The sequence below is a fragment of the Salvelinus fontinalis genome, chromosome 17, assembly GCF_029448725.1.
Source record: "Salvelinus fontinalis isolate EN_2023a chromosome 17, ASM2944872v1, whole genome shotgun sequence".
Classification (NCBI taxonomy): Eukaryota; Metazoa; Chordata; class Actinopteri; order Salmoniformes; family Salmonidae; genus Salvelinus; species Salvelinus fontinalis.
This window is the reverse complement of record NC_074681.1, coordinates 32,983,312-33,055,400: the sequence shown is the minus strand read 5'-3', so window position 1 is coordinate 33,055,400 and position 72,089 is coordinate 32,983,312. Positions and strand designations below refer to the sequence as shown.

The 72,089-nt window shown below is 43.5% G+C and overlaps 1 protein-coding gene across 1 annotated transcript; it reads left to right on the top strand.

Annotated features, from left to right (window-relative positions):
• Positions 1-42,456: 42,456 nt before the first annotated feature.
• Positions 42,457-67,531, top strand: LOC129814181 (IgGFc-binding protein-like). Its single transcript, XM_055867081.1, has 23 exons — positions 42,457-43,061; positions 43,363-43,403; positions 43,713-43,960; positions 44,438-44,993; positions 45,132-45,328; positions 45,421-45,801; positions 46,275-46,576; positions 46,770-47,035; positions 47,343-47,396; positions 47,496-47,633; positions 47,870-48,132; positions 48,229-48,313; positions 48,429-48,503; positions 48,629-48,766; positions 49,107-49,366; positions 58,319-58,403; positions 58,496-59,200; positions 60,050-60,258; positions 60,380-60,536; positions 60,816-61,249; positions 65,066-65,195; positions 65,859-66,014; positions 66,598-67,531. Exons 1-22 carry the CDS (start codon positions 42,985-42,987, stop codon positions 65,999-66,001), a joined length of 4,944 nt encoding a protein of 1,647 aa, XP_055723056.1. The 5' UTR covers positions 42,457-42,984; the 3' UTR covers positions 66,002-66,014; positions 66,598-67,531.
• Positions 67,532-72,089: the final 4,558 nt, after the last annotated feature.

The following is a 72,089-nucleotide window of genomic DNA, read 5'->3' as shown; positions in this document are numbered from 1 at the left end:
TGCTTCATACAGGTAATATGTCAAATATACAAGGTACCTTGAGTCATGTTTATAGGCTGAATCTGTGACCTTGGATAACCTGTGACAAAGTAAAGTCGTTAATTTCTCCAAGTAAAGTAATAGGATGAGAAACTAAAGTTGACTATACTAGGGAATTTATAATCCTGCAGTCTCACTGATAGAATTCATAATAACAAGAGTTATAGTCCCATACAGAATAACAGAATGAAAACCAATGGTGCCTGAAACAACTGCCTGCTACATAATCCATCCTTGGTTTTGTCAGAGCAAGATTGGAAAGAGCTCCTAATGTCTTTTGTCAAATGACAATAAATATTTATGAACGTTAAACTAGGAAATAGCTGTTTGGCCTTCCAACCGGGAGTAGGCACATTTCACTGTCCTCTCCGTCATGTCTGATTAAAGTTGAGTTCCACCATTTACTGAGGGAGGGAGGGAGGGAGCGAGGGAGCGAGGGAGCGAGGGAGGGAGGGAGGGAGCGAGACATTGTAACTTTTTTTTAAACTGCCCTCCCCTGACTACATTTCTCAACTTCTGTAGATCCTCAGATATCTCTTTTGTTTCCCTGTCAATGCCTTTACTGGACCCATGCTGTAGATCCAAAATGGACACAGAACATCTGACTATTTGGGCGTGTTAATAACTGTCCTGATGAGCTTCTTTCACTGCGATTTCAAAGCTATTATCCAACCACAGACTGTCTGCAGGGCTCAACAGTTTATTCTTAACAGCTTTGGATAAAAGACTTGTCAGATACCAGGAACAGATTACACACACACACACAGTCTCTCTTTCAGTGTCAGTAGATAAAGGAGTGTATAACGTTGGCTATGATCAAGCTTCATGTTGAGGCTCAGACGGCTCTTTTACATGACTAAAATACATGTTTTAAATCTGATTGACCTCTTAGAGACCTCTGACACAGAACTACTAAAGTCCATGTCAAATGAATCTAGTTATTTTATAAGTGTAGTGGATGTAATCCTCCTTTTTCGATAAACAATCCATCAACATAAAAGGCTAATAGCCTAAAAGGGAGCAGTTCTATTGTTCCAAGAGCCTCATGTCTTGTGGAAGGCACACTTCCAAGTAGAAAATAAAAGAACAAACAAAAAATCATTTTGTTGAAATGAATAGTAAACAGAGACTTGGCCTCAGTGCGAAACAAGTTCATTGTTAGTGGGAGAAGGCAGGCACAAAGACTAAGCTTTAGTAAACAATGCAAAAATGTCAGGAAATGCTCTGTATCTGCCTCCAAGTAGGTAATCCCTCTCTCCTCTGAAAAAATGAGCTAGCTCCCCCGGTGCTAGGATACGCACCTGTTCTCCCTTTAATTGTCATGAAGCAAAGACACTCTCTCGTTTACACCCAATTTCATGGCTGGGCCCTTTCTCTCTCTCTCTCTCTCTCTCTCTTTCTATTTCTCGCTCTGCCATGATTTATTCATGGCAGAGGGACGTGCTTGTTTTACACACCGCGTAGGAGCCATGTTGTGGAGCCCTGTGGGGCCCTGGGCCTGCCATGCCATGCCAGCCTGTAATCTTCTTACATACAGAGGACACAGGCTCGCTCGCCTCACCAATTACGGCTCACTCTCCACTCCTGGTATCATGGCGTGGCTTGGAGTTTTGTTGGTTGGAGGTCTTTTTTATTATGTCCTTTAAATGGGAGTAAAGATAGAAGAGAGTGTATTTATCTGCTGTCGGCAGGTGACTCATGGCCTGGGCTCTTGTCATGTGCATGATGTGACCAGTTGCAACTACAGTAAAAGCTCTCTGTACGGCTGTCATGATGTGTTGTGTCGTTTTGAGAATGGAACGAATGTTGTAGCTCTAGGCAAAGTCGCCAGAGCTGCCAGGTAATATCAGTGTTGTTGCTTGACCTCTTAACTGACTGGAGTGGACGGTATGTCAACTAGGCAACTGTACATGGACACTTCAGGTGGAAGCGGCAATGCTAAACATTTGACCTGTAATTCTATTGGGTACATTTTTGGTTCCAGGTAGAACCTATTTGGTTCCAGGCAGACCCCCTTTCTACATCACACAGCTGTCAGTCAGACAGGCACCATGAGCCCTGCTCCAGCCGACATCTCTCAGAGTAACAGGTACGGACTGTAGCAACACACCCAGAGCTATATTTTCGGCTGGCTCTAAGGAGGCGCAAGTGTCAAATGCACGTTAGTTTGCAGTTTCATGGTGGTAAAAAGGGCCCACTGGCATTCCCCTTGTTATGCTAGGTATGGAAATGTACCTGTCCAACTTCAGCTCACTTGTGCTGAGGGGGAGGGGTCGCAATATTTGAGGTGTGTCCTTAAAAACAAACGCAAAAGTACCAATTTCATGCATCTCTAAAGGGAAGTTTTAAGAACCACAAAAAGCAGGTCTTAACAGTAATGCAGGCGCAGTGGTCTAGGGCACTGCATCGCAGTGCTAGCTGCGCCACCAGAGTCTCTGGGTTCGCGCCCAGGCTGGGCTGGGTTCGCGCCCAGGCTCTGTCGCAGCCGGCCGCAACCGGGAGGTCCGTGGGGCGACGCACAATTGGCATAGCGTCGTCCGGGTTAGGGAGGGTTTGGCCGGTAGGGATATCCTTGTCTCAGTATGTAAAAATGTAATAAAATGTATGCACTCTACTGTAAGTCGCTCTGGATAAGAGCGTCTGCTAAATGACTAAAATGTAATGTAAATGTAATGATGGCATGGGTTTTGAGAGTGGAAGCTTGAGAGGATCTGCAAAGAAGAATGGGAGAAACTCCCCGAATAAAGGTGTGCCCAGCTTGTAGTGTCAAACCCAAGAAGACTCGAGGATGTAAACGCTGTCAAAGGTGCTTCAACAAAATACTGAGTAAAGGTTGGAAATACTTATATAAATGTGATATTTCACTTATAATTTTTTTTAATAAATAAGCAAAAATGTATTAAAACTGTGTTTGCTTTGTCATTTGGGGTGTTGTGTGTAGATTTATGAGAAAATAAAATAATTTCATCCATTTTAGAATAATGCTGTAACGTAACAAAATGTGGAAAAAGTCAAGTGGTCTGAATACTTTCCGAAGGCAATGGAGCCTCAGCACCTCATTATCATATCTCCCAATGATTTCCAATTCCCACACATGCCTTGATTTACACACATGAGAGGAGCCTCCAGCAAAGGAATGCATTCTGAGACCAGAGTGTTGTAAACACGATTTCAGTGCAGTTATTTAGTATTGTATTGCCAACTGAATGTGTAAATATGGTTTACAGAACAAGGGGCTATTGGGGCATTAATAAGTGACCCTATTAAGTTAGATTTATTTTCATTTTGCCTAAATACACAGACTAATATCTATCACTTTTTCATGAGGGGCTTCCTCACTTGATGACATGTTGTCAATAATACATTGATTTAGATTATTCATGGGTCTTTTGGAGTGGGATCATTACTGAGACATTTTGTAAGCTTTGACTACCACTCAATGGGTTGGAAATGATTCCTTGTGAATATCTGATGAGTGTGGCAGCCTTTTCTCTGTCAGCCCATTCATATCCATATTGACAAATGACAGCGGCCAAAAGTATCCACAAAAGATTTGGGATAATCTTCTCTATGGAGTCCACTAGAGTAGAATTACACAATATATCTCAATAGTGTATAAATCAGTATGCATGTATCTCATTTAAGTGCACAAGGGTAATGCACAATAAAATGCATAATATGCATACTATACACAATGGACAAGTGCTAGAACTACTCATCTGTAGATCCTGAGCAAGCTAACAGAAACTAGCGTAGCATGAACAATATTTCAACTGGCAGACTGGGAGAAGACGCTGACGTCAAAGACAATACCTGTGCTCTGTAGGAGGCCCAAATCCTCTCAGATGTAAATCTCGTTCATCCAGAAGCCTGAAAGTCCTTGTAGAAAGTGGGTCAGGAAAAAATTCTCTGCCAAGAAAATTCTAATTCTGGCTTGGCGGCGCATTGCACATTTCTTGCATTTTGACAGGAAAACCATGTAATGGCCTATATAAGCCTTCATTTTTCTAAAGGTATTTTTTCTACTGTATCTAGTGCTAGTACATGGTCATATAATGTTGAAATAACCTCTCCCATGGTCTCTTCATTCATGCCACTTAACCAGCTTACAGTGCCTGTACTTCCTTTAATAAATAGTCAGGTAAACTAAATCCCCTTGTAAACTGAAAGAGAACGTATTATTATTCAGTAAGTGCTTATTCATTCCCCAGTAATGTGCTTCTGTTGCCTGTGTGTGTGCGCCCATGTAGTCATCTCACTGGTATAATCCTGACTGCAACTGGTGTACTAGTCCCCAGCCATGCAGCCCATCCTCTGTCTCTCTGTCCTGGGGTGGCATCTGTCTGAGGCTGATATGGTGCACCGAGAAGGAGCGTCTCAAGCTGTTTTCATGCCCACTGTGAACACACTACCTCCTGCCTGCCTGCATCCCTGGGTGAGCTGGAGGGGTGGAGTGGGTAAAGGGAGAGCGAGAAGCTATGTTAGAGGATGTGCAAAAACATGGGGACGGCTTTTACTGTAATATAGTAGTAGTCTCTCTCTCTCTCTCTCTCTCTCTCTAAAAAAGTGTTAAACAAATCAAAATATATTTTAGATTCTTAAAAGTAGCCACCCTTTGCCTTGACAGCTTTGCACACTCTTGGCATTCTCTCAACCAGCTTCATGAAGAATACTTGTCCAACATTCTTGAAGGTGTTCCCACATATGCTGAGCACTTGTTGACTGCTTTTCCTTCACTCTGCGGTCCAACTCATCCCAAACTGTCTCACTTGGGTGGAGGCCAGGTCATCTGATGCAGTTCTCCATCACTCTCCTTCTCGGTCAAATAGCCCTTACACAGCCTGAAGGTGTGTTTTGGGTTATTGTCCTGTTGAAAAACAAGTGATAGTCCCACAAAGCGCAAACCAGATGGGATGGCGTATCGCTGCAGAATACTGTGGTAGCCATGCTGGTTAAGTGTACCTTGAATTCTAAATAAATCACAGACAGTGTCACCAGCAAAACACATGACTGATTCATGCAGTCTCCTCTGAACAGTTGATGTTGAGATGTGTCTGTTACTTGAACTCTGTGACGCATTTATTTGGTCTGCAATCTGAGGTGCAGTTAACTCTAATGAACTCACCCTCTGCAGCAAAGGTAACTCTGGGTCTTCCTTTCCTCTGGCGGCCCTCATGAGAGCCAGTTTCATCATAGCGATTGATGGTTTTTGCGACTGCACTTGAAGAAACTTTCAAAGTTCTTGAAATGTTCCGGATTGACTGACCTTCATGTCTTAAAGTAATGATGGACTGTCATTTGTCTTTGCTTATTTGAGCTGTTCTTGCCATGATATGGACTTGGTCTTTTACCGAATAGGGCTATCTTCTGTACACCACCCTTACCATGTCACAACACAACTGATTGACTGAAACGTATTAAGAAGGAACGAAATTGCACAAACTAACCTTTAACAAGGCACACCTGTTTATTGAAATGCATTCCAGGTGACTACCTCATGAAGCTGGTTGAGAGAATGCCGAGAGTGTGCAAAGTTGTCATCAAAGAATCTCAAATATAAAATATATTTTGATTTGTTTAACACTTTTTTTTTGTTACTACATGATTCCATATGCGTTATTTCAGCGTTTTGATATCACTATTATTCTAAAATGTATAAAATAGTAAAAATAAAGAAAAACCCTTGAATGAGTAGGTGTGTCCAAACTTTTGACTGCTACGGTACATGTCAGAAGGGGTAAAGTGACTATGCATAGATAATAAATAGCGAGTAGCAGCAGCGTAAAAAAAAGTGTTTGTGTGTGTGTGCGTGTCTGCTCCCGTGCATGTGAATACATGTTGTTCGAACAGTATACGTTTCCAAATCCAGTTCATTGCTATCCCACACAACACACCAACCTTTTAAGTCAACATTAGTAGACATTTAAAACATCTAACATGCCAATTTGTGCAATCGAAAACATTTCATGCTAAATGGCTGTATGAATATTCAAACACATTGCTTCTGAACATGTCCCCATTCAATTGCATCACATTTGCATAGTATTTTTGCATTGGGCCACGTGTGGGTATGTTTCCAAGTAATAACGATAACAGATGATGTTCAGTATCCCTATCGGGTGATTACATCTACAATGATGAGCATTTAAAGGGCAAATGGCTTTATGCAACACTGGGCTCTATGGACACACTGGGGCTCTGAGCATCCACTCACAAGTGGTTTGGCACGCAGCTGCAGGCAGTACCGTGCTGATTGTCTGTTTATGTGTGTGTGAAAGCCAGTGTTTAAAAATGTGTTATTATCAATAGGTCTGTAATCAGAGAAATTGCCATATAAACGTAAATCAAACACAAATCATACCATTGATTTGCTTTGAGTAATATTTTACCCGTTGTGTATTATTAAAGAAGAGCAAGTACAGAACAATTCCCTGGGAGAGAAAGGCCCTGGAGATATGGATGTGTAGTTTTTATAAAATGACATAATATTTCACACATCTGAATCACATTTCGAGACAGAATGAAACCATTTGGCAGGTCTATCAATTATATAACAGGTTTTCCATTGTGTCCACACTCATACCTGGCATTGTGTTTCTTCAGGTGCAGTCTGCATCCTCCATTTCCATTTAACAGTGCAACCCTACACACTTCTTTGTTTTGTTTTTTAAGGACTGAGGGGGAGGGTCGTGCAGAAAACAAAGTAGAAAACGTCGCCTTACTGTCATTCGAAGGACAGTTGTTTTTTTGTGTGTGTTTTGTTTCAGTTGGGATTGCGTATGTACTTCATCATGATATCACAGAGGAAGGAGAGCACCTTTAAGTTGTTAGCCTTACACTTTCACTTTTCCTCCTTCACCCCTGCGTTTGACCCCTGACCTTGGCTCACAGCCTGTCAACACCAACTCGCCCTCCTCCGATACCAGCTTGGTAGGTTCTCTCTCTCTCTCTGCCTCTCTCCACCTCCCTCCACCTCACCCTCTTTCAGATACCAGATTGGCACGCACTCTCTCTCCATTGATTATGGTCATTTTGTACCTGAAAACATTCATTTATCTGATTAGCATAGAGCCTGGGTCCAGTTCATTAGCCCTGACCAGCTGACACCCATGCAGGCAGGCAGACGCCTGGCCACCCATAAGGATCCATCACAGAGCCACTGAGGCCTGAAGAGCACCGAGGCAGGCAGGAAGGGAGGGAGGGTGAGTGGGTGGGTAGACAGGTGAAAGGTAGGTATGTTGGCAGGCCGGCAGAGGGCAGACATGATGGAAGAACCAGCCACAAACACAGGTATGCAGTGATGTAGTAGTGGGTGCATACACACACATAATCCAACATAAAGGGTCTGAAAGACTGTGGATCAATGAGGCTCCAAAGAGAGGATGCTTGCTAGCGGGGTGCTGAGGGTAAGGAGGTCAGAGAGGGGGAGGAACGTGGGATGGAGATTCAGGGGGAAAGAGCGAAAGATGAAGGGGTGGAGGAGGAGAAGGCCACCCTGCAAATAAAAGGCTGTGATCTGATCAGTCAGAAGGGCTCCCTGGGGACCAGCACCACAGAAGGAGTCAGATTAAACGTGATTGAATTCACAGTCGTACCATCTTCAAAGGCTTGGGTTCATATGAAACACACTCCGCCCAGGATACATGCACTCTCTGTATCACTCTCTCTCTGTCTTTCTCTCTGTCTCCCTCTGTCATTCTCTATATCTACAGTATCTTCCCACCTCTCTGTCTGTCTGTCTGTCTGTCTGTCCCTCTCCTCTCTCGCTCGCTCTTTCTTTCTCTCTCCTCTCTGCATCAAATTCAGAGCCTGGATACCAAAGTCTAAACCCAAACATATAAGGGAGAATGATAGACTCATGAAGAGTTTCAGGGAATTTATTTGGTCATGAAAAATACAAACTGGAGTTTAGGGCCTTTGTGTTGTTTCTTCTCTTTATTTGGATGCTTTTCTCACACATTGTTACATTTTCAAACGTTTGTTTTATTTTACAACCCTTAGACTGTTTATCAGAGCCTATAATTCTTGGTACACTTCTTCCAGAACAGGAGGGAACTATCAAATGATGAGCACATCCTTGAGTCAATAGAACACCACACGCTCGTAACAGTTTTATATTTGACATTTTAAAGGGACATGTTTGCTTGGCCAGCAATACAATGGGGCCTTTTGTTCTTTTGTTGTCCACAGATTGTTTATCGACTCTGGGCTGTGCGAAGCCTATGCCTCTGACGGTGTGGTGAGACCTCGGGAGAGAACTATAGATTCCTGCTCCTCTGTGTGTATCAGTACACCGGCTAGGTCAGATATCTGAAGACTAAAATATCTTATGCATTCTCACACAGATGCTGGAACTCACTACCCACAGACAGACACACAGATGCTGGAACTCACTACCCAGAAACAGACACACAGATGCTGGAACTCACTACCCACAGACAGACACACAGATGCTGGAACTCACTACCCACAGACAGACACACAGATGCTGGAACTCACTACCCACAGACAGACACACAGATGCTGGAACTCACTGCCCACAGACAGACACACAGATGCTGGAACTCACTACCCACAGACAGACACACAGAAGGAAACTTGACTTGACCACCTTCATTCTTCCTTCCATCACTTTGGTTACTTAAAGTATTGCTTTATACAACTCTTTTACACTCAACATGCTGAACTCTCAACCCTGTTACACCTGGAAGTCTCAGCTCTGTTACCCTCCGAGGTCTCAACCCTGTTACACCTGGAAGTCTCAGCTCTGTTACCCTCCGAGGTCTCAACTCTGTTACACCTGGAAGTCTCAGCTCTGTTACCCTCCGAGGTCTCAACCCTGTTACACCTGGAAGTCTCAGCTCTGTTACCCTCCGAGGTCTCAACCCTGTTACACCTGGAAGTCTCAGCTCTGTTACCCTCCGAGGTCTCAACCCTGTTACACCTGGAAGTCTCAGCTCTGTTACCCTCCGAGGTCTCAACCCTGTTAAACCTGGAAGTCTCAGCTCTGTTACCCTCCGAGGTCTCAACCCTGTTAAACCTGGAAGTCTCAGCTCTGTTACCCTCCGAGGTCTCAACCCTGTTACACCTGGAAGTCTCAGCTCTGTTACCCTCCGAGGTCTCAACTCTGTTACACCTGGAAGTCTCAGCTCTGTTACCCTCCGAGGTCTCAACTCTGTTACACCTGGAAGTCTCAGCTCTGTTACCCTCTGAACTCTCAACCCTGTAACACCTGGAAGTCTCAGCTCTGTTACCCTCCGAGGTCTCAACCCTGTTACACCTGGAAGTCTCAGCTCTGTTACCCTCCGAGGTCTCAACCCTGTTACACCTGGAAGTCTCAGCTCTGTTACCCTCCGAGGTCTCAACCCTGTTACACCTGGAAGTCTCAGCTCTGTTACCCTCCGAGGTCTCAACCATGTTACACCTGGAAGTCTCAGCTCTGTTACCCTCCGAGGTCTCAACCCTGTTACACCTGGAAGTCTCAGCTCTGTTACCCTCCGAGGTCTCAACCCTGTTACACCTGGAAGTCTCAGCTCTGTTACCCTCCGAGGTCTCAACCCTGTTACACCTGGAAGTCTCAGCTCTGTTACCCTCCGAGGTCTCAACCCTGTTACACCTGGAAGTCTCAGCTCTGTTACCCTCCGAGGTCTCAACTCTGTTCTCTTCAGAAGTCCATTTTGTTACCCTCAGAAGTCTGAAGTCTTTTTACCCTCAGAAGTCTAATCTGTGTTACCCTCAGAAGTCCCTCCACTTTTTCTGCCTGCTATTCGTAGATTAATGGATGTTCTTTATGCACTGGGTAAGGGAACCTACTATTAAAAACTACAATCATTCACCAACTAAAATAATTACAAATTAGTGTTTGCATGAATAATGCAGAACATGATCATTAAAACATACCTCATGCCCATTCTCTATTCACCTCCTATGAATTCCCTTCATTTTGCATTCAGGCAACACCAAATGAATGCAATTCAGTAGCAATTCAATACCCAATATCATGATTAAAATCCACATCTCCCTTCTCCCAATCTCCCTCTTCTATTCAAACAGCTTTATATATGTTATCAGACTTGTTCTTGGCCTCAGATAATGTGTACCCTCGCGGTCTATGACGAGTTTCTTTCCTGTGCCATTTGAAGCTTGCTTCTCTGATATTTGACGGTTGACATTCAAAGGTGCTCTTTCTACCTGACTGCGGCAGGCGCTCCAACTTGCTAATGTTATCTGTTTCACCCCAGTTTAGAGGCGGAGAGGTGTGGAGGTTGGGGCACTGGAGGCATAGAGGGATTTTCAAAGCATAATGAGGGTTTTGCTGGAGCGCCTGCCTGCCTCTCTGCCTGCCTGGTCCCCTTCACAGAACAAGAGGGAGAAATGCTTTCATTCTTCCAGTCAAAGACTACAGAGGGCCTTCCTTGAACTTGAAATGCAGGTCCTTAAGCTAAGCCTCTGTTGTAGAATGAATATGCATAATATTACTGCAATTTGAATAATATCGTTTTTTTTCTGGCTTAGCTTTTTCCTGTTCCTATTTAGTCAGCTTTCCATACCTCTGGGAAGAGGGTAGGGTTGAATGTGTCTTTTGACTCATTGCTAGCATGACTCACAAAAATGTATATGCCCTTGTTTAACCTTGATTTGGTGTACAGATGCCTGTATATTTGCAAGGCAGTGTGCTTGAGTGCATGTGTAAACATACTGTATCTATGTGTGTATGAAACGCTGTAAACCGGAGACTGTGTGCATCTGTGCGTGCGCTGGCGTGCACATGCAGCAGCATGTGGATAAGCTCAGATTGCTCCTCTCTGGTCCACTACCCTCTGGTTTTTAGGCAGGCAACCTCTTGGCCCAGCTAACAGCTTGCAGCGCTGAGAAGACCGCTCTCTCTTAGCCCAGTCGCTGGATGCCTCAGCTCAGGTGAACAAGAGTAGATGGAATTTCTCCAGCCCCGCATGAGGTCTGCAACTCATCACAAACCGGTCTCGGCTGGTTTGTCCAGCGAATCAAATCAGGACCAGCCGGGCCCAACACTATTTCAGTTTTTGACTGGTATCTCTGGGTACAACTCAGCCATTCAACACATCTGATTCGATTCCATCCAACTTAAATGAAATATAACCCCGAAAACAATGGTGGTTATGACATTGTGCGAAAAAGCCCACATGCTGTGCGTCACCACCGTAAACTCTACTTATGACATCATCTGCTTCTGTTTGCGAGCCAGAAGACCTTGGCTGTTGATAATACCGTATATTTGTACTATTCACAGCACACATTCAAATATGAACACTCATACAAAAGGTGCTTCATACACAGACGATAGTACAGTACAAACAGAGTAGTCAGTAGTCACAAGAACCATAGGCTAGATCTGCAGTACAGCACTGCAAGGATGTAATGATACTGCACAATAGGACAATATTACAATAGTGACAATAACATCAATGGAGAACAGAAACCCACATGAAAAAATATGGTTAAATGCTATATTATCCACTTTAGTGTTTTTGCGGACTTTACTGTAGTATTTACTATAGTTTTGCGGACATGACTGTAGTATACTGTAGTATTTACAGTTTACTATAGTATAATTACTGGTTTAAGAAAAAAAACGGTAGAATATGCTATAGTACTTACTGTAGTGTTTTTGTTGACTGTGGTATACTGTAGTATTTTCAATAGGGTTTTTGTTTAATTATCTTTGACATAGTAGTGGGGGCTTTGTCATTGAGGAAACCTACTTGACAAAATACGCAAAGAGCAAATTTTCCCTAACCTGTAGGTAGGTAGGACTGAAGTCTGAACAGACAGGTCAGAGCTTCTGCTCTTTTTTATATATACTGTAGGGAACACAATATATGGTCTGTACTTGGCATGTAGGTTTCTAGCTTATGGGTGGCACAAATTGGGATATCGGGAGGGGCATGGGCAGGGTACATGCTAATATTATACAGTAGTACTGTATATACTATACTAATTACTGTACTGTTTTTGCGGACTGTAGTGATTTTGCGACCATTAATGTATACTACAGTTTACTACATTATTCTATAGTAAGTACTGTAGTGTTCTATTGTAAACTGTAGTCTTTTTTCATGTGGGCACACACACTCAAAGACCTGCCGGACTGCTCTAGACATGATTGTATAGTTCAACATAAAGACATACCACACAATCCAAGCACACCATGGAGAAAAACATCAGAGACCTAGGTGTTTATTGACGTGATATAGTCTTTAAGAAGTATGAAGCAGTCAGTCAGAAGTTCTAACGATGCACTCCAACAGAGCTTAGGAGTTGATGACGTCACTACTCCTGCTGTGCTTACGCCCTCTTCTATGAATGAATAATGAGTGTGTTTCTTCTCTGAGCAGTCTAAGGAACACAGAGTTCTCCTAGTACTTGGCCTCTCTGCTTTCTCTCTGCCCCATGGGCAGGCTCATTTAACATTCAAGAGGCTGGTATCATTCTTCTAACATTGCCATGTTACGTTACATCTGAAGCCTTTCGCTCTCAAAAAGCCTGTAAGACTGAGCTGGTGTGAAGCAGAGCACGTCATCAAGACACAACAAAAAAATCAGATTTGAAGGTGTCCTTGTTTACATACTTCAAGTACCCTTTGAGTACCCTTTGACCTTTGAGTACAGCCAGGGACCCTTTAAGCAGGTTCTGAGTAGGTGTCTGTTTGCTTGTTTGTTGTGCATTTGGAGACAGCAGGTGATTCCACTTCACACTGATATCAGCCAGTTAGCTCAGTGAACTGCAGCACCTCTCCGTATCAGCGTGTGTGTGGTGACCTTTAAACTGATTGTGAATTAACTGACTCTGGAATCCTCCGCCCGTGGCCTTTGAAGGTTACAACGCTAACACTCCTGACTCTTATCACCTCAACGCTACAGACCTGTACATATGAACCTGGGTGGGGAAAACAACAAGGTCTATCACGTTTGTTTTCTCGCCAAACAATCTAATGCCAAACAATCCTTTGTTCCAATGGCAGAAAGGCTCCTGAATGTTTAAAAACCTAAATGATTAAATAACCAAGTAGGACTTGAGGGCTGGCCTACAACTAACATTGTAGTTGACAGAGTGTTCTGTTGTGAATAGTGTACAGATGAATCATTAATCGCCAATGAACTGCACTTTACCTACCTGTATTTATTGTCTGTTTATGTCCTTTGTCTATCTTTAATTGTGATATCCCCGTTGGGATAATAAAGTCATTAACTTATCTTACTTCATCTATCCATCCATCTCTTTCAGCAAGCATAGGTATCAGAAACTGGGCCTCTCTCTCTCTCTCTCCAACCCCTTCCATGTCCCTCAGGGGCAGGAGCTGGGATGTCCATTCTCTGTAGTCTCCACAATTCCATCAGAACCTCTCTCTGGGAGAAAGGGTGGACAATAAAACTGAAAATGAATAGAAAAACAATTAGTGGAGCTGATGGGACTGTGTATGATAATGAGATGGTGTGTGGTTGCGTGTAATGGAGAGAGGTTTGAAGTTAATTGAGGGCCAGATATGACACTGGGTGGTCTCCTCCATGGTATTGTGCTAGGAGACAAAGGATTTATCAGTAAAATCACTGAGAATTCAATTTATTATCAGATTTCACAAATCAGAACTATCTCGCCTTAACCTGACCATAAGGCAATATTAATTGGTTCCCTAACTCATTTTATTGGTTTCATAATGAATTTTGGGATTTCTTTCATCAGTTTCAATATGCCATTATTGGCATGAAGGGTCTTGCTGAGTCAAACTATTTCTCCGCAGTCTTCATGTTTCTAATGTATAAAATGAAGCCAAAATACCATCATTCCAGCTGAAAGGCTTAATGTCACAGTTGTCGTGCAAGTACATTTATTCAACATATTCAATTTGCCACTATGCTTCTCTACAGTAGCAGTGAACGGTAATGTAAGGTTTCTTTTCCATTATGTTGTCAGTGGGATAATTCCCACTGCCAGACTGAGAACATTTGCAGTCTCATCTTTAACTGACTGTTGGTTTTCTGAAAGAGAAAGAGTGCCACCCTCTGGTTGAATGATAGAATGACCTCCACAAAACCATTCTAGAATCCATATAGTCAGCAAACTGAAGGAAATGTATACGAATACAAATGTATGCGCTTTCTCAAAGATCACACAGAGATCACATACACACATACATACATGAACAAGCACGTACACACACACATTTGCGCACATACGCACAAACACACACACACACACACACACACACACACAAGCATGCATTTGACTTGAACAAACCATAACCTTCCGTCTACACCACACACATCCTCTCCTACTAAAAAAAGAGTGGACTTGTTGCACTGAATTTCCTATCAATTCATGCTAGGAATGGGAATACATTACATTATGTTGAGCATGATGAACAGCAGAACACCCTCTCCTCCCCTCCTCAGAGAGAGGCTCTGTGTTAACAAAAGACAATTAAACGCTGTCTGCCTACTGTATTGATCATGTTTTCCTGATAGGCAGTGCGGAACCACTGCACCTGTATTCATTACACTACCTGTTCAGCGTGGGGAGGGGTGATGGGGTAATGCGCTGATTGCAAAATGAAGTTCCGTGAGCTGAAAGACTCTTTTTTTTGTGATTGGTTGACTTGGCCTACACTTCTACATTTTAGAGAAGTGCAGTCTGTCATCCTCCATGGGCAACATTTCCTGACATGAGCAACTGCCCAAAAAATGTATCTTACAATGAAAACAGGCCATTTCTGCTATTGCAGAATGATATTAAATGGTGAGTTCTGCAATATATCCTTGCAAATGTTGGAGTGACTTTAAGACCATAATGTTATGGGTTCACTTTCGCAGTTATGAAAGGATCAAACATAAATCTGCTGGTGCCTGGGTACAATATTTACCACTCGTAGTACGTAATAAGGGGTACAAGCCCTCATGTAAATATCGGCTCTTTTAAGATTTGTTTGTTAAATTGCTAATAACCCATCCCCCAACCACCTGACCATATGTGATAGAGAAAATCTGAGGCCCGCACCTGACGCTAATCCGCAAATATATGAAATGCGCTGTAGAGTCAGAGATGGAGGACCATTTAAGTGTGTTTTAATCAATTATTTGCATTAAAGTCTACAAGCGAAGGGAAAAGGTGAGAGGAGGAGAGCACATAGATACGAGAAGGATTACAACGTGGCTGTTATGAAAGTGAACTGTATTTACGTGTTACCAAGGGTCTATTCATTCCGCTGATTCTGTTGGAAAATGTTTTTTAAACATTTAAAAGTTTTCATTTTTAGATAAAACTATACTAAATCTATTCATGTCACCAAATAATTGAAATGTCATTTTTTTCTCCAGTTTCACTTACTTAGCTAACAAATTCAGCTAGCTAGTTTAGCCTACTCGAACACCCTGCCTAAACAGAGGAATGCTATGTTAGCTAGCTGGCTATGACTATCCAACACAACACTGGAACTCTTCCAAGTAAAGGTAAGCTTTCATAAACCGTATCATAACCGCTACACACAGCCTACATCGTTGTCACTATATTAGCTAAAGTAACGGCATAGTCAACATACTGTAGCGTAACGACGTTCATCTGAGGAAGAAGGAGAGGACCAAGGTGCAGCGTGGTGCGTGTTCATGACTTTTAATAACACTGAACACTAGAACAAAAATAACAAAACGGAACAAAGGAAACAGTCCTGTCTGGTGCAGACACAAAACAGAAAACAACTACCCACCAAAACACAGGTGGGAAAAGGCTACCTAAGTATGGTTCTCAATCAGAGACAACGATAGACAGCTGCCTATGATTGAGAACCACACCCGGCCAAACACACAGAAATAGAAAACATAGAACACAAAACATAGAATGCCCACCCCAACTCACGCCCTGACCAAACCAAAATAGAAACATAAAAAGGATCTCTAAGGTCAGGGCGTGACAGTTTTAACACAAATGTGCAGTTATCACCCAAGAACAATACACTAGTAAATGCCCTGTATAACTTTAATCAGTTATTTGGACTAAAACAACTGATTTTTGACCCAACCAGGGTATTTATTGACAGTAACTCAACTTTGAATTTGATTATTGTATCAGATCAAGAGAACGTCTGTCAGTCAGGAGTCTTAAATAATGGTTTTGGTGATCATATGGGAGCCTACTGTACCTGTAAGAAATCCAAAATGCCAGGTAATATATACATGAAGGTACGGTCTATGAAACAATACTCAAAATAACGTTTTTTAGAGGTCCTTGGAATTTTGGATTCATGTACTAAACTGGTCTCATGTACTAAACTGTGATGATGTTGATCAAGCTTGGTATCTTTTTAAAGATTTGTTTCTCTCTGCACTCGACTCTCTGTGTAAAGACGTGCGCTGAGAGTCGGGAAGCAAGTTCAGGAAGTGAGTGTTTTAATAAATAAACTGAACATAATACAAAACAAGGAACTCGAACAGCACACAGACATGAAATGGAAACAATGATGCCTGGGGAAGGAACCAAAGGGAGTGACATAAACTCAGCAAAAAATAAACGTTCTCTAACTGTCAACTGCTTTGATTTTCAGCAAACTTAACATGTGTAAATATTTGTATGAACATAACAAGATTCAACAACTGAGACATAAACTGAACAAGTTCCACATACATGTGACTAACAGAAATTGAATAATGTGTCCCTGAACAAAGGGGGGGTCAACATCAAAACGAACAGTCAGTGTCTGGTGTGGCCACCAGCTGCATTAAGTACTGCAGTGCATCTCCTCCTCATGGACTGCACCAGATTTGCCAGTTCTTTCTGTGAGATGTTACCCCACTCTTCCACCAAGGCGCCTGCAAGTTCCCGGACATTTCTGGGGGGAATGGCCCTAGCCCTCACCCTCTAATCCAACAGGTCCCAGACTTGCTCAATGAGATTGAGATCCAGGCTCTTCGCTGGCCATGGCAGAACACTGACATTCCTGTCTTGCAGGAAATCACGCACTGAACGAGCAGTATGGATGGTGGCATTGTCATGCTGGAGGGTCATGTCAGGATGAGCCTGCAGAAAGGGTACCACATGAGGGAGGAGGATGTCTTCCCTGTAACGCACAGTGTTGAGATTGCCTCCAATGACAACAAGCTCAGTCCGATGATGCTATGACACACCGCCAATGACCATGACGGACCCTCCACCGGACCCTCGGTGTAACACTCAGTCTTTTGACGATAAACGCAAATCAGACCATCACCACTGGTGAAACACAAACGCGACTTGTTAGCAAAGAGCACTTTTTGCCCGTCCTGTCTAGCGACGGTGGGTTTGTGCCCATAGGTGACGTTGTTGCCGGTGATGTCTGGTGAGGACCTGCCTTACAACAGGCCTACAAGCCCTCAGTCAAGCCTCTCTCAGCCTATTGCAGACAGTCTGAGCACTGATGAAGGGATTGTGTGTTCCTGGTGTAACTCGGGCAGTTGCCATCCTGTACCTGTCCCGCAGGTGTGATGTTCAGATGTACCGATCCTGTGCAGGTGTTGTTACACATGGTCTGCCACTGCGAGGATGATCAGCTGTCCATCTTGTCTCCCTGTAGCGCTGTCTTGGGCGTCTCACAGTACAGACATTGCAATTTATTGCTCTGGCCATATCTGCAGTCCTCATGCCTCTTTGCAACGTGCCTAAGGCACGTTCACGCAGTTGAGCGGGGACCCTGGGCATCTTTCTTTTGGTGTTTTTCAGAATCAGTAGAAAGGCCTCTTTAGTGTCCTAAGTTGTCATAACTGTGACCTTAATTGCCTACCGTAAGCTGTTAGTGTCTTAACGACTGTTCCACATGTGCATGTTCATTATTTTTTATGGTTCATTTAACAAGTATGGGAAACAGTGTTTAAACCCTTTACAGTGAAGATCTGTGAAGATATTTGGATATTTGTTGAGTTTATATAGGGACGGTAATCAGGGAAGTGATGGAGGTGAGTCTGACGACACGGCGGTGCGCAAAACGATGGTGAGAGGTGTGCGCCTTAATGAGCAGCCTTGTGACCTAGAGGCCGGAGAGGGAGCACATGTGACACTCTGGCTATGATTAAACAAATTTGAATCAAACAGTGGTCAGGGAAATTAATCACTTCTGAGATCTTAGACCTCATAAGGAAAAGTGATCGCTACCTGGTCAGATTCAGAAGGACGATCTACAACAAGATTATGACAGTTATATTAACTCTAGAAACCAGACAAGATACAAAATGGATAAGGCCAAATCCCAACATTATATAGATGCTGTTAATGACAACTTACATCAGCCTCGTAAACTGTGGAAAATTGTTAATGAACGTTAGTTCAAAAACTCCCCATAAGGTAAAATCCTGTAGTATTGGCCTGGATATTGATTATGTTTTATATTATGACCAGGCAAAGGTTGCAAATTATTTTACCACATTTTTTACCACTATAGCCTCATCTCTGGTTAATAAGTTACCCACCTGCGCTGGACACTATGGCCAGTCTTTCATTAACATTTTTTACCATAGCAAAGGTATCACAAATTATTTGTTTGAACTGTGCATGGTAACAGAGGACAAGGTTTACAATCTACTATGCTTAATGAGCATATTGGCTGGATAACCTTCCTGGAATATTCATAAAGAATAGTGCTTTTGTCACTGCTAAAATGATAACACATATTGTAAACCTTTCTATTAGTAGTGGTACATTTCCCAATGATCTCAAAACAGCCCGAGTGGTTCCACTCCACAAGAAGAGCAGTAAAACAAATGTAGGAAACTACAGACCTGTGTCAATCCTCAGCACCTTATGCACAATTGTTGAGAGATTAGTTTTTAATCAACTTGAGGGATACTTTCTTGAGCACACACGTATTTATGAACTACAATCTGGCTTTAGAACAGCTCATTCCACTGGTACTTGCTTTATCCATCTTTTTGACCACATTAAGCAGGAAAGTGAGAAGGGGAACTATACAGGTATGGTCATGTTAGACTTGCAGAAAGCTTTTGACACTGTGAACCATGATATTCTGAATTGAAACTGATATGCATGGATATAAATTCTGTAGCAGTGAATTGGTTTAGGTCTTATCTGACCAACAGAACACAAGTATGTAATGCTATTGATGTTCTGTCAGAGGCCAAATAAATATCCTGTGGAGTACCACAGGGATCCATTTTAGGGCCTCTCTTATTTCTTATATACGTTAATGATATGCCAGATACAGTGCAAACTCCTGCTTTGTGCTGATGACTCAGCCATACTGGTATCAGGGAATGATACAGTTTACATAGAGGAGACCCTGAGTAAGGAATTTCATTTTGTTAGAGATTGGTTATCTGACAACAAATTGTCACTACATTTGGGAAAAACTGAATCGATTTTGTTTGGAACAAAATGTAAATTGATTATGGCTGACAAGATAACGGTAAACTGCGCAGGGAAGGAGATTGAATATAAAACAAGTGTATCTTATCATGGTGTGTCCTTAGATCAATCCCTTTCTGGAGACCTGATTACTGCTAAAATTCTTTCTAAAATGGCAAACAAATTGACATTTTTATATTGTAACACTAGATATTTTAACATTAAGGTTAAGAAACTGCTTGTCTCAACCTTGATTCAGTGTCATTTTGATTATGCCTGCTCTGCTTGGTATAGTGGGCTATCAAAAAAGCTGAAAAGGAGAATGCCAGTCATGCAAAATAATGTTATCAGGTATTTGCTGAATGTCCCCCCTAGTACCCACATGGGGGTGCAGGAATTCCGGGAGGTGGGCTTGTTGCCTTTGGAGTCCAGAGTGGACCAACTAAGCTTAATCATATGTTTGACAATTGAAATGATCGTGCCTCAGGTTACATGAAAAACCGCATTGATATGGTCTATAATCACAGTTACAATACCAGAGCTAGTGTCATACCTTGTAAAATCAGTACTGCGAGGAGCAAATTTTTCCATACAGGCATTTGTCTATGGAATAGCCTTCCTTGGAAATCAAGCAAATACAAAGTAAAAATTGCTTTTAAAAGTAGGCAACGTTTTTCATTTGGACAAGGTTGTCTAAGTAAGGGAAACTACTCCACTGCCCCTTGTAACCCCTACTGCTGGTCAGGTGTATTTATTTGAAGGATCTGTATGATGTGCAATTAATAGATTGTTTTAATGTGAAATGACTATGGTTGATTTTTAAGGTTAGGGAGAAGTGCAGTGAATAGTGCCACTTTTTAGGATGTCAATATAAATGAATGTATTTATGGTTGTTTGTAATTTTGTCTTGTCTTTTAATAATTATGTGTTATTGTTTTTACCATCGAGGACCACTTTGGAAATAAGCGTTTTAATTAATGCGTTCAAGTGATATCCTCTGTGTCCACATTGTGCATTTTGTTTTATTCTTCTGTTGCCCAAAATAAATTAAATTCAAAATAACTGACTAACAATGGCTAGCTTGCTAGCTACTTCCAAACACATAATGAGAGAACAACCCACTCTGACCATTTTACTCACCCTCGCAGAGCAGGTTAGGCTGTTTTCATGTTATCCAGAGCATTGGTTACTGTAACTGTGGTGCTGGCAACGATTTAATTAAGCATTTTTGCCAATGTTTACTGCGCGAATACATGCGCCGAATACAACAGGTGTTGACCTTACAGTGAAATGCTTACTTAGAAGCCCTAACCAACAATGCAGTTTAAAGATTTTTATTAAAAAAACACCCCCCAAACATATGAACAGGTGTTGAGCGTTTGTAAATTCATCAGTTATTCTGCGCTCTGGCACACTAAGACGAGAGTATTTTGTTAAAACATGTAGCTAACTAGCTAGCTAGGTAAACAATGAACCATAATCCCAACTCATAACGTTACTACCCTGCATGAATCTGCAAGTAGCTAACCAACCAGGTTCAATGTTAGCTGGCTAACATTAGGCTATAACTAGTGGCTCTGAGATACGAATTATAAGATCATCCACGTAAAGTTAGTTAGCGAGCCAGCCAGCTAACAGTACACTTTAACTAAATTAGAAACGTGTGATATCTGAAAATGTAGCGAGCTAGACTCTTACCCGTATACATCATGGTTTGATGCGTCTCCTGTCGAATGACATGTTTGCCCTTAGTTTGAAGATGTAATTTGGTGACTAGTGACCTGCAACATATAACTAGTTTCCTGAAACGGGTCAGACATATGGCAACACTTGAAAATGGCTGTCTAGCATTGATCAACAACCAACTTGACAGAGCCGATGACAAGCATACTGTCGTGACTTGACTACCATTAATGTGATGACTGTTTTATCAATTAAATTGACTACGTTTAATTATTATGTGGTTAAATTAATCGTGTAACAATTAACTCTTTAGTATCTTGGGGCACCACGGAAAAAGTTTGTTTAATTAGTTACCGTTTTCCGAAATAACTCAAGAATATATCGTTGTCATACCAGTCATCCATTAATCATTATTACCTCATATCAGTCTCATTCTGAATGTCGCAAAATTCCTGGATATCTGTAACGGTCCTGACCTGTTTTATGTTGTTTTTGTATGTGTTTATGGTCAGGGCGTGTGTTTTGGGTGGGCAGTCTGTGTTATCTGTTTCTATGTTGGTTTTGGTTGCCTGGTATGGCTCTTAATTAGAGGCAGGTGTTTTGCGTTCTCCTCTAATTAAGAGTCATATTTAGGTAGGGTGTTCTCACTGTTTGTTTGTGGGTGATTGTCTTCCGTATCTGTGTTATGTCTTGCACCATACGGGACTGTTCGGTTGTTCGTTTTGTTTCGATGTAGTCTGTTCCTGTTCGTGAGTTTTACGTTTTAGTTAAGTAAGTTCATGTTCAGGTTTTTTCGTCTACGTCGTTTTCTTGTTTTGTAATTTTGAAAGTGTTTTGTTTTTTGTGTTGCCATCATCGTGTCAAAATAAAAGATGGCTTATTTCCCGAATGCTGCATTTTGGTCTGATGATCCTTCTCTCCTCTCCTCGTCCGAGGAAGAGGAGAACGACAGCCCTTACAATATCTGCACGAACCCTAATCTAAATGACGATTCAGCGATACACAAGTTGGCTTAATTAGCCAAATAACTAAACAATCACACAGAAATACAGAAACACACACAGTAGAGGTTGAATTGATTACTAACATAATACAATGAAAAGTCCCAAGTGGACTAACCCAATTTGAAAACTTGTTACACAATGGGGAGGGGGTGGGGACAGATAAAGAGCGTGAAAGACATTGTACATGCAATTGGAAAACTATGCTCATGGGAATGAAAATACTTTGCACATAAACGACTGCTCATTCAAAAATAATTGCAATGTATATATTTACACTTGCGTCTTTGTCGTCTCTCTCTGTCGAAACCACTCAATCCTTCTGCAGCGAGTAGTTCAATGCAAGTCTCTGGTTGTCCACTAGAGATCACAATGTCCTTTGTAGTTGTAGTAGTAGGCTTTCTTTGTTCTGGAAGTGTTCGTTAGAATGGATACATCAGAAATTTACCAATGGTTGTTTGCTTCCTCATGTGTTTGGTCAAAGTTCTAGGCTACTTTACATTACCCAGCTGCAGACAGAATGTTTGGTATAGTCTTCACCTTCTTCACTCGTCGAGTTTCAGAGGGTCTGACCATTTCGTAACATTCAGCTCACGCTATCGGTCATGCTGGTCTGTATTTAACTTCTTATGGCTGGGGGCAGTATTGAGTAGCTTGGATGAATAAGGTGCCCAGAGTAAACTGCCTGCTACTCAGGCCCAGAAGCTAAGATATGCATATTATTAGTGGATTTGGATACAAAACACTCTGAAGTTTCGAAAACTGTTTGAATGATGTCTGTGAGTATAACAGAACTCATATGGTAGGCAAAAACCTGAGAAAAAATCCAACCAGGAAGTGGGAAAACTGAGGTTTGTAGGTTTGCCTATCCAATATACAGTATCTATGGGGTCATATTGCACTTCCTAAGGCTTCCACTAGATGTCAACAGTCTTTGGAACCTTGTTTGATGCTTCTACTGTGAATGAGGGGGGAATAAGAGCTAATTGAGTCAGGGGTCTGGCAGAGTGCCACGAGCTCACTCAGGCACGGCCCCGTGAGAGTTAGCTGCGTTCCATTGCATTTCTACAGACAAAGGAATTCTCCGGTTGAAACATTATTGAAGATTTATGTTAAAAACATCCTAAATTATTGATTCTATACATCGTTTGACATGTTTCTACGAACTGTAATGGAATTTTTTGACTTTGTCTTGCCTGCGCGTCATGAGTTTGAATTTTGGAACTAAACGCGCGAACAAAAAGGAGGTATTTGGACATAAATGATGGACGTTATCGAACAAAACAAACATTTATTGTCATGAAATTATATTATATGATATCCCTGTCCCGTTAGGCTAGGCTATGCTAGTCAGTTTTTTTGATGAGGAGGATCCCGGATCCGGGAGAGAGAAGGGGTAGAGGTTTTAACTGATCGTCTTTGGTCTGCAGCGTTTTGAGTAGAATCGAGTAACTTTGAGTAACGTTCAACAAAACTGCATGCATGTTATCAAGTTGAGCGCTCCTGTTTGTAGATAACTCTTCAGATTTATCTAGTTTGGCGTGGACATCATCGTATATAGTTTTGGCTAAATCGAGGTATTCCTGTAGCACATGTTTTTGTTCCTGTAGAAGACGATTTTGTCTTGTGCTTGTTCATCGTCATACGTTTTTGCAATTACATTTAATTGTTCAGTTTTCAAGCACAGTTCCATAGCTAGCATAATTTTTCCCTTTTCTGCATTTGTCATTGGTTTTCCGGTTCTCTCCACCTGTCCCTTTATGTCTACCATTACCTGCTCATGCTTCAGCTTTGCACTGCGGTATTGGACAGATGCCAATCTCGGGTGGCAAAACATCAGGACTAGACTGGAGAGAGCCTTTACGAGGCCTGCGCCTGATGGTTGATTTTGCAAAGCGTCGTTGTCTGCTTTTCCACTAATGGCATAATTAGGGTTGGTATCGCTGCTGAGGTCAGAGATCAATCCATTTTACATTTACAGTTTAGTCATTTAGCAGACGCTCTTATCCAGAGCGACTTACAGTAGAGTGCATACATTTTATTACATTTTTACATTTTACATATTACATTTTACATACTGAGACAAAGATATCCCTACCGGCCACACCCTCCCTAACCCGGACGACGCTATGCCAATTGTGCGTCGCCCCACGGACCTCCCGGTTGCAGCCGGCTACGACAGATCCTGGGCGCGAACCCAGAGACTCTGGTGGCGCAGCTAGCACTGCGATGCAGTGCCCTAGACCACTGCGCCACCCGGGAGGCCCCATTTGCGGGTGGAGGTTCACTAATTAGCGGGCGAGTGAGGACTACCCCTTCTGATAGCTTGCACATTATTAGAACATTTGAAAGGAAAAAATGTTTTTCCTAATTTTCCAAAGTTTGGTTTTGGAATATATTGGGAGCTGCAAAGACAATTTTAATCTATTTATAGATGTTAATGAACCATCAGTATTGGACAGTACTGTGGAAGTTGGACGTGAATGAATTTGCAAAAGCAAATTGAATTAATCAATGATAATGATTAATCATACCTGGATAGGCTATCTGGGAATTAAACTTTAAATTAACATGGGAGGTTGGTTCATCTAGGTTACTATTGCAAAGTTTAAGGTGTCTCATTTAACTCTGGTTATTTCTTTCCTCTGGTGGTCCAATTGAGAGCTAGTTTCATCATAGCTCTTGATGGTTTTTGCGACTGGACTTGAGGGAAACTTTCAAAGTTCTTGACAATTTTGGGGTTGACTAACCTTCATGTCTTAAAGTAATGATGGACTGTCATTCCTCTTTACTTATTTGAGCTGTTCTTGCCATAATATGGACTTGGTCTTTAACCAAGTAGTGCTATCTTCTGTATACCCCCCCCCCCCCCCCCCCCCCCCCCTACCATGTCACAACACAACTGATTGGCTGTAATGCGTTAAGAAAGAATGACAGTCCATCATTATTTTTTTCATTTAACCTTTATTTAACCAGGAAAAGCCCATTGAGACCCAGACTCTCTTTTTCAAGGGAAACCTAGCCAAGAAGGCAGCAACAATCAATACATTACATAATTAAAACATACAACAATAGAACAATGTGATCCAGTCTAAAAAAAAAAGCATTTACACTCTTCCGTAACAGAGTCTCCTATCAATATTTTAAATTAATTCAGTGGCACTAACATATCTAAATGAAGCATGAATTGTAGATTATTCCATGCATCTGGTGCACAACAAGAGAAGGCAGTCTTGCCTAATACTGTGAATGTCCTGAGGACTTTAAGTAGCAACCACCTAGCAGACCGGGTATGGTAACTGCTGGTGGTGAAGGAGACCAGACTACAGAGGTAAAGAGGGAGTTTACCCAAAACGGCTTTGTAGATGAACACGTCTCTTTCTGCGCATATAAAGTGAGGTCCAACCTACCATTTGGTACAATGTGCAATGGTGGGTGAGTGACTTGAAATTTGTAATAAAGCGCAAGGATAAACAGAGTCCAGTCTCTGTAAGACGGAGGAGGTTGCATGCAACAAGTCACCATGATCAATTACAGAGAGAATAGTGGCCTGAACAAGCTTCTTCTAGCCATAAGTGGGAAGCAAGCCTTATTACGAAAATAACCCAATTTCAATTCAAGCTTCTTTCTATCCAGAAGCGGGAAGCAAGCCTTATTACGAAAATAACCCAATTTCAATTCAAGCTTTGCCACAAGACTATCCACATGAACTTTAAAGGACAACTTGTCATCCAACCAAATACCTAGGTATTTGTAGGATGATACTTTTTCAATGGATAAGCCACCAGATGTGAAAATGCTAACGTTCTCTGGGAGAGTTCTAGCTCTGGTAAAGATCATTAATGTTCGTTTTTTGTATATTCAAGACTAGTTTGAGACCATAAAGGGAGGCCTGCAGTGAATGTAAATTGTGGCGATTTTTTTATGAATTGTTCAGCAGTCTAATGGCTTGTTGGTAGAAGCTGTTAAGGAGCCTTTTGGTCCTAGACTTGGCACTCCGGTTCCGCTTGTCGTGTGGTAGCAGAGAAAACAGTCTGTGACTGGAGTCTCTGACAATGTTGCTTTTTATCAAGTCCATTAATGATGTCATTTGCCACTGCCATAGCTGCAGTTGTGGTGCTGTGCCCCGATCTAAAGCCAGACTGAACCCCGCTCAATATGTTCTTATCAGTTAAGAAGTTGTTTAATAACCTCTCTGGGATAGGTGGGACATTAGCGTCCCACCTGGCCAAAATCCAATGAAAATGCAGAGCGCCAAATTCAAATAAATTACTATAAAAATGTAACTTTCATGAAATCACACATGCAATACACCAAATTAAAGCTACACTTGTTATGAATCCAGCCAACGTGTCAGATTTCAAAAAGGCATTACGGCGAAAGAAAACGATGCTATTATCTGAGCACCTCAGCAAACAATCACAGACAATCATATTTCAACCCTCCAGGCGCGACACAAAATGCAGAAATAAAGATATAATTCATGCCTTACCTTTGACGAGCTTCTTCTGTTGGCACTCCAATATGTCCCATAAACATCACAAATGGTCCTTTTGTTCGATTAATTCCGTCTTTATATATCCAAAATGTAAATTTATTTGGCGCGTTTGATCCAGAAAGACACAGGTTCCAACTCGTGCAACATGACTACAAAATATCTCATAAGTTACCTGTAAGCTTTGTCCAAACATTTCAAAGTACTTTACTAATACAACTTTAGGTATTTTATTATGTAAATAATCGATAAAATGTAATACGGGATATACTGTGTTCAATACCGGAGGAAAACAAAGTGTAGCGTGCTTTTCAGGTCACACGCCTCTATCAAAAAGTACACTTCCCTCTACCCTCGTTCTGAACAGTGCTACTTCTTCATTTCTCAAAGGGAAAACCTCAACCAATTTCTAAAGACTGTTGACATCCAGTGGAAGCGATAGGAACTGCAAGAAGGTCCCTTAGAAATCTGGATTCCCAATGAAACCCCATTGAAAAGAGAGTGACCTCCAAAAAACAAATTCTGAATGGTTTGTCCTCTGGGTTTCGCCTGCCAAATAAGTTCTGTTATACTCACAGACATGATTCAAACAGTTTTAGAAACCTCAGAGTGTTTTCTATCCAAATATACTAATAATAAGCATATGAGTAGCAGGCAGTTTACTTTGGACATGCTTTTCATCTGGACGTGAAAATACTGCCCCCTATCCCAAAGAATTTTTAACTGTGATTTCACTAGGGATTCATAGACTTTGGCCAGGCTAGGGAGTTTAAAGATAGAACAATAGTTATTATCATCTGAGGGATCTCCACCCTTTAGCAGTGGGAGGACATAAGCTGATTTCCAAATGCTGGGTATGGAATTGGTCAAGAGACTAAAGTTGAAAATGTGAGCCACAGGTTCAGTAATAATACCGGCTGCTATCTTTAAGGAGGTAAGAGTCCAGGTTGTCTGGACCTGCAGACTTTTTAGTGTCTATTGCCTTTAGTGCTTTATAGACCTCAGGATAAGAAACAGGCTCAAATTTAAAATGGTTCACATGAGGGCCTATATCATAGTTGACTGTGACAGAGCTTACATTAGAGGTCTGGGCCCCACCATTATTAAAAACTGAACCAGCAGATATGAAGTGCTTGTTAAAAACCCCTACAATATGGGCTTTATCCTTCACTTCATTAGAATCAATCATTAAATGGTCAGGAAGGCTAGGGGATACATTAGAACCTGACACTGATTAGATTAGCTTCCAGAACTTGGTATGGTTGTTTAGGTTCTTTGTGACTGCATTCAAATAGTAATCTGATTTGGACTTCCTGATCAATCCTGTGCATTTGTTTCTTAGCCCTCTGAAGGAGGTCCAGTCGACAGGAACTTTCGTATGTCTCGCTTGAGCCCAAGAGATATTTATCTTTCTAATTAATTCTGCCAAGTTATCTGAACACCAGGGATGGCCCCTTCCACTGATTCTAAATTTCTTCACAGGGGCATGCTTATCACAAATCGACAGAATTTTCATATAAAAATTGTCCCAGGCAGTGTCAACATCGGGAATAAGACTTTGTCAATATTATGGTACAGATCATGTAAGAACGCTTGCTCATCAAACTGTCTAAAATGTCTTTTAAAATTATAACAGGGTTTTGCTTTGGTCATTTTTGTATTTCTAACACAAGCAATTGCACAGTGATCACTGACATCATTACAGAATATCCCAGTCCATGTGTATTTGTGAGGGGTATTCGTTAGAATATCGTCCAATAACGTTGATTTGTTAGGTGCTGTGGGATTTGGTCTTGTCGGCGCATTAATTAATTGAGCGAGATTCAGAGTCACACAATTCATTAAAAGAGTCCGATACAGATTAATGCATGTCCCAGTTCAAATCTCCTAAAAGAATGAATTCAGAGTCATTTAGCTTGTGCAGTACATCAGAAAGAGAGTTAAGTGCGTCTGCGAAGCCGAGGGCTGTAGTCTTAGCCAACTACAGTGATGTGGGAGTCCTTATATATGTTCAACAAGCCACACCTGTTAATTGAAATGGACTACCTCATTAAGCTGGTTGAGAGAATGCCAAGAGTGTGCAAAGCTGTCATCAAGGCAAAGGGTGGCTACTTATGGAGTTGGTGTTAAACAAATAGATTTTCATTTGTTTAACACTTTTTTGGTTACTACATGAGTCCATGTCTGTTTTGATGGAATTAATTGATGTGGCCAAACTTTTGACTGGTACTGTAGCTCTTGACTATAGTCATCAGAGGAGAGTAGATGATGAATGGAAAGTGTCTGAGGTAATCCGTTTCCAACAGAAGGAGGTTCAGAGCAGGGAGAGAGCACTACAAATGACAAGATCATGCAACCAACAGAAAGAGAGCAAACCATGGAACAAGTCATGCTCCTCCAATGAAATGAAAACAAATAGACCCAACATGCCATCTGCTGCGGCACTGCACACAGCCAGCCAGAAGGAACAAAACGGTCTATTCTGTGACAGTGCAGACCACCAATCAGAAAACTGCCCATATCAAAATATCTCTGCACGCAAAGAGAAACTAATGAAAATGGGAAGATGCTTTGTATGTTTAGGACAGAAACACATAGCAAAAATCTGTAGTCAGAGTGTCATGTGCAACATGTGGAAGCAGACATCACATTGATGTGTGTACCGGTAAGAGGAGTGAGGTGCAACCCCCTACTGTTTCTGCAGATGCTGTTGTTTCCCCATTCAGTGAAGATGAAACCAGACGGACAGAACACTGTGGTCCTACAAACGGCAAAGACATGGGTAGAAGGCCCATCGGGCAGGAAGATATTTTGTTGCTTTCTAGATGGAGGCAGTCAGAGAAGCTTCATACATGAAAACTTTGTGAAGGGCCTGAAACTACCAGTAATCAGACAAGAGGGACTCACTCTTCACACGATTGGCTCCTCTTCTCCAGCAACATCCCAACGCAACACAGTGAAAGTCATCTTGGAGAATGTCTGGGACAAACAGCAGAGAATTTAAATAGAGGCAATTGAAACACCACAATGATGCACAGCTATGATTAAGGTTCCTGGTGAGCAGATTCAACATGAGCTCCCAGACTTTCCAGGAGATGACAATGATCCTGAACTCTCTGTCCTGATAGGAGCAGACTAGTACTGGCAGATGGGATCAGGCCGAGTGGAGCGACTGACAGAGACGCTGGTTGCTTTAGAGAGGACCTTTGGATGGTCGGTGCAGGGATCAGTGTACATGTCAAGTGTCGCTGAGGCAACATGCATGTTCTTCCCACTTGATGAAGACACACTAGTCTCCAAACAACTGCATGCATTCTGGGAGCTTAAGTCTCTGGGTATCACAAGCGAGAAAACACAGAACCCAGAAGAAGACGAGGCTCTACAGAGGTTGGAGAGAACAACGACCTTCAAAGATGGACGATACCATGTGAAGTTGCCATGAAAACGAGAAATGACAGAACTCCAAGACAACTATAGAATCGCCAAGAAACGGTTTGAAGGTCTGAAGACTGAAGAAGGATGTGACATTGTACAGCAGATACAATGAAGTAATAGAGGACTAATTACAACAGGATTAGCACAGACGACGTGAAATACTACTTACCTCACCATGCAGTACTCCGAGAGGACAAGGTGACGACAAAACTGAAGTGGTGTATGATCCAGAGCGACTTACAAATTGGTGCATTCACCTTATGATATCCAGTGGAACAACCACTTTACAATAGTGCATCTAAATCTTTTAGGGGGGGGGGGGGGGGTTAGAAGGATTACTTTATCCTATCCTAGGTATTCCTTAAAGAGGTGGGGTTTCAGGTGTCTCCGGAAGGTGGTGATTGACTCCGCTGACCTGGCGTCGTGAGGGAGTTTGTTCCACCATTGGGGTGCCAGAGCAGCGAACAGTTTTGACTGGGCTGAGCAGGAACTGTACTTCCTCAGAGGTAGGGAGGCGAGCAGGCCAGAGGTGGATGAACGCAGTGCCCTTGTTTGGGTGTAGGGCCTGATCAGAGCCTGAAGGTACGGAGGTGCCGTTCCCCTCACAGCTCCGTAGGCAAGCACCATGGTCTTGTAGCGGATGCGAGCTTCAACTGGAAGCCAGTGGAGAGAGCGGAGGAGCGAGGTGACGTGAGAGAACTTGGGAAAGTTGAACACCAGACGGGCTGCGGCGTTCTGGATGAGTTGTAGGGGTTTAATGGCACAGGCAGGGAGCCCAGCCAACAGCGAGTTGCAGTAATCCAGACGGGAGATGACAAGTGCCTGGATTAGGACCTGCGCCGCTTCCTGCGTGAGGCAGGGTCGTACTCTGCGAATGTTGTAGAGCATGAACCTACAGGAACGGGTCACCGCCTTGATGTTAGTTGAGAACGACAGGGTGTTGTCCAGGATCACGCCAAGGTTCTTAGCACTCTGGGAGGAGGACACAATGGATTTGTCAACCGTGATGGCGAGATCATGGAACGGGCAGTCCTTCCCCGGGAGGAAGAGCAGCTCCGTCTTGCCGAGGTTCAGCTTGAGGTGGTGATCCGTCATCCACACTGAAACTACACATGCATCCAAGTCCAGGGTGGTCCCACTCAAGAAAATTACGCTGCCACGCCTGGTACTCATGGGAGCTGTGATTGGAGCAAGACTAGCAAACAACCTAATGACCACACTGAAAATGGAACAAAAACAGATCAAAATGTGGACAGACTCGATGATCGGGCTGCATTGGATTGCAGCTCGGCTCAGAAATTGAAACAGTTTGTCGCAAACAGAGTGACAGAGATCCAATCCCTGACCAATCCAGAGTCATGGTCACATGTTGAAGGGAAAACAAATCTAGCCAACCTCCCTACAAGAGTACAAATTGTTCGAAACTTGACACAGAACCAGCTATGGTGGAACGGACCCAGCATTCTGACACCACCCAATCAGTCGGAGGAGACTGATGACAACAAGGTTCCAGAAGAGGTGAATACAGAACGCAAGAACTACTCAGTGTGGAAGGAAGACTGCTACAGTCCAACTTCACATTCATAGAGCAGCACCCATGGGTTCTGCTCAACAAGCACAGATACTCAGAAATGCTGATACAGTACCATCATGAGAAGATGATGCATTCTGGAGTAAGAGACACTGGACACTGTATCTTGCGTGCTAGGCAGCTTGTCAAGAGCACAGTGGCAAGATCTATAGTCTGCAAGAGATTCAAGGCAAGGGCCGGAAAGCAGATCACTGCACCTTTACTAAAAGACAGAATAACTGAATCCCCACCGTTCGAAGTCAAAGGTGGGGATTTTGCAGGACTGCTATACGTGAAAGAAAATGGTTCTGTGAAAAAGTCATACGTGTGCTATTCACTTGTGTTGTAACCAGAGCAGTGCATTTGGAACTGGTCTCATATCAGTCAACAGAGACATTCCTGTTAGCTCTGAAAAGATTAATCTAGAGGAGAGGGTTATGCATGGTAATCTATTTGGACAATGTAAAAACGTTCAAATCGAGCTAATCAGAACTTTGAAGAGCTGTGGAGGCAATCAAAGAGCCCCAACTCTTGGCGTTCTTCTCAGAAAGGGGCACAACCTGGAGGTTCATCGCTGAGCGAGCAGCCTGGTGGGGTGGATTCTGGTAAAGACTCATCAGGTCAGTAAAAACATGCCTGAGAAAGGTTATTGGGAAAGATTTACTCAACTTTGAAGAGATGTGCACAGTCCTGACAGAAGTTGAAGCTATCCTAAATTTTAGGCTTCTGACCTTCTTGCACAATGAAGTGGATGAACTACAACCCCTGACACCAGCACACTTCCTGGTGGGTAAAAGACTAAGCTCACTCAGCACCCAACTCTCAACAAGGAGGAAATGACACGCAGAAATTACAGGCAGAGACTTGTGGAAATACAGGCAGAGACTTGTGACCAGCTTCTGGAACAGCTTGCAAAGAGACTACTTGCTGGATCTATTGTCAGCACACCGCTGTGACACAACACAGCCCACCCCACTGAATGTGGGTGACGTTGCACTCATTGGAGAAGATAACACACCCAGACAAGCCTGGAAACTATTGAAGATTGAGGAACTGTTTTCAGGCCAAGATGGCCTAGTTAGGTCATGTTCAGTTTGTACTACCTCAAGGACTTGTTGAGAAGACCTATTCTGCTGATATACTGCTTAGAGATTTAGATGAACACAGTTGTTCATCGGGGGGAGGATGTTGTAACTTTAATGGGTTACAGAGTTAATGTTTACAGTTAATTCATTGAACTGTATCTAAAGATATTATATTTTACAGTTATTGTATTAGAATCCATGGAATGGAGATTGCGAGAACTACGTACATATTTCTGTTGTAATGGTTAATATTGGATTATGCTATTGACTGCCTTGCGACAGGAAGTAAACAAAACGAGAATGTGCCAGTTATGTACAAGTTACAAGTGATTTTCCTGGCTTTCGCTAGCAACTTTCTTTTATTGTGTAATAGAATCTAAAGTGGTCAAATGTAATGTGAACAAGTATTATTACTAAAAAATAAGCTTTCTTCCTACAACCGACATCCCGAGTCATTACATTGAAGATAGTCATTCTATACTTTTGCCTGATTGATTGCCTTACGGAGGGCATAACTGCACTGTTTGTATTCAACCATCTTCCCAGTCACCTTACCGTGGTTAAACGTATTTGTTTGCGCTTTCAGTTTTTCATCCGCTCATCCACTCACCTATTAGTCAGTTCATACCGAAGCTAGGGATGTACTCCCTCCGAACCATCTTGACATCTTCCCACCTTAAAGTGTTTTAGGGGGAACCACTAATGGAGCCCCCCCTTGAATGTTTTAATGCAGTTACACCTTGAATACCTTCAATCCGCTATGCGGATGTCAGCCAATGCGGGTTAACTCTTGATCTGATTGAATCCAGGCCTAAATTGTGGTTTGGTAATTAACACCAATGACCAATAGATCTGTGTTCTCATGCAGATTGAACCCAGTTAAAAGAGAATGTTCTAGATTTAAAGTATCATGCTCTCTTGCTTAACAATTTTGTGCTTTACAACCAACAATGTTTTGGCATGCTATAGCAACCAGTAGGCTACAAACTATTGCCAGGCCTCACAAAGGTGTAGGAATGTGTAACGGCTGTCGTCTTCCTCCTCGTCTGAGGAGGAGAAGTTTGAAGGATCGGAGGACCAATCCGCAGCATGGTAATTGTTCATCTTATTTAATGAAAGTGAACAACTCAAAATACAAAAACAACAAAGTGAAAACCGAAACAGTTCTATCTGGTGCAGACACACAAAGACTGAAAACAACCATCCACAAAACCCAACAGAAAACAGGCTACCTAAATATGGTTCCCAATCAGGGACAACGACTGAAAGCTGCCTCTGATTGAACCATATCAGGCCAAACACAGAAAACCAACACAGAAATAGAAAACATAGATTACCCACCCAACTCACGCCCTGACCACACTAAAACAAAGAAAATAGAAAAGAACTATGGTCAGAACGTGACAGTAACCCTCCCCAAGGAGCGGACTCCGGCCGCAAAACCTGAACCTATAGGGGAGGGTCTGGGTGGCCATCTGTCCGCGGTGGCGGCTCTGGTGCAGGACGTGGACCCCACTCCACCATAGTCTTTGTCCACTTTAGTGGCCTCCTAGGAACGGCGACCCTCGCCACTGACCTTGGCCTGGGAACCCAGCTAAAGGGCCCCACTGGACTGAGGGGCAGCTCCGGACTGAGGGGCAGCTCCGGACTGAGGGGCAGCTCCGGACTGAGGGGCAGCTCCGGACTGAGGGGCAGCTCCGGACTGAGGGGCAGCTCCGGACTGAGGGGCAGCTCCGGACTGAGGGGTAGCTCCGGACTGAAGGGCAGCTCTGGCAGCTCCTGACTGGCGGATGGCTCTGGCGGCTCCTGACTGGCGGGCGGCTCTGGCGGCTCCTGACTGGCGGGCGGCTCTGGCGGCTCCTGACTGGCGGGCGGCTCTGGCGGCTCCTGACTGGCGGGCGGCTCTGGCGGCTCCTGACTGGCGGGCGGCTCTGGCGGCTCCTGACTGGCGGGCGGCTCTGGCGGCTCCTGACTGGTGGGCGGCTCTGGCGGCTCCTGACTGGCAGGCGGCTCTGGCGGCTCCTGACTGGCGGGCGGCTCTGGCGGCTCCTGACTGGCGGGCGGCTCTGGCGGCTCCTGACTGGCGGGCGGCTCTGGCGGCTCCTGACTGGCGGGCGGCTCTGGCGGCTCCTGACTGGCGGGCGGCTCTGGCGGCTCCTGACTGGCGGGCGGTTCTGGCGGCTCCTGACTGGCGGACGGCTCTAGTGGCTCAGGACAGACGGGCGGCTCTGACGGGCGGCTAAGGCGGCACTGGACAGACGGGCGGCTCAGGCGGCGCTGGACAGACGGGCGGCTCAGGCGGCGCTGGACAGACGGGCGGCTCAGGCGGCGCTGGACAGATGGAAGCCTCTGGCCTGCTGAGGCGCACATTAGGCCTGGTGCGTGGTGCCGGAACTGGTGGTATCGGCCTGGGGACACGCACCTTTCGGCCAGTGCGGGGAGCAGGAGCAAGAACAGGGAGTACTGGACCCTGGAGACGCACTGGATGCCTGGTGCGTGGTACCAGCACTGGTGGTACCGGGCTGAGGACACGCACCTCAGGGTGAGTGCGGGGAGGAGGAACAGGGCGTACAGGGCTCTAGAGACGCACAGGAAGCCTGGTGTGTGGTGTTGGCACTGGTGGTACTGGACTGGTGCGAGGGGCTGCCACAGGCGGACTGCTGCGTGGAGAAGGCACCGGATAGACCGGACCGTGGAGGCGCACTACAGGTCTCGAGCACCGAGCCTGCCCAACCCTACCTGGCTGAATACTCCCCGTAGCCAGGCCAGTGCGGCAAGGTGGAATAGCCCGCACTGGGCTGTGCTGGAAAACCGGGGACACCATGCGTAGGGCTGGTGCCATGTACACCGGCCCGAGGAGACGCACTGGAGACCAGATGCGTAAAGCCGGCTTCATGGCACCTGGCTCGATGCCCACTCTAGCCCGGCCGATACGAGGTGCTGCTATGTACCGCACCGGGCTATGCCTACCTACCGGGGACACCGTGCGCATCTCTGCATAACACGGTGCCTGCCCGGTCGCTCTCTCTCCACGGTAAGCACGGGGAGTTGGCTCAGGTCTCCTACCTGGCTTAGCCACACTCCCCGTGTGCCCCCCCCCCCCCCAAGAAATCTTTGGGGCTGCCTCTCTGGCTTCCAGCCGCGCTTTCGTGCAGCCTCTTCATACCACCGCCTCTCCGCTTTCGCTGCCTCCAGCTCAGCTTTGGGGCGGCGATACTCACCAGCCTGTACCCAGGGTCCCTTGCCGTCCAGAATCTCCTCCCAAGTCCATTTCTCCAGATATTGCTGGTTCTCCTGCTGCTGCCCGTTACCACGCTGCTTGGTCCTTTTTTGGTGGGTGGTTCTGTAACGGCTGTCGCCTTCCTCCTCGTCTGAGGAGGAGAAGTTTGAAGGATCAGAGGACCAATGCGCAGCGTGGTAATTGTTCATCTTATTTAATGAAAGTGAACAACTCAAAATACAAAAACAACAAAGTGAAAACCGAAACAGTTCTATCTGGTGCAGACACACAAAGACTGAAAACAACCACCCACTAAACCCAACAGAAAACAGGCTACCTAAATATGGTTCCCAATCAGGGACAACGAATGACAGCTGCCTCTGATTGAGAACCATATCAGGCCAAACACAGAAAACCAACACAGAAATAAAAAACATAGATTACCCACCCAACTCACGCCCTGACCACACTAAAACAAAGAAAATACAAAAGAACTATGGTCAGGACGTGACAGAATGTCTTCTGATATTTTCCCGGGAGGACACTCCTATGATATGTAAATAATAGCTGATCAATCTGTTTAGAAATCGTGTTGTTCACTTCAACAAAACAGTTACTGTACCTGATATTCATTTTATTTATAGGGAGACGTCTGAGAGAAAAAAATCATCCTTTTGACATGGTTGGATTTTAGATAATCAAATCTATGGAGGAGATTGACTCATTCTTATACTGTACAGTCGAACTAGACTCTTGTCACTTCTGAGACACCAACAAAGACATGTTATCAATGGGGCAATTATAAGAATCCTGTCAATATTTGTTTAGGAACGTCTCTGTGTATTGACATACAGGACAGGGATCTGAGAATGTATCATAGTGACTAGATGAGACAATCACCTAACACCTCATCTGTCTATCTTATCTCTCCTCTGCATATACTTATGGTGTGGCGTTATCTGTTTGACACACTGTAAATACACTGAGTATACCAAATTTTAAAGAATTTCTTCCTAATATTGAGTTGCACCCCCACTTTTGCCCTCAGAACAGTCTCAATTCGTTGGGGCATGGAATCTACAAGGTGTCAAAAGCGTTCCACAAGGATGCTGATCCATGTTGACTCCAATGCTTCCCACAGTTGTCAAGTTGACTGGAAGTCTTTTGGGTGGTGGACCATTATTGATACACACGGGAAACTTTTGAGCGTGAAATACCCAGCAGCATTGCAGTTCTTGACACAAACCAGAGCTCCTGGCAGCTACTACCATACCCCGTTCAAAAGCGTGTAAATGTTGTGTCATGCCCATTCACCCTCTGAATGGCACACATACACAATCCATGTCTCAATTGTTAAAAATCCCTCTTTAACCAGTCTACTCCCCTTTATCTACACTGATTGAAGTGTATTTAAGGTGATATCAATAAGGGAGCATAGCTTTCCCCTGGATTCACCTGGTCAGTCTATGTCATTAAAATGTTTTGTATACTCAGTGTATGCTTTAGCAGACACGGCACAGGAGCCTGGTTGAAGCTAGAAAGTATCAGGCCAGAATTTACACAATCCTGCTTGTAAACTTCTCAAGAGGACATTATAGATTGCACTTGCCTTGTGCCGTAAGGTTTTGGGTGCCAGCAGTGTTCCATTGGAATGAGCCATCTGCAGAGGCTGTCATTGATGATACATGGAGTAGACTAAAAGACTTTATGGGTCAGCATGATGGAGTCTTTGTACAGGTTATTTTCAAAGGGAGAATAAAACATCTATTAAAAATGACACTAAGTAGGCTTTTCTATTATGACAGGTGCAAACACTTGGTAAGCCTGTTCATTGTGCATTGAATATTCATATGGGCCTACATGTGAGCAAAATATAGAAATATATCTAGAAATGTATAGAAATGTAATGACACACGTCAGAAAATAGTATTTTGACCAAAATGACCATAATGTTACATTGTTTACTGTCATTTGTCCACGTACAATTCATTATTTCCAACAGTAACCTGCTTTTATTGCTTTCAACTTTTCAGCCTGACCCTTTTATGCTCAGGGCATATCGTCAACAGGGTTTTATTGATAATCCATTATTACATATATATGGGAACATATTATCAATCAAATACTAGTGCCATTATGAATTCCACATGACGTATTTCAATAATTATAATTTCTATAATTGCTTATAACTGTAGGGTCGTTGTAAGGTTATTCTGCTTCCCTTACGTTTGTAACAGGTCCATTGTAATCTGTCTAGAAGCACGTCGGCATGATTTTAAAGGGCAGTGCCACCCTCTTTAAATAGATAAGAATCCATAAATCAATAGATTAGTGTGGCATCATTGCTCACACACCATTCAGTGTGTGCGAAAGAATATTTGCTTACATGCACTAATGTGATGAGGAGCATTTTAGTGCAGGCCATGAACGCTCTCACATAATATTATTCCTCCTTGAGGTTACTTTACTTACTCTTACTTGACTTTACTTTGATGAATGCACACGGGTCATTCTTGAATTGCAGTGTCATTCAATAAGAAAACATACGTAAGTCTTACACGGCAACACATCTAGTTGTATACATTGTAGAAGCTACTTGGGACTAGCAAATTGGCTTGTCCCACTGGTGGTATTTAGAGGTGTTTCATGTTTTGGGGATTCAGAGATATCTATCAATTATTTTGATACATTTTTATGCTAGACAGTGAGCAAAAGTATTTCATGCATTGTATAGTCCAATATTAAATCTTTACTAATATAATGCGTGTACCTCAGTTTTATGTGATTGGTGTTACCGCCTAGAAAATTAATGATTACAAAGATATACAAGGACCTTGAGCATTCTGTCCGGTGGCAAACTGTTATCCGGGAAGGGTTCTACATTAAAGAAAATGATTAGCTAGTATGTCATAAATTTCATTGAGGATTTCATTGGTGTGTCTAAATCCAAAGTGTCACTTGGTGTTAGTCGGTTTAAATAAAGGGAAATAACAGTGTGGGCAAAATGATTAATCAAATCACTTTAGTAAAACATTTTTTGAGGATTGACCTTATATTTGAGCATTTGGGGCCTCCATTTCATAAAATCTTAATTTACCTAAAACATCTCATTGGTGTTACTACTGCTACGGGTGGTACAATGCTATCATAATGGTCAAAATTATTTCAAGTCATTAAAATAGCAGTAGTCCCTGGATCACAGATTAACCCATTTAACGCCATCAGTCACAATAGTGGGGAAAAAATGTTGCACAGTGCTTTACACTGTACCTAGAGAAGGACCTAGAGAAGTTTAAGTTGTACTTATCATTATTATGCATTATTAAGATGTCTGGTAATGATTCTGAGAAGTTTCATATGATTTGTCAAAATGATCTCTAGACCACAAGCATAAATCTCTAAAGTGAACATTTACAGATGAATTTGGCACTACTGTATTCAACAGTTTAGGGATTGGTGTCCCGTGCACGGGACGCTTGACCTAAAGTAGGCTAATGCGATTAACATGAGGTTGTAAGTAACAAGAACATTTCCCAGGATATAGACATATCTGATATTGGCAGAAAGCTTAAACTCTTGTTAATCTAACGGCACTGTCCAGTTTACAGTAGCTACAGTTGTCAGAAGATTACATGCACCTGGGTTGGAGTCATTAAAACTAGTTTTTCAACCACTCCACAAATGTATTGTTAACAAACTATAGTTTTGGCGAGTCAGGACATCTACTTTCTGCATGACACAAGTAATTTTTCCAACAATTGTTTACAGACAGATTATTTCACGTATAATTCACTGCATCACAATTCCAGTGGGTCAGAAGTGTACATACACTAAGTTGACTGTGCCTTTAAACAGCTTGGAAAATTCCAGAAAATGATGTCATGGCTTTAGAAGCTTCTGATAGGCTAATTGACATCATTTGAGTCAATTGGAGATGTACCTGTGGATATATTTCAAGGCCTACCTTCAAACTCAGTGCCTCTTTGCTTGACATCATGGGAAAATCCAAAGAAATCAGCCAAGACCTCAGAAAAGAATTGTAGACCTCCACAAGTCTGATTCATCTTTGGGAGCAATTTCCAAACGCCTGAAGGTACCACGTTCATCTGTACAAATAATAGTATGCAAGTATAAACACCATGGGACCACGCAGCCGTCATATCGTTCAGGAAGGAGACGCGTTCTGTCTCCTAGAGATGAACGTACTTTGCTGCGAAAAGTGCAAATCAATCCCAGAACAACAGCAAAGGACCTTGTGAAGATGCTGGAGGAAACAGGTACAAAAGTATCTATAGCCACAGTAAAACGAGTCCTATATCGACATAACCTGAAAGACCGCTCAGCAAGGAAGAAGCCACATCTCCATAACCGCCACAAAAAAGCCAAACTACGGTTTGCAACTGCACATGGGGACAAAGATCATACGTTTGAGAAAAGTCCTCTGGTCTGATGAAACAAAAATATTGTCACGATCGTCTTCTTGAGAAAGAGAGGACCAAGGCGCAGCGCGTGAAAAATACATCTTCTTTAATGAAGGAAAAAACTAACACTTACAAAATGATCAAAACAAACGATCGTGAAGCTAAACAGAACTAAGTGCACACATGCAACATAGACAATTACCCACAAACACCTAAAGCCTATGGATGCCTTAAATATGGCTCCCAATCAGAGACAACAATAAACAGCTGTCTCTGAGAACCAAATCAGGCAACCATAGACTTTCCTAAACACCTACACTGAACACAACCCCATACATACTAAAAAACCCTTAAACAATACACACACCCTAAACTAGACAAAACACACAAAGACAACCCACCCCAACTCACGCCCTGACCAACTAAATAAATAAAAGAAAAAGGAACAATAGGTCAGGAACGTGACAAATATAAATGTTTGGCCATAATGACCATCGTTATGTTTGGAGGAAAAAGAGGGATGCTTTCAAGCTGAAGAACTCCATCCCAACCGTGAAGCACGGGGGTGGCAGCATCATGTTGTGGGGACGCTTGCTGCAGCAGGGACTGGTGCACATCCCAAAATAGATGGCATCAGGAGGTAGGAAAATAATGTGGATATATTGAAGCAACATCTCAAGACATCAGTCAGGAAGTTAAAGCTTGGTCGCAAATGGGTCTTCCAAATGGACAATGACCCCAAGCATACTTCTAACATTGTGGCAAAATTGCTTAAGGACAACAAAGTCAAGGTATTGGAGTGTTCACAAAGCCGAACTGAAAAAGCGTGTGCGAGCAAGGAGGCCTACAAACCTGACTCAGTTACACCAGCTCTGTCAGGAGGCTTGTGGAAGGCTACCCGAAATGTTTGACCCAAGTTAAACAATTTAAAGGCAATGCTACCATTACTAATTGAGTGTATGTAAACTTCTGACCCACTGGGAATGTGATGAAAGAAAAAAAAGCTGAAATAAATCGTTCTCTCTACTATTATTCTGACATTTCACATTCTGAAAATGAAGTGGTGATCCCAACTGACCTAAGATAGGGGAATTTTTACAAGGATTAAATGTCAGGAATTATGAAAAACTGAGCTCAAATGTATTTGGCTGAGGTGTGTGTAAACTTCCGACTTCAACTTTATTACAGTGAAATAATACCATGCTTTTGTTTGAGGAGAGTGCACAATTTTGAATATGAAAAGTTATTAATAAACAAATTAGGCACATTTAGGCAGTCTTGACACAAACTTTTGAACAGAAATACAATGGTTCATTGGATCAGTCAAAAAAATAAATACACTGCTGACATCTAGTGAACAAAATCTAAATTGCACCTGGGCTGGAATAATAGAATATTACCTTTCTCTTGCATTTCAAAGAACATGGTACAAAAAACTGTTGTTTTTTTCTTTGTATTATCTTTTACCAGATCTATCGTGTTATATTCTCCTACATTCCTTTCATACTTCCACAAACTTCAAAGTGTTTCCTTTCAAATGGTACCAATAATATGCATGTCCTTGCTTCAGAGCCTGAGCTACAGGCAGTCCGATTTGGGTATGTAATTTCTTGCGAAAATTTTAAAGAACGGACGGATCCTTAAGATGTTTAAAAAACAAATACACTGCTCAAAAAAATAAAGGGAACACTTAAACAACACAATGTAACTCCAAGTCAATCACACTTCTGTGAAATCAAACTGTCCACTTAGGAAGCAACACTGATTGACAATAAATTTCACATGCTGTTGTGCAAATGGAATAGACAAAAGGTGGAAATTATAGGCAATTAGCAAGACACCCCCAAAAAAGGAGTGATTCTGCAGGTGGTGATCACAGACCACTTCTCAGTTCCTATGCTTCCTGGCTGATGTTTTGGTCACTTTTGAATGCTGGCGGTGCTTTCACTCTAGTGGTAGTGGTAGCCTAGCGGTTAAGAGCATTGGGCCGGTAACCGAAAAGTTGCTTGTTTGAATCCCAAGCCGACTAGGTGAAAGTCTGTGCCCTTGAGCAAGGCTCTTAATCCTAATTTCTCCTGTTAATCACTCTGGATGAGAGCGTCTGCTAAATGACTAAAAAGTCAAGCTCAATTTTACTGCCGGAAATTCACTCCCAGAACCTGGATTCCCCCGATTTCCACCCTCTGTTGTCACTGAATAACAGAATCACTTTTTAACCAAAGAGGAAGTGTTATGCAGTGATACCAAGTTCAATACAGAACATGCATTGTCTGTTCCTTTACCTTATGATTCTTAGATGGGTCTAGCTAGCTCCTAAGTAGTGAAAAACAGTCTGGTTTCCTCATAATAAAACTGCTTTGATTGATCAGCTATCTTTAATTAAATCATTAATCTTGTTACTGGGTGCTGACACCCTTTACAGTAACTATGTCTTAATCAATGTTGTCAACTCGTTGTCTTTTTGACGCCATACACTTGGCCCCTCCCTTTCCTGTTTGCCCCTCCCCCTTTCCCTGCCCACTGCTCTGGGCCACCAGGACCCTTATAAAAGTCTGCACGCTTTCCCCTCCCTAGTCAGAATCAGAGTGAGACTCCAGTACTCCCCACTCTCTCTATACAGTGAGTGTAAAGAGTATTCTATCTTAGCCTCCATAAGGGAACACAGCTAGAAGAACACCCATGCTAGGAGGCACCTACATTGGGTTGCTGGCTACAGCAGCCCTCCTCTCTCTGCTACAGGACGGGACTTACGGAAGGTGAGTCTCACTGTCATACTGTTGGTCTATTGTTTAGCATCTAACATACTCTTAGTTACTCTCTCTCTATGGCTGTGTCTTACTCTTACAATTGTATGATTTACTGTCTTAATTATTATCATGTCAACATTAGTATAAATAATACAAATGCTGAACTTTAGTTTGCAACTTGTTGTCGGATGCACCATGGCATAGAGATTACGATGTCGATATGTCGATGTGTAGGCTAACAATAAAGTGTTTTACTTTGATATCAATTTCTCTCCCACTGTTTTGATTTGATCCTAATGTCTTCTTTCAGTGTTGAGGGTGACAGATCATCAGTTACAATGAGAGATGCAGGTATGAAACAGTATCAAATACCAATAATGCTAAGCATTGTTTTCCTTTTTCTTTTCTCAAACAACACAATGATTGCTGAAGGAGAAGTGGGATTTGTCAGTAGAACTAGCAACCTATTCATCAGTCTGACTTATAGGCTACACCTTTGTCTGGTTTTTGTTAAGTCCAGTGTCGCTCACACCCCCAATTGCTACATTAACTTTGGACAAAAACTCACCTTTATTAAAGACCTAAACACAGAATAGGTTTTTTTTAAATGACGACTTTAATTGACTATTCTCTCTTGTTCTCTCTCTCGCTCTCTCTCAGGGACCTGCACTGTCTACAGCGACTTCCACTACAGCACCTTTGACTGGGCCAACTTCCGCTTCGTTGTCCCCTGTACCTACGTCCTGGCCCAGCTGTGCTCATCCTCTGAGATCCCCCTGTCCCACTTCAGTGTGGAGGTGAAGAATGAGCAGCGAGGGAACTCCTCTGTATCTCCTGTTCTGCAGGTCAATGTGGAGGTGGAGAACCTCAGGGTCTCCCTGCACAAGAGACAGAACCACCGGGTCATGGTGAGTACAATATAGGTTGTTATTATAAAGTTTATTCACCATACAATGGGTTATAATGGTTTATTGGTTCTAATCAATTTCACATATGATTTAGGCCTTTCACATTCCAACTGACCACATCGATGTTAGGTAAAGTATCTAGACCAGGAAAATGTGCTATTTGTAATTGAGTCATTGTAAATTCACTGCATAATAGTGCTGAACTTAGTTATTCACTGGGTCTAAAAGTTCATATACTGTATCTGCCATGAACTGATAAACTGAAAAAGTATTTACTACAGTACAACAAAGTTCAGAGTTGGTTATGCAATGATGTACAACAATATGAAACTATGGGACATAGGAGGGTTAGTATTTTGTCCCCTATTCCAAAGTATCGAACACATTGATCCAGTAAATATGTTTACTACATGCTAAGGTAAGAACGGCAAAGAAAGACCAGTCTTTCAAGTAAATCAATCTTTATCATGTTTTCAGGTCAACGGCATTTGGAAGAAACTCCCACTGAGCCTCAACGGTGGCACCATCAACATCCGAGGCAATGCGGCTTCCGTCGTCCTGGAGACTAACTTCAACCTTTTTGTATCCTATGATGACTCCTGTGCCGTCCATATCACCGTCCCTGCCTCGTATTCCGGTAAAGTCTGCGGCATGTGCGGGAACTTCAACCACCTGAGAGACGATGATTACCACACGGCTGACGGTTCTGAGGCTTCAACTGCTGCCACATTCGGCCAGAGCTGGCAGAGCCAGAAGGCCTGTCAGTCGACCGTTGTCCCCCATGAGTGTCCCCCTATGGAGGAGGCAGAGTACGCTAGCGAGCCCTACTGTGGGTCCCTGGTCTCCAGGCACGGGCCCTTCGTAGAATGCCAGTCTGTCCTGGGAGCCGAGAGCTACTTCCGGAGCTGTGTGGCGGGGATGTGTGGAGCAGGTGGTGGCCTAGAGGTGCTGTGTGAGGCCCTGCAGTCCTATGCTGATATGTGCCTCAAGGCCGGGGGGCCCGTACCTGCCTGGAGGAACTCGACTATGTGTCGTAAGTTGTTTTATGGTTTCCTCTTTTGATTACTAACCTTCCTGATGTAGTTAATTATTGAAATTGGAAACAACTTGATGATGGTGATAGCCTTCTATACATTTTATTAAATTCTCTGCCTTTTCTTTCCCTCCCCAGCCCTGGAGTGTGGAGCGAACAGCCATTACAACGCCTGTGCCGAGGGCTGGCCTGAGGCCTGCTCCATCATGGACACCCAAAGGGCGTGTGGAAGCTGTGAGGAAAGGTGTGAGTGCAACCCCGGCTTCAAGCTCAGTGGGGGGAGATGTGTCTCTGCAGAGGACTGTGGCTGCTGGATGAATGGAGTGCACTATGAGGTAAGGAATAGATTTAGGTTGATAGCAAAATATCAACACAGACAGACATTAAGAAAAACACACACACATCTCTTTTCTTCACCCTTTTCCAGAAAGGAGCGACGTTCATGGACGGTGAGTGTGATCGTGTGTGCCAGTGTATGGGCGGGGACAGACTCCAGTGTTCTGCTTCCTCCTGCGCGGACGACGAGGTGTGCAAGGTCAAAGAGGGGGTCAAGGGTTGCTTCCTCTCCAGCCCAGCCATCTGCCGCGTCTACGGAGACCCCCACTACATCACCTTTGACGGCAAGGCATACACCTTCCAGGGGGGCTGCAGCTACACCCTGGCCAAGACGTGCGGCGAACACACACCCATCCAGTTCTCAGTGACGGGCCAGAACTGGAACCCGGGGAGCGAGAGCAGTGCTAAGCTGGCCGCAGTGGTTCTGGAGACCAAGGGTCTGCATTTGAAGATTGATAACTACAGCGCCACTGTAAGAACGAAAACTACGACATTTTGAAATAATCTTTCTTTACTTGTGCAGAGACTTTTTCCTATTTTGCCAGTATTGCCTTTTGCCTTCAGAACCTTCACTAATCAGCTCTGGGTGTGCGGTAGATTCTACCTATTATTTACTTGTGACATTAACATGCATTGCTGACCCACTGGACCTTGCCCTCCTATTAACCCCCTCCCCACTTCCCTGTATTGCTTTGGTACAACAGTTCAAAGGAACTATGTAGAGAATTAGAGAATCTATTAGAGAATCTAACTATGTCTATCCCTTATATGTTTTTACTTGTATTTGCAACTGTTCAGTATACTTTAGTTTCTACAATTTGTCCAATGAGACAGAGGAGACATTCTCTATTCCACACAAGAATTATATTTAATTCTACTTTCATCTATTTTACTTGGCTCCACTCTACCTTACTCTGCCCTACCCTTCCCTACTCTCCACTGCAGGTGAACCATGTTTGGCAGAGTCTTCCTATTGCAGTAAACGGCCCGTACGGCGAGGTGAAGCTGTACAAGAAGAAGCAATACACTGTCATGGAGACGACCTTTGGCCTCCAGATGCTGCTGGACGATCATCACAGGCTCTTCCTGCAGCTGGACGAGCGCTACAAGGGTGAGATGTGCGGCCTCTGTGGTACCTACTCCAACGACCAGGGGGATGACTTCCTGACCCCAAACGGCACCAAACCCGAGACCAATGAGGTCACGTTCGCCAACAGCTGGAGAGTGAAGAGTCCGGAGGACGATCGGTGAGTGGGTTGGATGTTTTGAACCATAACGGAAACATACTGTACAGTACCTTATGTTACCGTTATGTTTGTAGTGGATGAGTGTATCCAGCCATCAACTGAAAAATGCAGAACTGTCATTGTATCATCAACACTAATCTTTGAATACATCAATACATCCAATACATAACACCATTGATCTCCTCTTCTCTAGCTGTGTTGCTTCCCCACCTGCCCCCCAACCATGTGACTCCCATTTGGACAACCAGGGCCACCAGGAGTGTTCCAAGCTGCTGCGTGACACTTTCAAGCCCTGCCACCCATTTGTCCACCCCACGTCCTACATAGTTAGCTGTATGTCTGACCACTGTGCCTCCGGCGGGGACATGCATGTGACATGCTACTCCCTGAAGTCCTACGTGACCGCCTGTCAGGTGGCCAGTGTTACCTTGCCCCCCTGGTTTAATGACACCGCCTGTGGTGAGTGTGGTATGGTATGATTGTTTTCGTAAATGCATGCTGCTGCTGCTGAACACCGTACTATGATTGTATGGTGGTTGGCTCACCCCATCCATCATCAAACACTTTGGTTTTTGTTGTAGTCTTCAACTTGGATCCTTCATTCCTTCCTCCATTCTTCTTTTCCTTCCACTCTTGCATCCCTTATTCCTGTCCTCTTTTTCCTCCCCTCCTCCCTCCTTCTCTTACTTTCCCCTTCCTACCATCCACCTGAGGCTTGTCCAATGTGTTCCTGTGAAAAATCCTGCTGTCTGTCTTATAATTGCAGATAGCCTACCTGGCCCTCCCACAAAACCACCAGTTACTACACCTGACAATACATGTAAGAACGTTGACCACATGATTTTACAATGGCAGCATTTCCATTCCTTTGATACCAGCTGGTTCATTTGGTGACTGAGTTTTCTATGGCATCCTACAGTTTGTCCTCTAGACTGCAACTTTGACAACAGCGAGTGTGGGTGGGAGCAAATTATTCAGGACAGTTTTGATTGGAGAAGACAGAGAGGCCCAACCCCGTCTGACCTCACAGGGCCAACCCAGGACCATACCACAGGAGGTGAGAGGTTACATGGTTGTGCCCCCCAAAAAATCTGAAATTACCAAATGTGCATCATCCACTGTTTCTGAGATTTCAATGAATGAGACAATACATGGTTGTAGCCTATCGACTTCTACAGACAGTGATATATAAATACCTATCTACATAGTGGACATCATAGAGGCTAGCCATTTCAGAAATAATATGCTGGGAGTCGTGATGTTAAAGAGTGTCTGTGTATGTTTGTTGATCAGGTGGCTCCTACATGTACATTGAGGGCAATGGTGTGTACTACGGAGACTCTGCACGTATGATAAGCCCTAAGTGCCAAAAAGGGGCGACAAAATACTGCCTGCGCTTCTGGTACCACATGTACGGACAGGCTAAGGCCATGATTCTCAATGTGTACCAGCTTGACGAGCGCAACAAACACAGGAAACTGTGGTCCAAAGCCAATAACCAGGGCTCTACATGGTATCTTGCACAAGTGGATATCAATATCGATGGGTCATTCCAGGTAGGAGAAGGTATCAGAGGTTTTTAGAGGGTTAAATAGTGCGAAATGATTGTGGTATTACACATTTTCACCCAACACAAAATGGCTCTGTTTCAGATCATCATCGAGGGAATCCGAGGCTCTGACGATCAGTCTGACGTGGCATTTGACGACGTCTCCATCCATTATGGATCATGTTCAGGTGAACTTTGTAACTATCATAGGGACGCATGCTACTGTACATCTAAACACTGGATGTCAGATGAGGAAACATTTACCCTTTATGACCAATGTCATTCCCCTGCTTCCTCTGGCAGGTTCCTCAACAGGTGTTGTTGGTGGACCTTCAGTTCCTCCCCCAGTTGAAGAAGGATCATTTGTCCCACACCCAGGTATATTACATCTATAGACTCATTTTCCTATGGAAATAAAAAATCTCTAAGGTACTTCAGAATAACGTGTTAAAATGTTGGACTCATATTGACTTTTACAAATGTTTCCCATGTTCCCTGCTCAGTCTGCAACTTCGATTGCACTTTTGAGGAGGACCTCTGCAGTTTTACCCAGCTGATGACGGATTCTTTTGATTGGACAAGGCATAGTGGCTCCACCCCCACTGCGATGACTGGGCCATCAGCTGACCACACTAAAGGAGGTAGGTGTTCTTAGGACTTTTACCCCAAACTGAACAACAAAATATGGTAATTGTTGTCATTGTTGGACATCGTAATGCCTTGTCTGAATGGTTGCAAAAACTCTAATGCTCAAACAACAAACCGGAAAGTCAAAATTGGATTGAAGGATTTACCCTGTACTATTCTTTCTGCTCCATTAACTTCAATGGCTGTATTGCAAGACCTACATCCTTACATAAACAATCTAACCTGTCCCATTGCTGTATGAACTCCAGAAAGAACCCCTAATAAAACCTACTGCTATCTAAAGGAATTGAATCTGTGACCCTATCTCTAATCTTATCTATTCTTGCCTATAAGATGTCGGTCACTACTTGTACATCGAAGCCAACAATGTGTCTAACGGAGACACGGCTCGCCTCCTCAGCTCTGAGTGTTCTGACCCCGGTCTTCAGTGTCTGCAGTTCTGGTACCACATGTCCGGTTCAGCGAAAACCATGGGCCTGCACGTCTACATACTCCAGGACCGCAGCGCCGACATGGTATGGTGGAAGAGGAACAACCAGGGAGACTGCTGGCAACTAGCCCAGGTGGATCTCAGGACCACTGGACCTTTCCAGGTGAGTGAGTTATGTGACATTGGTCTTGGTTTAGCCTCTGACCTTCCCTCTGGAGGTTGGAACAATTAAAGGTCCAATGCAGCCATTTTTATATCAATATTAAATCATTTCTGGGTAACAATGAAGTACCTTACTGTAACAGATTTCCATTCATATTGGAAAAATAGCTTTTTAGGAAAAAAATATGCCTCAAGCTAGAATTTTGCTAGGACTGACTGGGAGTGGTCTGAGTGGAGAGGGGAAAACTGAAAACTCGCTGTTATTGGCAGAGATGTTTGGAACTCTCTTTGTTATTGGTCCCACGTCATCAGAGCATGACGCATGATGAACGCAGAACGAGTGAGAGCTCGGTTTGTTGTTTTGAAAGTTTCCGAAAGAGTGTTTCCTTAAAAAGGAAAAGCCTTCCTGTTTAATTTGGATCACTTGCTGGGACCGGTACTATCTGTCCCAGGATATTGCCAAACCCTAAATTCTGAAGAGCAGATGGTTGGTGAAGCAGCTGGCATAGATGTTGCTGTGTATGTTCAGAGCCATATTCCTGTAAAGCTTATGAGGATCTCATGGCAAATGTTGTTGAAGTGTCGTGGTTGCAGGTTCACGTGTCTCATCTAAAGCCTCTTCTTTCGGGGTGCTGCTAAAGGCCACCAAGTGCTAACAGTCAGAATTTGGGTAATATCTGTGCAATACATGATAGTGTGTGTGTGATGTTAATAGAGAGGTCTGTTTTCTGGGTGACCTGAACATTGACTGGTTAGCAACTAGCTGTCCTCTCAAGAGTAAGCTTTTAACTGTGACTAATGTCTGTAATATGACCCAGGTTATCACTCAACCAATTAGAGTGCTGTAACGGCTTTCCTCCTCCTCTTCATCCGAAGCAGGGAGCAGGGATTGAACCAAAATGCAGCTTCTTGATATGACATGATTTATTAACCTGTCTAGGATCAGCGTGGCGCTAGCGGCACACCCCCCCCCCCCCACTGAAAAACCAGTGCCGCGAAATTCAAAAAAAATATTTTTTTTAAATATTTAACTTTCACACATTAAAGTCCAATACAGCTAATGAAAGACACAGATCTTGTGAATCCAGTCAACATTTCCAATTTTTAAAATGTTTTACAGGGAAGACACAATATGTAAAGATGTACATCTATTACCTAAAAACACATTAGCATAATCCACCATCTTTTATTTGTCCACCAACACCAGTAGCCATCACCAATTCGGCTAAACTAAGATATTTATAGCCCCTAACCAACAAAAAAACTCATTAGATGACAGTCTGATAACATATTTATGGTATGGGATAGGTTTTGTTAGAAAAAAGTGCATATTTCAGGTAGATGGCATAGTTTACAATTGCACCCACCATCACAAATGGACTAGAATAATTACAATGAGCAACGTGTTTACCTAACTACTAATCATCAAACATTTCGTAAAAATACACAGCATACACGAATCGAAAGACACAGATCCTGTGAATACAGACAATATTTCAGATTTTCTAAGTGTCTTACAGCGAAAACACAATAAATCGTTATATTAGCTTAGCACATAGCAATTAGCAGCCCAGCATTGATTCTAGCCAAAGTGAGCGATAAAAGTCAACATCGCCAAAAGATATTAATTTTTTCACTAACCTTCTCAGAATTCTTCCGATGACACTCCTGTAACATCACATTACAACATGCATATACAGTTTGATCGAAAATGTTTATATTTAGCCACCAAAATCATGGTTAGACAATGTGAAATGTAGACAAGCTGGTAAAGAAAAAGTCCTTGCGCCACTTAGACAGTGATCTACTCTTATACATAAATACTCATAAACGTGACTAAAAAATATAGGGTGGACAGGGATTGATAGACAATTTAATTCTTAATACAATTGCGTTATTACATTTTTTAATTTATCCTTACTTTTCAATACAGTTTGCGCCAAGCGAAGCTACGTCAAAAAACATGGCGTCCTAAGCCACTAAAATGTTTCGACAGAAACACGATTTATCATAATAAAAATGTCCTACCTTGAGCTGTTCTTCCATCAGTATCTTGGGCAAAGGATCCTTTCTTGGGAGAAATCTTCTTTTGGTGGAAAGCTGTCCTCTTGCCATGTGGAAATGTCAACTGCGTTCGGGATGAACTGAAAAGCGTGCCCAACTTTTCACATCGTTGCAAAAATAAATGTCCCAAAATCGCACTAAACGGATATAAATTGCTATAAAACGCTTTAAATTAACTACCTTATGATGTTTTTAACTCCTATAACGAGTGAAAAGATGACCGGAGAAATATAACAGGCTAAACTAACGCTTGGAACAGGTGCGCGCCGGTGTCCTCTAGGCTCATGACGCAGCTCCCAAAGAATGACTAGCTTCAGGGTTTTTTCATTTGTAGGGCCTGTGAACGCGCAATCGACCCCGTTGGAATCGTCATCACGTAAAGGCATCCAGGGGAAGACGTAAGAAGTGTCCGTATAGTCATAGCAACGACAGTGCCCTTTTAAATGACTTCAGAAGAGTGGCCAACATTTCTCAAATCTGACTCCATGTCAGGGAAATTGCTGTAGAATGGGCTCTGTTCCACTTAGAGACAAAATTTCAACTCCTATAGAAACTATAGACTGTTTTCTATCCAATAATAATAATAATATGCATATTGTACGATCAAGGATTTTGTGGGAAGCCGTTTAAAAAATTAGCCAAATTAGCATAAATAGTCTAAACAGCGCCCCCATCCCCAACAGGTTTAAAGTAAATACAAAAAAACACGAAAACACTTAAACAAACTACAAAACAACAAACGACGTAGACACACCTGAACATAAGAACTTACATATAACGAAGAACGCATGAAACAGGAACAGACTACATAAACCGAAGAAACAAAACCGAAAACAGTCCCGTGTGACGTAACATACACTGACACAGACACAGGAGACAACCACCCACAACAAACAATGTGAAAACACCTACCTTAATATGACTCTCAATCAGAGGAAATGAAAACCACCTGCCTCTAATTGAGAGCCATATCAGGTCACCCTTAAACAAACATAGAAACACATAACATAGACTACCCACCCAAACTCACGCCCTGACCGTCAAACACATACAAAATAACAGAAAACCGGTCAGGAACGTGACATTCAGTCATTTCTTTGTGTTCTTTACAGTTATTTGAACAACTATTCAAAAATACATATAAACGTGCACTATGCAGAAATCGCTCCGCATTTTCCTGGTTGCTAAAATTATAATATTATTAAAACAACAGTAGTGTTGGATCTGTGACATCCACTGGTATTGATCATATCTTCACTAATACTGCAGAGCTTTGCTCTAAATGTCACGCTCTGAATAAATAAATATCAGTTCCCATTGGCTGTAGTGAACATAACATTGTGACAATAACAAGAATAGCCTAAGTGCCAAAGGTTGGTCCTGAAGTAATTCATAAGAGATCACACAAAATGTTTTCTCAGGACTCTTTTGTTGAGGATGTACAAAATGTATGTTCGTCTGATGTGTGTGAGGAAGTGAATGCAGAAGCAGCACTGGAAGTATTTGTAAAATAATGAATGCCAATTGTTGACAAGCATGCACCTGTTAAGAAATGTACTGTGAAAACTGGTAAGAGCACCCTGGATTGATGATGAATTAAAAAAAGGGTATGCTACAAAGAAATTATGCAAAAGAGGTGGTCAATTTGGTCAACTTAGTATGGGAGAAGTGGAAAAACTATTATTATCCATCAAAAATGATAAGCCACCAGGAATAGACAACCTTGATGGGAAACTATTGAGAGTGGTAGCAGACTGAATTGCCACACCTATTTGCTATATCTTCCTCTACCTAAAAATAGTAAAGCACCCATTACTTGCTTTAACAGCCGCCCAACCAGTTTGCTGCCTGTTCTAGTAAACTGATGGAAAGAATTGTGTGTGACAAAATACATTGGTTAAAATAAATGGATTAAAAATGGATAATAAGATGATAGTTGGAACTGTATTGTTAGATTTGAGTGCACCCTTTAATCTTATTGATCATAAATTCCTATTGAAAAAACGAACTTGCAATGGTTTTACATCACATGCCATCACGTGGTTGGAGAGTTATTTATCCAATAGAAACCAGAGAGTGTTCTTCAATGAAATCTTCTCTAACATCAGATAGGTACAGTGTGGTGTCCCTCAGGGCAGTTTCCCTGGGCCGTTAACCTTCTCTATTTTTACAAATGATTTGCCACTGGTCATACACAATGCTAAAATGACTATGTATGTGGATGATTCCACACTCTATATGTCAGCACCCAAAGCCAGTGAGTACACTGAAATTCTAAATAAGGAGTTACAGTCAGTATCATAATGGGCAATTAATAATAAACTGGTCTTATTAAACTAAAGGCATTGTATTTGGTCCAAAACATTCTTTATTACCTAAACCTTAACTGGAGTTGTGCATAAATGGTGTGACCATTGAGCAAGTTGAGGAAGATAAACTCTTAGGTATAACATTGGATGGTCAATTATCATGTTCAAGTCATATTGAAAAAGTTGTTGTGAAGATGAGGAGGGCTGTCTGTTATAAAAACATGTTCTGTGTTTTATACACAAAAACATCAAGAACATGCATGCGTCTATCCTGGTTGAGTGTTGATGAGAGATTAACTGCTTCTCTTCCAGTTTTTATGAGAAATAGTATTGTGATGAAAATTCAAGGGTGTCTGCACAATCAAATAACTCAGCTCAGACACCCATGCATACCCCACAAGACATGCCAACAGGGGTCTCTTCACAGTCCCATAGTCCAAAACAAATTCACAGCAATGCACAGAGACTTCCGGCGCCGACAGAGATGGCCGCCTCGCTTCACGTTCCTAGGAAACTATGCAGTATTTAGTTTTTTACGTGGTATTTCTTACATTGGTACCCCAGGTAATCTTAGGTTTTATTACATACAGTCGGGAGGAACTATTGGATATAAGAGCAACGTCAACTCACCAACATTACGATCAGGAATATGACTTTCCCGAAGCGGATCCTCTGTTTTGTCCACTGCCCAGGACAATGGATCGGATCCCAGCCGGCGAACCAAAACAATGACGCCGTAAAAGGGGCAGACGAAGCGGTCTTCTGATCAGGCTCCGGAGACGGGCACATCGCGCACCGCTCCCGAGCATACTACTGGCCAATGTCCAGTCTCTTGACAACAAGGTAGATGAAATCCGAGCAAGGGTAGTGTAACGGATGTGAAATGGCTAGCTAGTTAGCGGGTACGTGCTAGTAGCATTTCAATCAGTTACGTCACTTGCTCTGAGACTTTAAGTAGGGTTGCCCCTTGCTCTGCAAGGGCCGCGGCTTTTGTGGAGCGATGGGTAACGATGCTTCGTGGTTGACTGTTGTTGATGTGTGCAGAGGGTCCCTGGTTCGCGCCCGTGTCGGGGCGATGGGACGACGTAAAGTTATACTGTTACATTGATGCTGTTGACCCGGATCACTGGTTGCTGCGGAAAAGGAGAAGGTTGAAAGGGGGGTGAGTGTAACGGATGTGAAATGGCTAGCTAGTTAGCGGGTACGCGCTAGTAGCATTTCAATCAGTTACGTCACTTGCTCTGAGACTTTAAGTAGGGTTGCCCCTTGCTCTGCAAGGGCCGCGGCCTTTGTGGAGCGATGGGTAACGATGCTTCGTGGGCGACCGTTGTTGATGTGTGCAGAGGTTCCCTGGTTCGCGCCCGTGTCGGGGCGAGGGGACGACGTAAAGTTATATCTGTTACAGTAGCATTCCAGAGAAAAAAAGAGACTGTAACGTTCTTTGCTTCACGGAAACATGGCTCACTCGAGACACACTATCGGAGTCGGTACAGCCAGCTGGTTTCTTCACGCATCGCACCGACAGAAACAAGCATCTTTCTGGTAAGAAGAAGGGCGGGGGGGTATGCCTAATGATTAACGAGACGTGGTGTGATCATAACAACATACAGGAACTCAAGTCCTTCTGTTCACCTTACTTAGAATTCCTCACAATCAAATGTCGACCGGATTATCTACCAAGAGAATTATCTTTGATTATAATCACAGCTGCATATATTCCCCCCCAAGCAGACGCATCGATGGCCCTGAACGAACTGCATTTGACTCTATGTAAAATGGAAACCACAGATCCCGAGGCTGCATTCATTGTAGCTGGGGATTTTAACAAGGCTAATCTGAAAACAAGACTCCCTAAATTCTATCAGCATATCATTTGTGCAACCAGGGCTGGTAAAACCCTGGATCATTGTTATTCTAACTTCCGCGACGCATATAAGGCCCTCCCCCGCCCTCCTTTCGGAAAAGCTGACCACGACTCCATTTTGTTGCTTCCAGCCTATTGACAGAAGCTCAGGTCTGTTCAACGCTGGTCCGATCAATCTGATTCCACGCTTCAAGATTGCTTTGATCACGTGGACTGGGATATGTTCCGCATTGCATCAAACAACAACATTGACGAATACGCTGATTCGGTGAGCGAGTTTATTAGCAAGTGCATCGGCGATGTCGTACCCACAGCAACTATTAAAACATTCCCAAACCAGAAACCGTGGATTGATGGCAGCATTCGCGCGAAACTGAAAGCACGAACCACTGCTTTTAATCAGGGCAAGGTGACCGGAAACATGACCGAATACAAACAGTGTAGCTATTCCCTCCGCAAGGCAATCAAACAAGCTAAGCGTCAGTATAGAGACAAAGTAGAGTCGCAATTCAACGGCTCAGACACGAGAGGTATGTGGCTGGGTCTACAGTCAATCACGGATTACAAAAAGAAAACCAGCCCCGTCGCGGACCAGGATGTCTTGCTCCCAGACAGACTAAACAACTTCTTTGCTCGCTTTGAGGACAATAAAGTGCAACTGACACGGCCCGCTACCAAATCCTGCGGACTGTCCTTCACTGCAGCCGACGTGAGTAAAACATTTAAACGTGTTAACCCTCGCAAGGCTGCAGGCCCAGACGGCTGGTGTGTTTACGGACATATTCAATCAATCCTTATCCCAGTCTGCTGTTCCCACATGCTTCAAGAGGGCCACCATTGTTCCTGTTCCCAAGAAAGCTAAGGTACCTGAGCTAAACGACTACCGCCCCGTAGCACTCACTTCCGTCATCATGAAGTGCGTTGAGAGACTAGTCAAGGACCATATCACCTCCACCCTACCTGACACCCTAGACCCACTCCAATTTGCTTACCGCCCCAATAGGTCCACAGACGACGCAATCGCAACCACACTGCACAATGCCCGAACTCATCTGGACAAGAGGGATACCTATGTGAGAATGCTGTTCATCGACTACAGCTCAGCATTTAACACCATGGTACCCTCCAAACCCTCCAAACCCTGGGTCTCGACCCCACCCTGTGCAACTGGGTACTGGACTTCCTGACGGGCAGGTAACAATATCTCCACCCCGCTGATCCTCAACACTGGGGCCCCACAAGGGTGCGTTCTGAGCCCTCTCCTGTACTCCCTGTTCACCCACGACTGCGTGGCCATGCACACCTCCAACTCATTCATCAAGTTTGCAGACGACACTACAGTGGTAGGCTTGATTACCAATAACGAAGAGACGGCCTACAGGGAGGAGGTGAGGGCCCTTGGAGTGTGGTGTCAGGAAAATAACCTCACACTCAACGTCAACAAAACAAAGGAGATGATCGTGGACTTCAGGAAACGGCAGAGGGAGCACCCCCCTATCCACATCGACGGGACAGTAGTGGAGACGGTAGTAAGTTTTAAGTTCCTCGGCGTACACATCACGGACCATCTGAAATGGTCCACCCACACAGGCAGCGTGGTGAAGAAGGCGCAGCAGCGCCTCTTCAACCTAAGGAGGCTGAAAAATGTTGACTATACATACCCTACATTACTCATCTCATATGTATATGCTGTACTCGATACCATCTACTGCATCTTGCCTATGCCGTTCTGTACCATCACTCATTCATATATTTTTATGTACATATTCTTTCATTCCTTTACACTTGAGTGTATAAGGTAGTTGTTGTGAAATTGTTAGGTTAGATTACTCATTGGGTATTACTGCATTGTCGGAACTAGAAGCTCAAGCATTTCGCTACACTCGCATTAACATCTGCAAACCATGTGTATGTGACAAATACAATTTGATTTGATTTGATTTATTATACAGAGCCATGATCACATGGAACTCCCTTCCATCTCCAATAATGCAAGCAATCAGCAAAATTACCTTCAAGAAATGGATAAAACAACATTTCATGGCACAATAGGGACTGTGAAATGACACACTATCACACTCTAACACAATCAATTTACACACATTATTCTTTAGAAGTATTGTTTGTATATTGTTGTATTTTATATTAGTGTGACTGTTCTTGTGTACAGTGTTTTGTTACTTGTCGTGTTTATGTTTTTTGGTGGACCCCAGGAAGAATAGCTGCTGCTTCGGCAAAAGCTAATGGGGATCCGAATAAACCAAATAATATTATCCAATTTACCGCATGGTGATGTCAGTGTGGAAAGCCGAAACTCCTGCCCATGCAAACCTGCTGATTAGAAGGTCCTGTAGATTGTATTTTCAACCAGCAACTATCAGGAAAAAACACTGATCAAATTCTTTCACACTTTTACAGTATTCATTTCATCATCTGTTGTGCAATATGTTACAAAATACAGGCAAGACACAATGTTGACTTCACTGGTCCTTTAAGCAACAAGGTGAAAAGGGTAGACTGGAATGTGAGGTGTGGATATTCCTCACCGCACCATTATCCCTGTGTTGTAATCTTAAAATGTCAGACGAGTTTGGACTCGGACATGTGTACCATTATTCATCCAGAAAGGTCCCTTTGACAAAACGTGCTTACGGTACCTTTTTGCTCTATATCCTCTGTTATAAATGTTTCTCCCTGGCTATTACTTTGATCTCAGATCATCTTCGAGGGCCGAAGAGGCACCACTGATCAATCTGATGTGGCTATAGATGATGTTTCTCTGCATCGTGGACACTGTGAAGGTAAGGGTCACTCCCTCCACAGTCCATATTGGTGAACAACACAACCACATTTGGGGTAATTGTTATAATGTTGATTTTCTTCTAACTCCTAGATCTGATTAAGCCAACAACACCAACCGAGAAACCTGTTCCAGCAGACAAGTCTACCATTGTACCAACACCAGCTCCAATTACCATGAGACCAGTAACACTAAGACCAACAACTGCTGCACCAGCTCCAACCAACTCAACCATGACATCTAAACCCTCAACTACTGCTAGGCCACAACCACCAACAACTATGAGACCAGAAACACCAGCACCACCCACAACTGAAATACCAAGTCCTCCAAGACCGACAACTGAAAGACCACAACCGCCAAGACCGACAACTGAAAGACCACAACCCCCAAGACCGACAACTGAAAGACCACAACCCCCAAGACCGACAACTGAAAGACCACAACCGCCAAGACCAACAACTGAAAGACCACAACCGCCAAGACTGACAACTGAAAGACCACAACCCCCAAGACCGACAACTGAAAGACCACAACCCCCAAGACCGACAACTGAAAGACCACAACCCCCAAGACCGACAACTGAAAGACCACAACCGCCAAGACCGACAAATGAAAGACCACAACCACCAAGACCGACAACTGAAAGACCACAACCCCCAAGACCGACAACTGCAAGACCACAACCCCCAAGACCGACAACTGAAAGACCACAACCCCCAAGACCGACAACTGAAAGACCACAACCCCCAAGACCAACAACTGAAAGACCACAACCACCCACCACAGCAAGACCAAGTAAGTCTTTACGTGCCCTTGATAACACAAAGTTACAATATTCATTCATTACAGACCCCTCTAACACAAGTGTTATACAATCGGTATTTTACAAATGTAAAGACACTAAGTACAAAGAAAATGTAATCTGTACTTATTCTTGCAGGCAGTGTGCTACATATTCTATACACTCAACCTTATATCTGAAGAGTTTTATTCCAAAACCTTATATATCCATTTTCAGAAATATTTGTAAATTAGCTTTTATTGTTAAAAAAAATTATGAAAGAGATTGGTGTGTTTTTATGTATTTGTTTCAAATCTATCATTTGGTTTCATTTCAGAGAGACAAATAATCATGCTTTTTTGCTAAATACTATACATATCCGCCTCACTCTCAGAGAATAAGTAGTACTGCTAGGTTTTACACAATGAAATGTAACAAATGACTACATTTTTTTAAATGAAATGTACAAATGATACATTTGTGACATCGATATTTCATGTTTTTAAAAACATATTTAAAACAGTAATATGATATCTGTATGTAAAACATTTACATTTTAGTAATATAGCAGATGCTCTTACCCAGAGTAAATAGTCAATCTTAAGATAGCTAGGTGAGAACCACGTCAGTCAAAAATACAGGATACGAACATTCCATTCCAGCTAAGCAAATGGATATATAGCACTTTGCCCCAATTTTTTGTGTACATTTTCATACACATCTAAAACCTATGAATGAAAAATCTGAGAACAATAATATTTTACAGACATGAATTTACCCATAATAAGCAATCATTTCTGGTGAAGAATTGGTTAATATTGCGTTATTGGAAATAAACTCTTAATTTGCTCTTTTCTCTGTAGCACCATCATGCCCAAAGAACAGCCACTTCACCCCCTGCATCTCTGACTGCCAGCCCACCTGTAAGCACCTCCACGGCCCACCCGACTGCCACTCTGATGAGCACTGCGTACAGGGCTGTGTGTGTGACGACGGCTTTGTGCTCAATCAGAGGGTGTGTGTACCCACCCAGCAGTGTGGCTGTGTGGACAGCAATGGCAACAGCCATCACGTAAGTAACCTAGCACACAATGAGAACTGCTTGAGAAGTATGTTTGGTGTAGACCCAGTGCCCATAGTTACATGTGTGAAATCTGCAGTGTAATGACTTTAAAGATGGACTTTCATTTCAGTTTAAAGAGAGCTGGTACACTGAGCACTGCCATCAGAAGTGTGAATGTGTTGAAGATGATGGTGTGGGGGAGATTGACTGCGATAATGAATATGAGTGTGATGGGGATGCCATCTGTCTTCAGAATGAAGCCGGACTGTATTTCTGCAAGTCAACAGGTAGGCCACACTTCTCAGAAACTTGACTCTCTTAAGAACTGTCTCCCATAAACTAAACAGACATTCAATTGCATGAAATGCCAGTCCCTTACAGACCTCTGTCAAGGCCTAACGTTCTCCTGTGTTCTAAAACAATGTTCAAGACCAAATCCACAACAGTTCAGTCTCATCCATCTTCACTGTTTTATATCATAATTCCTATCTATGTGTTTTCTCACCATGGTCTCATGCACATGTTGTTTCTATGGTATTAATCTTGTTTCTATTTTTGCGTTCAAGGCTTCAGTGAGTGCTCTATCAATGGAGACTCAGAGTACAGAACCTTTAACAACATGAAGCATGACTTTGAGGGCACAAACTCTTATGTTCTGGTCCAGACCACAGACCTGTCCAAGAACCAGCCAGACATCTACATCGAGGCCATCAATGAGATCGTCAACCAGGATGGTGATGACAGTCATGGTGACAGTAGCCAAGGTGACAGTAGCCAAGGTGACAGTAGCCAAGGTGACAGTAGTAATGTTGACAGCAGTGATGAGGATGACAAGCATAAAGACAGCGTGAGAAGGGAGAACAGTGAAGACAAGCATGATCGCAGCGATGAGGACAGTGATGAAGATAAAACAGAGAACAACAACCGTCTGCGACTCAGAGGGCTGAAGATCAGAGTCTACAACCACATAGTTGAGTTCAGGAAGAACAGGAAACTTGTTGTAAGTATTTAGGACTTATACATTGTTTAATATGACAATTATAAGTCAATTCATAACTTCTACTTACAGTTGGTCGGAAGTGTACATACACCTTAGCTTTAACTTCCTGACTGATGTCTTGAGATGTTGCTTCAATATATCCACATCATTTTTCTTCCTCATGATGCCATCTATTTTGTGACGTGCACCAGTCCCTCCTGCAGCAAAGGACCCCCACAACATGATGCTGCCACCCCCGTGCTTCACGGTTGGGATGGTGTTCTTTGGCTGGCAAGCCTCCCCCTTTTTCCTCCAAACATAATGATGGTCATTATGGCCAAACAGTTCTATTTTTGTTTCATCAGACCAGAGGACATTTCTCCAAAAAGTACGATCTTTGTCCCCATGTGCAGTTGCAAACCGTAGTCTGGCTTTTTTATGGCGATTTTGGAGATGTGGCTTCTTCCTTGCTGAGCGACCTGTCAGGCTATGTCGATATTGGACTCGTTTTACTGTGGATATAGATACTTTTGTACCTGTTTCCTCCAGCATCCTCACAAGGTCCTTCGCTGTTGTTCTGGGATTGATTTGCACTTTTCGCACAAAAGTACGTTCATCTCTAGGAGACAGAACATGTCTCCTTCCTGAGCGGTATGATGGCTGCGTGGTCCCGTGGTATTTATACTTCGTACTATTGTTTGTACAGATGAACGTGGTACCTACAAGCATTTGGAAATGGCTCCCAAGGATGAACCAGACTTGTGGAGGTCAGCAATTTTTTTTCAGAGGTCTTGGCTGATTTCTTTTGATTTTGCCATGATGTCAAGCAAAGAGGCACTGAGTTTGAAGGTAGGCCTTGAAATACATCCACAGGTACACCTCCAATTGACTCAAATGATGTCAGTTAGTCTATCAGAAGCTTCTAAAGACATGACATCATTTTCTGGAATATTTCAAACTGTTTAAAGGCACAGTCAACTTAGTGTATGTAAACTTCTGACCCACTGGAAATGTGATACAGTGAAATAATCTGTCTGTAAACAATTGTTGGAAATATTACTTGTGTCATGCACAAAGTAGTTGTCCTTACCGACTTACCAAAACTATAGTTTGTTAACAAGAAATTTGTGGAGTGGTTGAAAAACTAGTTTTAATGACTCCAACCTAAGTGTATGTAAACTTCTGACTTCAACTGTATCTTTACGCATTATTTATCATGTGCTTTCTGATTTGTTACCCTATGTCTTATTGTAACCTGTAGCCAAAGGTTTGCCACTTTGCTGGCAGAACTGAACACGTCTCTGAAACATTATCTCATTCTCTACAGGATGGAATTACCTAGTTTCCTTTTTGGGACCCTTATTCTTCAGTTTATGTGTGTGTGTATGTCTGTGTGTCTCACCCTGACCCTCATAGCCACTGGCTAGGTGCGATAAGATAAATGGTTCATGACAGGGTTGTAGTACACTCTAAACTTCAGAGGAATGCAGATCTAGCCATATATGATTTTTTTCACTTCTTCCCTATTACTCTCCTCACCGTAAAACACACTCACTAGGCTTACTGACATAAATACATTGGTTGCCCCAACAACCTACCCCCAACAGTTGTTTTCTTCTTGTCAAAACCAGTATGTAGAGATCTAGTTTCAGGCAATTCTTTTACATCTGCTACATTAGGTTACTCGCTAACTAAAGTAGCTAGCTTAGCTAAAAGACTAGCTACGTCGGTCGCGGTCTGCTTGAACAGAATGACATATCAATGAACCACTAAAGGAACACCCCATTTCTGTTTGAGAAATCATAGCAATATTCCTACAGTGAAATACACTGCTCAAAAAAATAAAGGGAACACTTAAACAACACAATGTAACTCCAAGTCAATCACACTTCTGTGAAATCAAACTGTCCACTTAGGAAGCAACACTGATTGACAATAAATTTCACATGCTGTTGTGCAAATGGAATAGACAAAAGGTGGAAATTATAGGCAATTAGCAAGACACCCCCCAAAACAGGAGTGATTCTGCAGGTGGTGACCACAGACCACTTCTCAGTTCCTATGCTTCCTGGCTGATGTTTTGGTCACTTTTGAATGCTGGCGGTGCTCTCACTCTAGTGGTAGCATGAGACGGAGTCTACAACCCACACAAGTGGCTCAGGTAGTGCAGTTCATCCAGGATGGCACATCAATGCGAGCTGTGGCAAAAAGGTTTGCTGTGTCTGTCAGCGTAGTGTCCAGAGCATGCAGGCGCTACCAGGAGACAGGCCAGTACATCAGGAGACGTGGAGGAGGCCGTAGGAGGGCAACAACCCAGCAGCAGGACCGCTACCTCCGCCTTTGTGCAAGGAGGTGCACTGCCAGCGCCCTGCAAAATGACCTCCAGCAGGCCACAAATGTGCATGTGTCAGCATATGGTCTCACAAGGGGTCTGAGGATCTCATCTCGGTACCTAATGGCAGTCAGGCTACCTCTGGCGAGCACATGGAGGGCTGTGCGGCCCCACAAAGAAATGCCACCCCACACCATGACCGACCCATCGCCAAACCGGTCATGCTGGAGGATGTTGCAGGCAGCAGAACGTTCTCCACGGCGTCGCCAGACTCTGTCACGTCTGTCACATGTGCTCATGTGCTCAGTGTGAACCTGCTTTCATCTGTGAAGAGCACAGGGCGCCAGTGGCGAATTTGCCAATCTTGGTGTTCTCTGGCAAATGCCAAACGTCCTGCACGGTGTTGGGCTGTAAGCACAATCCCCACCTGTGGACGTCGGGCCCTCATACCACCCTCATGGAGTCTGTTTCTGACCGTTTGAGCAGACACATGCACATTTGTGGCCTGCTGGAGGTCATTTTGCAGGGCGCTGGCAGTGTACCTCCTTGCACAAAGGCGGAGGTAGCGGTCCTGCTGCTGGGTTGTTGCCCTCCTACGGCCTCCTCCACGTCTCCTGATGTACTGGCCTGTCTCCTGGTAGCGCCTGCATGCTCTGGACACTACGCTGACAGACACAGCAAACCTTTTTGCCACAGCTCGCATTGATGTGCCATCCTGGATGAACTGCACTACCTGAGCCACTTGTGTGGGTTGTAGACTCCGTCTCATGCTACCACTAGAGTGAGAGCACCGCCAGCATTCAAAAGTGACCAAAACATCAGCCAGGAAGCATAGGAACTGAGAAGTGGTCTGTGGTCACCACCTGCAGAATCACTCCTGTTTTGGGGGGTGTCTTGCTAATTGCCTATAATTTCCACCTTTTGTCTATTCCATTTGCACAACAGCATGTGAAATTTATTGTCAATCAGTGTTGCTTCCTAAGTGGACAGTTTGATTTCACAGAAGTGTGATTGACTTGGAGTTACATTGTGTTGTTTAAGTGTTCCCTTTATTTTTTTGAGCAGTGTAATTTTTCTCCCAAAAAATAAGTGTGTGTTTAGTAGACTGCTACCACATTTTGACTTGTTGCCATTGGGTCAGTAACAGTCTTTCAACAGATCAATAATTAACTGAGAGCCCAATTATTTGTTTCCTCATTAGTTGCTACCCTCTGTTGTTGACAGATAAGCAAAATTACATTGAACATATGATATCTTGCCCATTCTTTCCTTCCTTCTTTCCCTCCCTCCTTCCTTCCTTCCCTTCTTCCTTCCTTCCTTCCTTCCTTTCTCTCTCTCTCTCTCTCTCTCTCTCTCTCTCTCTCTCTCTCTCTCTCTCTCTCTCTCTCTCTCTCTCGCTCTCGCTCTCGCTCTCGCTCTCGCTCTCTCTCTCTCTCTCTCTCGCTCTCTCTCGCTCTCTCTCGCTCTCTCTCGCTCTCTCCCTCTCCGTCTCTCCCTCTCTCTAGCTGGACGGTAGGAGCACACATGCCCCTGTCTCCCCAGCAAGGGGTCTGAGGATTCTGGAGAGCTCCTCTCGTATCTACCTGAAGACAGACTTTGGCCTCTCCGTGGAGTTTGATGGACACAGCAGAGCAGGTAACACCACTGTTACATCACAGCCAAAGGAGGGTTTAAATGATTGGTATCTCAATAGTCTCTCTGATAACAGAACAGTAAGATAGCTGTACAGACAGTGTTTACTGCCCAATATGTCTCTTATCTGTGGACAGATAATATTATCATAATAGTATAATTAACATTTACACCTTTTATCATATCTTGCAGAAATATGGTAACAAGGGAACATACTGTATCAATCCAAACACATATGTGTATGATGTGCCATAAAATGTAATGTGTATGATGTGCCATAAAATGTAATGTGTATGATGTGCTATAGATGTGTGATGTATGCTTTTTGATATACAGTAAACTGCTTTATGATATACAGTAAACTGTTTTATGATATACAGTAAACTGCTTTATGATATACAGTAAACTGCTTTATGATATAAAGTAAACTGTTTTATGATATACAGTAAACTACTTTATGATATACAGTAAACTGCTTTATGATATACAGTAAACTGCTTTATGATATACAGTAAACTGTTTTATGATATACAGTAAACTACTTTATGATATACAGTAAACTGCTTTATGATATACAGTAAACTGCTTCATGATATACAGTAAACTGTTACAGAGCATAGACGTACTGACAGAATGAACTCACTTCCATGTCTTTATTTTGCATAGTAATCATCCTGGCCCACACCTACAAGAGGAGATTGGGAGGCCTGTGTGGCAACTTTGACGGCAAGAAGAATAATTACATGATGAAGCCGAACGGTAAACAAAATAATTTGGAGAGAGCTGAAGAGTGGCGGAGGACAGACTGAGCATAACATGGAGGTACGGAGTCACAGAGACAGTACTAGCTACCACTACCACATTAATGTCTGCAATATCGTGTGTATAGTGTTCAGTATGACATCCATATTAGGAACTCCCTCAGTTGTCACTTCTCATTTCACTTTTGTAAAATCTCAACTTTTAATCATCTTTTAACCAAGAAGATACAGTATATTTGACTTTTATTTAACTAGGCAAGTCAGTTAAGAACAAATTCTTATTTACAATGACAGCCTAGGAACAGTGGATTGGATTTACTAGATTTACACATCTAGTTTTTCTGGATCTATGTCAAGTAATGCAAGGAGAAAAAATGGCACAGCAGCCAATTTGGGAGGGGGTGTGGATGACCACACGCCATAGCAGTCATCTTTTTTGAAAACTGCCTTCTTCAGGGGCAAAACAACATATTTTTACCTTGTCCACTCGGGGATTCAATCTAACAACCTTTCGGTTACTGGCCCAACACTCTAACCATTAGGCTACCTGCCGCCCCGGGGGAATATTTTTTATTGTAAGGAAATGTTATATCTTTAAAAAGCACCAACACCAAAACTGACTCATTCTTCTTTTATGTTTTCAGAGGATCACCTTCCCTTCGTAACTTTGCCTATGGCCAGCGACCTGACCTCTACATCAAGACCATTGAATGTGTCTCTTTTTTCTTCTCATAGACAGACACATTCTTTCCTACAATGGACACAGTGCATTTGAAAGCACTTGGGTTTTTAAAAAAAAAAGGGGTTTTGTGGACTATGGATCAATAAAGTATTCTACTTCTTCCATATGACTGTTGGTTTAAATCCTGTTGTTTCTGCAGCTTATGACCCACTTGTGTGCCTTAGTCATAGGTTATTTACACAGTTTACCTAGTGTAAGAGTCAATGTACACACATGACACTTCCCACTTGAAAAAATACTACAGTTTACTATAGAATACTACAGTTCAGACCCCAGTCCTACCTACCTGGTTATGGAAAATGTGCTCTTTTAGTATTCCTACAATAGGTGGAGAAAGTGGAGAAAGCCTCCACTTCTATGTCAAAGATAATAAAACAAAAACGCTATAGTAAATAGTACAGTAATGTCAGCAAAAACGCTACAGTAAATACTGCATTCCACAAAAACACTACAGTAAATAATACTGTATACTACAATCCGCAAAAACACTACATGAATTACTATAGTATATACTACAGTTTTATTTTACTACAGTATTTATACTATAGTTAACTGTGAATACTGCAGTATATTACAGTAAACACTACAGTAAATACTACAGTAAAGTCCGCAAAAACACTACAGTGAATACTATAGTATTAATACCATAGTATAATAAAAAAAACATTAATGAAGGTTATACTTGTATATTACTGCTAACGTGTAATATTTATTCGAAGGCCCACATTCCCTTAGCTTTAGACTGATGTCCAATACCTCAGTGACTGTAATGTACAATATTACTGTATGATAATAGAAAACTATGCAAATCAATGATGCAAGTGTTTAAGCTTACATTTTTCCCACTAAATGTATGTTTTATTTCTTGAATTATTGATCTATGCTTGATATTCATTTTATGAGATCTTATGAATAATAAATTATTATTCACACTGCTCCGATTCTATATGTGTTGAAAACAATAGGGCAAGTTTAATAAGGGGTTAAAAAAAATGATTAGGGGGCATCATTTTAAAACTCAAGTGATTTGACCTAGACCCCTGGTTATAGTGTATTATTTATCGTCTCAATCAGTCTGGTCATGTGTGTCTCCATTGGTCTAGTCCAGTGGCAGTCAATGTCATTTAAGATGAGGGAGTACGATTCTCTTTTTTTTTCATGAGCATGGCATTATTTCTATCACAGCATATTGGATGACTGTCATTGTAACGGCTGTCCTCCTCTTCTTCATCCGAAGAGGAGCAGGGATTGAACCAAGGCGCAGTGGAGTTTGAATACATAATGAATTTATTGACAAGACGAAAAAAAACACGAACTTGACTATACACTAACAAAACAAATAAACGGTGTAGAACAGATCTGAACGACGGACTCACATAACACACGAGAACGCACGAACAGGGAAAAAGCCTACACATAAATGACACTTAACAAACAAACCGAAACCAGTCCCGTGTGGCGCAACGACATACACAAACACAGGAGACAATCACCCACAACGAACACTGTGACAACGCCTACCTAAATATGACTCTTAATTAGAGGAACGCCAAACACCTGCCTCTAATTAAGAGCCATACCAGGCAACCCAAAACCAACACAGAAACAGAAAACATAGAATGCCCACCCAACCTCACGTCCTGACCAACTAACACACATAACAACTAACATAAATAGGTCAGGAACGTGACATTACCCCCCCCACAAGGTGCGAACTCCGGACGCACCAGCACAAAGTCTAGGGGAGGGTCTGGGTGGGCATCTAACCACGGTGGTGGCTCAGGCTCCGGGCGAGGTCCCCACCCCACCATAATCCATCCTAGCTTCCTCCCTCTAAGAATGTCCACCCTCTTTTTACCCCCACGAAATCCTCTTAATAACCTCACTAATAAGGACAGCACCGGGACAGAGAGATAAATCAAGACAGAGGGATAGATAAGAATATAGAGGTAGATCAAGATAGAGAGGGAGATCAGGATAGAGGGGCAACTCCGGACTGAAAGGCAGCTCCGGACAGAGAGACAGCTCTGGACTGATGGGCAGTTCTGGGTATCTAGCCGTTTCAGGCTGAAGGGCAGCTCATGGCTGACTGACGAATCTCGACGCTCATGGCTGGCTGACGGCTCTCGACGCTCATGGCAGGCTGACGGCTCTCGACGCTCATGGCAGGCTGACGGCTCTCGACGCTCATGGCAGGCTGACGGCTCACGACGCTCATGGCAGGCTGACGGCTCTCGACGCTCATGGCAGGCTGACGGCTCTCGACGCTCATGGCAGGCTGACGGCTCTCGACGCTCATGGCGCTCTGACGGCTCTGGCTGCTCATGGCGCTCTGACGGCTCTGGCTGCTCATGGCGCTCTAACGGCTCTGGCTGCTCATGGCGCTCTGACGGCTCTGGCTGCTCATGGCTCTCTGACGGCTCTGGCTGCTCATGGCTCTCTGACGGCTCTGGCTGCTCATGGCTCTCTGACGGCTCTGGCTGCTCATGGCTCTCTGACGGCTCTGGCTGCTCATGGCTCGCTGACGGCTCTGGCAGATCCTGTCTGGTTGGCGGCTCTGGCAGATCCTGTCTGGTTGGCGGCTCTGGCAGATCCTGTCTGGTTGGCGGCTCTGGCAGATCCTGTCTGGTTGGCGGCTCTGGCAGATCCTGTCTGGCTGACGGCTCTAGCGGCTCCTGTCTGGCTGACGGCTCTAGCGGCTCCTGTCTGGCGGATGGCTCTGTAGGCTCATGGCAGACGGGCGGCTTTGCAGGCTCATGGCAGGCGGGCGGCTTTGCAGGCTCCTGGCAGACGGATGGCTCAGACGGCGCTGGGGAGACGGATGGCTCAGATGGCGCTGGGGAGACGGATGGCTCAGATGGCGCTGGGGAGACGGATGGCTCAGATGGCGCTGGGGAGACGGATGGCTCTGGCCGGATACGGTGCACTGTAGACCTGGTGCGTGGTGCCGGAACTGGAGGCACCGTGCTAATGATAAGCACCTTCCTACTAGTGCGGGGAGCAGGGACAGGGCACACTGTATTCTCAAAGCCCACTCTATAACTGATGCGTGGTACCGGCACTGGTGACGCCGGGCTGAGGACAAGCACATCAGGATTAGTAGGGGGAGAAGATACAGTTTGTACAGGGCTCTGGAGACGCACTGGTAGCTTAGTGCGTGGGGCCGGAACTGGAGGCACCGGGCTAGATACACGCACTACAGGGAGAGTGCGTGGAGGAGGAACAGGGCTCAGGATACGCACTGGTAGCCTAGTGCGTAGTGTAGACACTGTAGGTACTAGGCTGGGGCGGGGAGGTGGTGCCGGAAATACCGGACCGTGGAGGCGTACTGGCACTCTTGAGCATTGAACCCGCCCAACCTTACCTGGTTGAATGCTCCCGGTCGCCCGACCAGTGCGGGGAGGTGGAATAACCCGCACCGGCCTATGTAGGCGAACCGGGGAAACCATGCGTAAGGCCGGTGCCATGTATGCCGGCCCGAGGAGACGCACTGGAGACCAGACGCGTTGAGCCGGCCTCATGACACCTGGCTCAATACCCAATCTAGCCCTCCCAGTGCGGGGAGGTGGAATAACCCGCACTGGGCTATGCACTCGTACAGGAGACACCGTGCGCTCTACTGCGTAACACGGCGCCTGCCCGTACTCCCGCTCTCCACGGTAAGCCTGGGAAGTGGGCGCAGGTCTCCTACCTGCCCTTGGCCCACTACCTCCTAGGCCCACTACCTCCTAGCCCCCCCCCCAAGAAATTTTTGGGTGTTACTTACGGGCTTTTTGGGCTTCCGTGCCAGACGCGTTCCCTCATAGCTCCGGTTCCTCTCCCCGGTAGCCTCTGCTCTCCTCAGTGCCTCCAGCTGTTCCCATGGGAGGCGATCCCTCCCAGCCAGGATCTCCTCCCAAGTGTAGCAACCCTTTCCGTCCAAAACATCGTCCCATGTCCATTGCTCCTTCTTCTCCTGTCCCTTTCTCCGTTGACTCCGCTGCTTGGCTCTGGTATGGTGGGTGATTCTGTAACGGCTGTCCTCCTCTTCTTCATCCGAAGAGGAGCAGGGATTGAACCAAGGCGCAGTGGAGTTTGAATACATAATGAATTTATTGACAAGACGAAAAAAAACACGAACTTGACTATACACTAACAAAACAAATAAACGGTGTAGAACAGATCTGAACGACGGACTCACATAACACACGAGAACGCACGAACAGGGAAAAAGCCTACACATAAATGACACTTAACAAACAAACCGAAACCAGTCCCGTGTGGCGCAACGACATACACAAACACAGGAGACAATCACCCACAACGAACACTGTGACAACGCCTACCTAAATATGACTCTTAATTAGAGGAACGCCAAACACCTGCCTCTAATTAAGAGCCATACCAGGCAACCCAAAACCAACACAGAAACAGAAAACATAGAATGCCCACCCAACCTCACGTCCTGACCAACTAACACACATAACAACTAACATAAATAGGTCAGGAACGTGACAGTCATTCATATTCCATTCATTCAGTTCAATGTAACAGGGATAGGTTTAAGGCTACTAAATTATGTTTTAATTTTCCCTATACCCATAATGAGGTTGCTACATCCTAGCTTATGAATGAAAGTTTACAACGTAGGTGCACACGTCAAGAGAAAATGTTTGTGGCAGACAGTGACACATTCAGTACTACCTTGCACACACTTGCCTGCATCTAGCTGATCTAGGGTGTAATCATTAGTACAAGTTGCAAACGAGAGTTTCTATTGGACAAATCCAGGTATGTTTATCCCGGTTTTGTTCAGTTTGCTTCAGCGGAATAACTACACCCCTGATCATGCACAGTTCACTTTCATAGCAGCCACATTGTATCAATCAAATGTATTTATAAAGACCTTTTTACATCAGCCGATGTCACAAAGTTCTATACAGAAACCCAGCCTAAAACCCCAAACAGCAAGCAATGCAGATGTAGAAGCACGGTGGCTAGGAAAAACTCCCTAGAAAGGCAGGAACCTAGGAAGAAACATAGAGAAGAACCAGGCTCTGAGGGGTGGCCAGTCCTCTTCAGGCTATGCCGGGTGGAGATTATAACAGTACATGGCCAAGATGTTCAAACGTTCATAGATGACCATCAAGATTAAATAATAATAATTGTATTCCTTCTCGCATTTATGCACTCTACTCCTCTCACCTTTTCCCTTTGCTTGTGGACTTCAATGCACAACACCTCAGCTACCACAGCGTACATTGTTGTCACCATATTAGCTAAAGTAACATCATAGTCAACATAGCTAATACAACTAATGTGTTAGTAAACCCGCAACAATCATACAGTAACTTTAGAGTGTACAGTCAGTAAGCCGTTGCCCCGGTGGCAATAAATTAGTAAAACCAAAAGCTT

Bases quoted from the DNA above. Each gene is read 5' to 3' on its own strand.
- LOC129814181 (XM_055867081.1), top strand. From the start codon at position 42,985: ATGCTAGGAGGCACCTACATTGGGTTGCTGGCTACAGCAGCCCTCCTC. The intron at 43,961-44,437 runs GTGAGTACAATA...TCATGTTTTCAG, and splicing joins GACAGAACCACCGGGTCATG to GTCAACGGCATTTGGAAGAA. The intron at 48,133-48,228 runs GTAGGAGAAGGT...GCTCTGTTTCAG, and splicing joins ATATCGATGGGTCATTCCAG to ATCATCATCGAGGGAATCCG.